The 72,089-nt window shown below is 33.8% G+C and overlaps 2 protein-coding genes across 4 annotated transcripts; one reads left to right on the top strand and one right to left on the bottom strand.

Annotated features, from left to right (window-relative positions):
- Nucleotides 1-31,238: 31,238 nt before the first annotated feature.
- Nucleotides 31,239-41,758, top strand: RSW3 (Glycosyl hydrolases family 31 protein). Its single transcript, XM_006857125.4, has 6 exons — nt 31,239-33,349; nt 36,625-36,898; nt 37,017-37,152; nt 40,289-40,499; nt 40,700-40,906; nt 41,177-41,758. The coding sequence occupies exons 1-6, from the start codon at nt 31,787-31,789 to the stop codon at nt 41,543-41,545; spliced, it is 2,760 nt and encodes a 919-aa protein (XP_006857187.1). The 5' UTR covers nt 31,239-31,786; the 3' UTR covers nt 41,546-41,758.
- Nucleotides 41,759-55,749: 13,991 nt separating this feature from the next.
- On the bottom strand, nt 55,750-59,879 carry LOC18447022 (bHLH transcription factor RHL1). 3 transcript variants are annotated; one of them, XM_020675240.2, is made up of 8 exons: nt 59,691-59,879; nt 58,164-59,587; nt 57,624-57,719; nt 57,335-57,487; nt 57,002-57,067; nt 56,823-56,888; nt 56,621-56,689; nt 55,750-56,395 (listed from the first exon to the last, which is right to left on the bottom strand). In XM_020675240.2, the coding sequence occupies exons 2-8, from the start codon at nt 58,800-58,802 to the stop codon at nt 56,036-56,038; spliced, it is 1,449 nt and encodes a 482-aa protein (XP_020530899.1). In that variant the 5' UTR covers nt 58,803-59,587; nt 59,691-59,879; the 3' UTR covers nt 55,750-56,035. The 3 variants fall into 3 exon arrangements, with proteins under 3 accessions (XP_020530899.1, XP_011628047.1, XP_006857186.2); XM_011629745.3 differs by having other exon boundaries at nt 58,164-59,202; XM_006857124.4 differs by having other exon boundaries at nt 58,164-58,864.
- Nucleotides 59,880-72,089: the final 12,210 nt, after the last annotated feature.

The following is a 72,089-nucleotide window of genomic DNA, read 5'->3' as shown; positions in this document are numbered from 1 at the left end:
TTGTAAATTCTTGGGGCTCGACAACATGTCAAAAGTTTGATGTACTTTTTCGTTCATATTTTTGCTCCATAACCCCTCCTCCCTCTATTTTCTCTTGTTTTTTTTTTTCTTTAATTTCCTTCTCTTCCTCTCTCTCTTGTTTTTTTTTTTTCTTTAATTTCCTTCTCTTCCTCTCTCTAGCCTACAAAAATCATGAGAGTTCTTTTTTTTTTCTCTGATCTCCTTCTCTTCCTCTCTCTAGGCTACAAAAACCCATGGGAGAACCAGCTTGCCTTCTCACATGGTTTAGGATCTCTTTGAATTTACAGTGGTGCTCTACTGACATTTCACTATGCAACTGCATTTGATTTTGATGGCTTTGGGAGCTCGAAAAATCAATGGGACAAGGGTTGATGGATTTTCAGATTTCTTGTTCGGCTTGAGAGAGAGAGAGAGAGAGAGAGAGAGTTAAATCCAAGAAGAAAACCCTATCTTCCTCATTCAAATGTTTCTCAGATCAGAAGAAAGAGATCGGGAGAGGATGAACTGGGGGAGAACGATAAACCAAAAATATAACTCGTCATTTAGTTAGAAAATTTACGTCTTAAAAAAACCAAGTTTCCAAATAATCAAGTTTCCAAAGAATGTAAATAGATTATTAACAGAGAGAATAGATTTGGAGAGACTTGCTATCAACTGCATGACCCCACATCGCCAAGGATTTTATCAATGGAGAGGAATGTTTTTATAACAAAAATATAGAAAAAAAGATTAAAAAAACAAAAGAAACATACAACAAAATGGCATGAAGAAGTGAAATTTAGATTGATTTTTAAAAAATGCTTATAGCCTTGATAGAAAGAAAGGATGGATGATTGGGTATTGTATTAAAGAACTTAAAGATTAGAGGAGAATGGGAGCGTTCTTTGGTGTTGGTGCAGAGTGAGAAAGAGTGAAGGTGGGTTGAAAGTATTTCTTAAAAGAAAGGGTATAAAAACTCTTAGACACATTATTTTCAATACACATAATCATTGTACTTTTAAATATGGGTGCGATTTGTATAGAGCATTAGCTCTAAACGATCAAATTAGAGCCTACCTTTAAATAGTATTGAGAAATATGGTTTCCATACTTGAAATCTTTGTGATAGCTTTAAAATATATTTTTATTTTTATTTATAAAGTTTAAAGCTACAAAAAATAATGTAGATCGACAGATCTATAAAAATCTTGAAAATTGACAGTTCAAAAAAATACACTATTTCCAAAACTTGAAATCTATTTTTTTCTTATGTCCATCGATCTTGATGTCGAGATAATAAATTTGAGGATACTTGGGCATCAAAACAACCTCTTCTAGTCAAATTTTGTGGTGGGCTCCAATTTAATTGTTTAGAGCCTCAGCTCTATATAATCTTTTCCCTTAAAATATTGATAAATAAGAAATAGAGAGGTTTAAGGAAGGAAAGAAATTTTAAATGTTGATAGATATGAGACTGATTTTTAAGGAGAAATATTTGTGAAACTCCATGGAGAGATTTTTAAGGAGAAATATTTGTGAAACGACGGAGAGATTTTAGGAAACCAAAGAGAGACATCAGGGTGGCAACGGGTCAGGTCCGGCTGGACCCAGACCAAGAGCCGAATGTATTCGGTCTTGGTTTTGGAGCCGATCCATCGTGTTCAAAAGTTGGACCTATACTTGTACCCATTTGGTCTCAAGTCTATCCCGTCGGGTCCCAGGTCTGGTCTGGTCCATTACCACCCTTATTATGAGGTTTTGTTTTTTCCTTTCTTAATAGCCATTAGATTTCAAGCCGTCTTATTTGTCCTTTAATAGCTAAAAATGATTATAAATTCTTATAGTATATGATCTTTAATACCCTCAAACGAATAGAGCTTAAAGTATATTATTTCCAACAGTTTATAGGTACAGGTCGGGTCTAATCGAACCAAGACCAGACCTACCAGGTCCAAATGTTGGACCCATACAAGGACCCATTCGGGTATGCCCGATGGGTTGAGGTCCATTGCCGCCCCTAGAGAGGCACCTCTTGGCAACATTTATGATATCGTAGAGAGATTTTTTAGACAACTAATGTAGAGAGAGACTTTAAATGTTGATAGATAAGAGGGAGAGAGATTTTAATAGATATGTTTTAAATTGATTATTTATAAGAGAGATATATGGGAGAGATTTTTAAGGAGATATATTTGTGAAACGGTATAGAGATTTTAAGAAATGGTAGAGAGACGCTCTTGGCAACATTTATGAAGCGAGAGTAATTATGAAATAAATTGAAAATTAAATAGGAAAAATAAACACTTGTCAAAATAATAAGGGAGAACTCCCTTAATAAATATATATATAGTAGAAGTAGATTGACAGATAGATATGAACGTTATATAAAATTTTTTATAAGGAAACGGGAGACGACGATTATTTTGAAGTTTGTCATAAAAATTATGATCGGCATTCAAACATAATGATATTTTTGGGAAATGTGTTTATATTTTGAGAAAGGGAATGCGTTTTTTTTTTCTTTTTCGCCTACTTTCTATCACTTTCCCATTCTTGTTTTTCATTCATTTAGCGTGATCTGTCCTATAACGGACCGTTGGCGTTACGTAAAGCAAAGAGTTGTCCTGCGTTGCGCATTAACGGACGATTGTGTTAGAGCGACTCGTGACGAGGAAACGTGGAATTATTTCCAACTGTGCAGGATATGGAGGATCAGTTGAGGGCAATTCCGTATTTTAGAAAAAGATGGGGGGATCTATCGTCATTTGAAAAGTGAGTGTATGGCGCTCGTTGCTGAGAGTGACATGGGCGAGGCTTTTTGAAGAGATGGAAAGTGTGTGTTTACATCCACGGTGAACGGAGGAAATGCTCCCGCGGGAGAACAGAGGTCTGTTTTTTTAATCAGTGTCCGAGTTACTTTGTCGGATCCAAAATAAATGTTAAAAAAATATATATAATATATAAAAATTAAGAAAATAGTGGTATAATGGTTAGAAATATTTGTTTAGAAGATCATATGAGAACAGGATAATTACTTCTAAAATGAAAAATTGATTTTGAATTTTCTAATACTTAGATCTCTACTTCAAAATTTAATGCTCTCTATTCGACATTGGTACATATTTTTAGGTCCTTAGAAAGTGCAATTTGGAATTTTCTTTAATGAAGTTCGTCCAAGTGCAATTTGGAATTTTCTTTAATGAAGTTCGTCGATGTGATCCTAAAATTGGGGGCGCTAAAAATTCCCAAATTGAGTTCTACCCGAGAGAGTAAGTAGACAACATGCTCCGACAAGAGCATGAAATCTTTTAACTTAGTTTTAAATTGAAATTGCATCTCCCCGAGAAGGGTGTGTGTTGTATATATTTAAGTTCACGGAGTAAGTGTTGTCTGTTTAAATTGGACATGCATCTCCCCTAAGTTCATTGTTTACTTCTTCTTCTTTTTTTAATATTCATGGTTCACTTAATAAAAAGGTGGTTTCGGTTACAAAGTGCTGCCTGCTGATTTTTTGTTTCTAACTTCCAAAATTTAAAATGACGATTATGAATCTCGAAAAATAAATAAGTTTATAATATCAACTATAGTTTTTAAAACTTTTTTTTTACTTTTTATTTTACTTCTTCAAATATCATATCTGCACTATTTTTAGAATTGCAAAAAAATAGATCATCATCATTATAGGTTTTTTCTCAATTAATTGGAGTCTTGGTTCTCGAGTTTATCAAAATTCATGATGAGTTTTAAAAAAAAATTACATTGGCTGCCTATCTAACACAACCATGCCCCTTTACCCGGGCATGGAATGGGTTAAAGGAAAGTGTAAAGTCCTAACCCTCCTTGCAAAAAAAATAGTTATTCTACATAATTACAATTTTCTTAGGAAGAAAGTTTATATGAGGGAGGAAGCTCTAAACAATCAAATTAAAGTACACCTAAAAGATTCACTAGAAGAGGTTGTTTTGATGTCCAAAAATCCTCAAATCGATAATCTCGACCTCAAGATGTATGGACATGAGAGAAAATAGATTTCAAGGCTTAGAAATTTATGCAAATAAAAATTAAAAAAAAATCAAAATTATAATTTTATTATTTTCTTTGAGTTTATTTATTTATTTAGGAAATAAATAGGATAAGGATTTCGATTTTTAGGGTTCACGTGGCTTAAAATGGAAAAATCCTATTTTCATAGACTTTAGAGATTTAGTTAGAGATTTATGAGATATTTAGTTACATATTTATGGGAGGTTTATGGGCCTCATGTGAGCTTAAAATGGAAAGTCATGTTTTAATGGACTTAGGAGATTAAGTTAGAGATTTATAGGAAATTTAGAAATTTAGTTAGATTTACGGTAGGTTTATGAGCCTCAAGTTGGGAGAATAGAGATTGAGAAGAAGAAAAGATTTGAATAAAAATTGTGAGATTTAAGGGATCTACATATGATAAAAGACAAAAGATTTAGATATGGGAAAGATCAAACATGAATAAACATGGATAAAGATTGAGAAAAGGGGAAGAAAAATACCTTGATAGAGTTGTGAGAGAGGGTGTGATAGAAAGAGTTTATCTTTTTGTAGGTTCTATTCTATTTATTTATTTTTTCTGTATTTAAAGGGAAGAAGTCACTCTTTGTAAATAGAGAGAATATACCCTCTCTCAGCATCTGAAATATTCCTTCTGTCTTTCTTGCATAGATATTTTAAGCGTTCATAGATCTATTTGATTTATACTAGTTTTGGAGCTTTAAAACTTATATTTAGAGATATAAAAGTTATGTCAGGAAACCTTTGCCCCTGTTGCTAAGATGGGTACTATTCAGGTTCTTCTCTCCATTGCTGTAAATTGTGGATGGTCATTGTGGCAAATAGATGTTAAAAATGCATTCCTTTATGGAGACTTTGAGGAAGAAGTGTACATAAACCTTCCTCCAGGTCATCCTAAATAAAGAAATCTTGAACTTACTTGTAGACTTAAAAAGGCTTTATATGGATTCAAACATTCTCTGAGAGCGTGATATGCAAAGCTGAGTACTGCTCTATTAAGTATAGGGTTTAAAAAGGGCCCTACCGACTATTCCTTATTAAGTAAGAATGAAGAAGATGGAATTGTTGTTGTCCTTGTATATATTGATGATATTGTAATATCTGGTAATGACAAAGAAAGAATTTCAAAGCTAAAAGGATATTTTCAAAAAAAAATTGATATTAAAGATTTAGGACAACTCAAGTACTTTCTTGGAATTGAAGTTGCATACTCCAAAAAGGGAATTTTTATATCTGAAAGAAAGTATGTTTTGGATCTCTTAAAAGATATTGGAAAACTTGGGGTCAAACCTCTTGATATTCCATTCAACTTGAATAATAAACTTACTTCTGATGAAGGGGAGCCTCTTGAAAATATTGATAGATTTCAAAAACTTATTGGGAAACTAATTTATTTGACTATTACTAGACCAGATATCGCTTATGCAGTTAGCCTAGTTAGTCAATTTATGCATGCCCTAAGAACTAGTCATATGATTGATGTTGAAAGAATCCTTCGGTATCTAAAATCTTGTCATGGAAGAGGAATTTGGCTAAAATGTAACAATCACATTGATATTGTCGGATATTCTGATGCTGATTGGGCTGCACGCCCGAATTATCGAAGGTCTACTACTGGGTTCTGTACAATGGTGGGTAGAAACCTTGTCACTTGGAAAAGTAAAAAGTAAACTATGGTCACCAGATCAAGCGTAGAAGCCGAATATAGAGCCATGACTGCTACTGCAAGTGAACTTGTTTGAATGAAGTTTTTCCTTCAGGACCTCGGATTTCAAGTGAAACTGCCAATGAAAATATTTTGTGACAATCGGGCTGCCATTCATATTGCTTCAAATCTTGTATTTCATGAAAGGACTAAACACATTGAGGTAGACTGTCACTTTGTCCGTGATAGGGTTTAAGCTGGAATTATTAACACTCCATTTGTTCAAAGTGAAGACTAACTAGCATATATTTTTACCAAGGCAATTTCAAGGACTAATTTTTTACAAGCATTGAGCAAGTTGGGCTCAATTAATATTTACGCATCAACTTGAGAGGGAGTGTTGAAGGATTCACAGTCAATCTTGCAGTTTCTTAATTTATTGGCCTTGTTTTATTTGTTGTTATTCTTGTGGGATGATTGGGATCATAATATCCTATTAATTTGTGGAGTTTTCTTCTGACTCGTTCTTTTGTGTATAAATACCTTGTAAAGTCTGCTGAAAAGATATAACGAAAGTAGTAGAGAGTTGATAGTCGTGGCTGTAGGCAAGCTCTGTCGAACCACGTTAAAATCTGAGTGCCTTCTTCTTCTTCTTCTTTATCTTCTCACATTTATTTTCAGCAACCAACCATATCACCCCCAATCTAGCCAATCTTTCTCTTTGCTCGGAGTATCCAGGGACAGATCATGTGGCAATTGGCAATGGTACAAATTTGAAAATCCATCACATTGGGTCAACCATTTTACATTCTCCCACCTCTAAACTTCACTTAAATAATATTTTACATGTTCTTGATATTTCAAAAAACATTATTTCTGTTAAAAAATTTAGTCGTTCTAATGATTGTTTCTTTGAATTCCATGCTTTTGATTTCTTTATTAAGGACAAGCAAACGGGGAAGATAATTTTTCGATGACGGAGTAAGGATGGCCTCTACCCTCTTGAAATAAAGCATAGCCACGCGAATAAATTTGTCTCCTTTAGCTCTTATCAGTGAACGAGTTTTTCCTCAAATATGACATCATCATCTAGGCCATATTACACACGATATCTTACAACACCTTCTCTCTCATGGCCTACCCACTGATGGTTCTCGGCCACCTTCATTCATTTGCATTTCTTGCCAAATGGGAAAAAGTAAGCGATTATCAGTTACTCTATCTCCATCGATTGCCTCTCAACCATTACAGCTTATTTACACATATATATGGGGTCCCTCTCCAATTATGTCAATAAGTGGATATCACTATTATATTATTTTTATTGATGATTATAGTCAATATTATTGGTTTTATCATTTGGTCCTCAAATCCCATGCCTTTGATGTATTTGTTGCTTTTAAAAATTTGGTGGAAAATATGTTTGCAACTAAAATTAAGAGGCTACAATCCGATGAGGCGGCGAATTTACAAACTTCGCGTCAAACAATTTTTATCTACTAATGACATTCTCTCATCGCCTATCATGCCCGTACATACCAGAACAAAATGGCACTGTAGAATGCAAACATCGTCATGTGGTGTAAGCAAGGCTCCCTTTGTTAGCTTATGCTAATATGCCACAACAATATTGGGTGGAGGCGTTCTGCACTGCCCTTTTTCTAATTAATAATCTCTCTATAAAAGTAATGGGCAATATTTCTCTATATGAAAAATTATTCTGGCAACAACCCGATTATAAAATTCTGCGCTCATTTGGTTGTATTTGTTTTCCCTATACCCAACCATATAACACATACAAATTGGCTTTTCGGTCGATTCCATATGTTTTTGTTGGATGTAGCTTAAACTATCAAGGTTATCGATGTCTTGATCCAGGCACATGATGCATTTTTCTCTCTTGGCATGTAGTATTTGATGAGTCGCGGTTCTTTTTTGCACCAAGTGTACTATTGAATTCCACTAATCCTCATTAGTCCCACCTTGTCTGTGGTCATTGGCCCACTTCTTGTGCCTCATGGATCTTCCCCATCACCTGTCCATGCTTCCTTTCCTATCCCTATGACCCCTCCATCTCCACCCAGTCCCCCTAATACCTCATATTCTCCCCCCATTAACTCTACTTCTAACAACCTTACTATGATACTTCATTCCCCCTCTTTACAACCCATCGTTTCCACCCCACATGACCCCTCTTACACTACTACCTCTAACATATCCCTTCCCTCATCCACCCAACCACTTGTACATCCAAACACCACTAATGCATCATCCACTCACCCAATGATAACCCGAAGTAAAGATGTGACATGTCGCAAACACGTGCTTCTATCCACATTGTACCCTATGCCAGCTGCCCATGCTACATCTACTACTCCTAGCGAGCCTACATGCTAACTCAAGCATCAAAGTTCCCAGGATGGAGGGCAGCTATGGCTAGTGAATTTGATCTACTCATTAAAAATGGAACGTAGGTTCTTGTACCGCCTAATACTAACCAAAATGTGGTTGGATATCGATAGATATACAAAATCAAACACAAAGTAGATGGGACTATTGAAAGGTATAAGGCTCGCCTCGTAGCCAAGGGTTTTCATTAGCAACCCGTTATAGATTACTTAGAGACATTCAGCCCAGTTGTCAAACCTACCACCATTAGAGTGGTTCTCTCACTTGTTGTCAATCATAATTGGCCAACTCGACAGCATGATGTCCAAAATGCATTTTTGCGTAGGGTCCTCTCTAAGGACGTATATATATAGCAACCACAAGGGTTCATTGATCCCAGATTTCCTACTCGTTTTTGCCGCCTTCGAAATGCATTGTATGGTCTCAAACAGGCTCCTCGAGCCTGGTTTGAGAGGTTCACACAATATCTTATCAGTCTCGGGTTTGTGGGATCCAATGCCGATTCCTCTTTATTTGTCCGCATGATCGATGATACTATCACCATTGTTCTAATTTATGTCGACCACATTCTTATTACTGACAATAGTGACATCCACTTAAATATCTTGATCCACGATTTTGGGTGCCTCTTCGCTATGAAGGACCTTGGGCCCTTACAATATTTTTTGGGCATCGAGGCATATCGTTCATCTAAAGGGCTCTCTTTGTGTCAATCTAAGTATATTGCGGACTTACTTGCACCATCCAAAATGAGTGGGGCTAAACCTTACACGACTCATGCAATCGCTGGTAGAAAATTATCTAAGAACACAGGCGATCCACTCCCTGATGGTACTGAGTATCGTAGTATTGTTGGTGCATTCCAATATTTAACGATAACACGGCCCGACATTACTTTTCCTGAAAATCAAGTATGTCAATTTATGCACCACCCCACCATGACACATTGAATTGCCATCAAACACATTTTGTGATATCTTAAAGGTACGATTGATTATGGTCTTCACTTTCGGCTAGGCCAACTAAACCTTGTTATTTATTCTGAAACGGACTGGGCTGGCAGTCTGAATGATCGTCGGTCGACAAGTGGCTATTTCGTATACTTTGGTAGCAACCTAGTCTCAAGTCTCCTACTTTATCTCCCTTTATCGCTCTCTTTCTCTCTCTCTTATGTCTCTATCTCCTTCTCACTATCTTATACATCTCTATCTCTCTCTCTAAAAATACGTTTTCAAAAACAATCTTCTACAATGTATTTTTTTAGGTGCGCCTGAATTCTACATTTTAAGGTTGCATTCTTATATAAACTTTTTCCTTATCTAAATGTCTTTGTTATACTTTTCCTATTTTTTATATGGGCAATGGCTTAGCAAACTTGGTTTAATACTGATAGGGAAAGGAGAAATGAACATAAACCTAGGGGTGTGAATGGGATGGGCTTGGTCTAGGTCTAGAAATAAGAAATATGAAAAATCATGTTATATGTTTTAGAGTACATAGTTGGTATGTATTTATATATACCTTACATATATGGAAAAGAATTTCATGCGGGCTAGACCGTATTTCTACATATGCGGTCTAGGAAGTGTAAAGCATCCATCTTAAAGATGGATGCAAGTGGGTGTTCCATCTAAAAACAATGGAAATTAACAATCCAAATGTTTTCTTACTAGAATTATTATTTTCAATTTTTAAAATTTATTCTTTTTTCATATTCATGATCTCTATGTTAGAGATTATATGTCTATAAAAAATAAGTTTTAAAATCCATATAAAAAATACATTTATTAAGAGGCCCGCATTTCTACATATGCAGTTGGCTACATAGAAACCGGGCATATATATATATATATATATATATATATATATATATATATATATATATATATATATATATATATATATATAGTTGAGATTAGCCCATTAGCTCACATGAACATATGAGCCCAACGACCCAGATTAAATCTGGGCCAATCTGACGATCACAGACGTTCGGTAGTGTATGAATTTTTTTTTTCTACAAATCCAAATCATTTGAAATTTTAGGTGTGTATTCTTCTCATCAAGGTGTACCTAATAAAAATATTTAAAAAATTATCCGTGCAAAGCGAAATGACCAAAATAACCCCAAAACTTTTCGATAGTATTTTGGTCAATTATTTTATGTAAAATATTTTTTTTTGATATTTTTCGAATATTGACCTATTTTTTATTAATACACACCTAAAATTTCAAGTGATTCAGATCGGCCCAGATTCAATTTGAGTCGTTGGGCTCATATGTTCATATGAGCTAGTGGGCTAACCCTAGCTATATATATATATATATATATATATATATATATATATATATATATATATATATATATATATATATATAAAGAAGAAAGAGTAACATTCATACATAATAACATTGAATTATAAAAATAGAAGTACAGAAGCAGAACAGAGATAGGCACTTACATGAAAGCTCGAAGTAGAGGTGAGAGGCAGAAAAAAAAACTTGAAGTACTCCTAGTAAATACTCAAACTTACAAGAATCACTCAGAAAGCACTTACTTATAACATACTAAAACCCTAGCTATGATATTCAGAAGGAAATCCCAAGATGCTTACTTCTGAGACCTGGTCCTCCTTTAATAGAAGAGGGGAGGGCGGATTCCAAATATTTTTAAGTCCGCATCGACAAGGTAAGATGCTTTTCTTTCACGTCAAAGCAAAAGGTAGGGTAAAAGCAAAGATTCATGTCGGCTTTTTACTGTAGCAACAGTGTTTTTGTCGGCAATAATGCTTCTTTTACTGTCGCAATAGTGATTGGTGTGTTGACAGTCTTCTTTTACCGTTATTTTTGGGACACGTGTCCTGAATGGTGATAGAGTCGTACCGTCCCTAATATTTTATCTAATTTAGTTGGAAAAATATCCCCATACAATCATCTTCATTTGGAGGATCCAAATCTTCGGTTTCTATATCATTTGAAGAAGTTGGTATTTTAACTTCTACTTCTTCTTCCAAGGCAAAGGGTAACTTTTTCCTGAGCTCGGCTTTTGACAGAGTGGGGTTTTTCTGTTGCATCAGAGCAATATAGTTGAAAAATCCTATATATGATTTTGATGAAGAATACAAAATTGCCTTCATATAGATTTTTTCGAGATTTAGAGAATCATTCTTATAGTTGTCCCACCATTTAATTGAAATTTGTCTTTGTAGTTCTGGAATATAATCCCACCGATCTAAATCATCTTCAGAAATTTGGTAGGACCATTTTAAAATCCAGGGAACCTGATATAGAGTCATGAAATATATGTGATAGTCTTGTTTTAGACTAGCTTTATTATATTCAAAGAATTTTCTTTGCGATATTTGGAATTTTTCTGGAAGTATTTGGCTTAATGATCCCCATAACCGGAACTAACTTTTAAACCAGTTTGAAAATTCTGTTGGCTCAATTCTTTTAAATTGCACATACTAGCTGTGTGTATTTTTTGCATTATGGTAGGCAAAAACTTCTTCCCATGCCTTAATGTATTCAAAATAATGATAGGATTTGATTTTAATTCCTTTAGTAATTAATGCCCTTGGTTATAAGGGATTCAAGCCCCAGTCATTATAAGAGATAATTTTATGTATTTGAAATTTTGAATATGCTATTTTCGTGTCATTGTTTCTATAGTGGTGTACTATTGACACCGACCCGATTTCCATTAAAAGAGCTTCATACCATTCTCTACATCTTTCTCCCATATTAGGATGTAGATGATGGCACAGATATATGGCGGCTAATTCAACAGGGTCTTTTTCTCTATGTTCATTTTCTATTATGATCAGTAGGATATAAGTTATATCAAGAAATGAAGTTCTTTCAGGGTTTGGACTATTAGAGCTCAAAGGGGATTGTTAAGGAGATATTTGAATCTCTTGAGCTTGCGTTCTTATTAAAGTATTTGAAATTGATGAGGATGCCATGGATTTTCTTGGGTTTGAACTATTTGTAGGCAGGTGTTTTCCTGGGCTATTATATATAGTCAGGCCTTTTCCTGAGCTAGGGACTATATCTATCGGCTGTATTCTCGGCTGTTGGCTTCTCCTTCCCTCCCTGCAAAAATTCTCTAGTCAAAAAGTCAAGAAGGTGATTATTTTTCCCTTGAATATGTTCAATATCAAAAATCAAAAGCAGAAAGAATACCTTGCCATCGAGCACAAATTTACTTGACGACTAGATTTTTGACATCTTTTTCTAAAATGTCTTTGGCTGATTTGCAATCAGTCCGTATGAGGAATTTTTTGTTAAGTGGGCCACTTTGAAATTTCATGACACAATGTATTATTGCTAAGACCTCTTTTTTAACAGTAGAATATTTCTGCTGTGCCGGATTCCAGGCTTTAGAGGTAAAGTGTATAAGTTGTTCCTCATCTAGGATATTTTATTTAAGGATACCTCTTAATCTTATTTCAGAAGCATTCGTTTCAATAATTTTAAAAGATGTAGGATTGGATAGAGCTAAACAAGGTAATTCTTTGGCCTTCTGTTTTAATTTTCTAACCGCCACGGTATGCTCATTAGTCCAATCTGGAGGATTCTTTTTTAGTCTCTGGATTAAAATTTAGCATCTGAAGCTAAATCTTTATAAAAATTTGAAATATAATTTAGACATCTTAAAAATCTCTGTAATTCTTTTTCATCTTTTATGATGCCAGGGAATCTGGAAGAAAATTCAATTGCTCTATCGATAGGAATTATCCTTCTTTGAAAGATATTATGCCCAAAGAACTTAATTTTTGTTTTAAAAATGTTTATTTTCCTAGCAGAAACATCTAGTCTGAAATTTTTTATAGCTTTAAAATATATAATTAAATATTTCCAATGTTGGTCAATATTATCATAATATAGGAGGACATCATCAATATAGACAATAATGAATTTAGTATATGGATTAAAAATGTCATTCATAAAATTCTGAAATTCTGAAAGGGCATTTTTTAACCCAAAAGGCATTACATTCCATTCCAAATGCCCGAAAGAAAGATTAAATGATGTTTTATATTTATCTTTTTCCAAAATTTGAATTTGCCAATATCCTGATTTTAAATCGAATTTTGAGAAAATACAGGCATTGACTAATCTATCAAAGAGATCCCTTTATTTGGAATAGGATAGCGAATCCATCTCAAAACCTTATTCAAGGGTTTATAATTTATAACAAGGCGTGGGGCTCCCCTTTCAATCTCCGAAGCTTTTTGTACATAAAAAGCTGTATAGCTCCAGGGTAAAGAACTTTTCCTGATTAGTTTCTTGTAAAACAGTTCTTGTATTTCAGCTTTACAAATTTCTAAAAGTCTGCTATTTATTTATATTGGCCTGACTTTAGTTGGAATTTTCTGTTCGTTAAAGCCTGGTTTATAAGGAAGTTCCACAATGTGTTTCTTTCTATTCCAAAAAGTGTTAGGGATTTCTGTACAAACTTTTTTTTCCAGTATCATTTTGAAGTTATTAAATTTATTTTGTATTTGTGGAGATGTTAATTTTTCATCAATAGTTTTATACTTAATCTCTTCTTTTAAATGAACGAGAAATCTTTCTTTCATAGAAATCTTATTTTTTATGCTATTTATTTCCTGAATTATTGGTTTATCAATGAAGTCAAATTTTACTTCATATCCTTCAATATCAGCTTTTATCTTAGTATTATCAATTCTAATGGGGTAAACATGTTTAAAAAGAGAGTTCCAAGTATCACAGGTTGGCTTAATCCTTTAACCATTATAAAAAGAAATAAAGCATGCACCATTATTGCAAACTGCTGCATCAGATAGTTTATATTTTATTATCATTTTACTACCATCAGCAGTGTTTAAAACCTGGGTTGTTTTGTTGAAATATTTGGTTAGAACTAGTCCTTCATTTATACAGTTTAGATCGGCTGCTGAATCGATAAGAGCAGTAGTTTGAAAAGTGAACTCTTTTTATACCACTATTTTTATGATGGTAAATCATCTTTGGGTTATTACTTTATCCATGAGGTTGACATATTTATAATCTTGTATTTTCTTTAACATATTACAGTTATTGGAAGTTTGTGGATCGTCTGTCACTTTTGGGAGTGTATCTTCCATTTCGGGTGGTAACAGATTTTGAATATAATCATGCATCAGATTATTAAATTCTTTTTTAGGACTTTCTTCCTCATTTCCACTGTCATTTTTAATGGCTGCTATTTCAAGACTTTGTACTCTAGTTTTTAGAGTTATCAGTTCATTTCGAACCTCATTTATTTCATTTTTTAGATCATGAATTGTAGGTTCTTTTTGGTTTTGAGTTCTATTTTGAACTCTTTTCATACTATTACTAAAGTTGTAATATTCATTAGTAGGAACAAGAGTCGGTTTAGGAGCAAGAGAAGTTGAAGGCTATTTGGCCATGTTGATATAATGAATTAAAGCTTCTTTTTTAGCCTCAAGGTCACTTATTTTATCAATTAGGTTAATTATGAGATTTTCTTCCTTGGTCGGAGTATTTAAGTTTAGGCCTTTCAAAAAATTACACTGACAATTAATATCTTCATAATCTGTTTCAGAATCCGAAATGAAGAAAATCAATTCTTCATCATTTATCTCTCCGAAGAGCATATCTTCATCAGAGTCGGAAGATTCTTCAAAATCATCTCTTTTAATTAAGAGGATATCAAATAATTGCTTTTTTTTTAAAAGGAGTGAACTTGTAAAAAAATTTTATGAAAGGTATTTTTCTTCCCTTTTGAATATTTAGACTTTGTCTTTCTAGAATTTGTAAAGTCTCTAAATTTTTGTTTGTGAGAGGGCTTGGAAGTAGGTATTGTGCTAAAGCCGAATTGCTCACAAAAATCTCTCAATTCCTTTTTCCCCGTCATTCTTTGTTTCTCCAATTGTCTTTTCCATTTTAAGTCTGTGCATAAAGTAAGACTTTCAGTACAACTTTCTGTTGATAATTCTTCAAGAGTGTACAAGGAATAAGAAATAATTCCTCCATGCTTATTTTTCAATATTATATTAACTTTTCCCCAAACAAATGAGGAAGTCCAACAATAAATATTTATTTCCAATGGTCAGCTTTACTATCTTCTCGAGATAGCAGTCTGGAATAAAATACATCTTTATACCATTTGAAATGTAAAAGAGTTGAACAACGATTTGAAAGTAGATCCTCAGATCTGACTGATAAAAGAGCCGTACTCCCCACAAAGTGAAGTGTAATGGTATATATTAGAGTATTTACTGCATCTCCATCAGTGACTATATTCTCAAGGACCTGTCCAGGTCCTACCGTACTTTTAACAGCCCATTATTTAGTAGCATTTAAGATTTGATTTTTTGCCTTTTCGTCCATATGAAAATCTCACCATCCTCTAAGCCATCCAATAAAACCACATATATGGCTTTAGCAATTTTGTGGTCTTGGTTTCCACTTGCTTTACATGCGGTGGAATACATAGTCATATGTTTCATGAGATCGACAATTTGATTCTCAAACATTCCATCTATATTCCAATTTACTATAGATCATCTTGAATAGGAGACTAGAGTAGTAATGAAGTCATTTTCTATTTGTAGATCTATAGGAGTGGGCCTAGGATAATACATTCTTGTTGGGGCTACATGCATAGTCTTTTTCCCATAGTCAATCCTATTAAGCTCCAAGCTTTTTGGTTTAAAAGCTTCTTCTATTTTAGATATTTCAAGATTAGAAAAACTTTTGTCTTGTTGAAGTACTTGGATATTACCTGATTTTCCTTTAATAACTAATTTTTCAAATCTTTTCATCAACTCATCTACCAATTCTTTATTGTCTTTTTTCTTTTTAATTCCTTGCAGGTTAAATTTTCCTACGGCAATACTTGGAGGCGGTTTGAATAAAACTGCACTCTTTTCTTTATCTTCTTCCTTTTCTTGAGGTTTTATTTTATTTATTATGTTTTCTATTCTATTGGTCTGTTTCCCTATAGTCTCTAGGAATAAATTTATATAATTATTTTGTTCTATTATATTGGGTATGACTTCAATTTTAGTCATCTGATTATCAGAATCTTTTGGTCCAATTTTGAAATATGAAGCTTTTATGCCTTGTTTTTCTCTTTTTAGGTTTAGACTAGTTTCAGGATGATGGATAGCTTCAATGCTTACTCCTTTAACTGTATGAAAGGTTTGAAAGATGTTTTGGATAATATTAATATTCTTGATAGTATTATCCTGAAATTCTGGGTATTTTATTCCTTCCTTTTTAAGGATATACTTAAGTCATTTTAAAAAATTTATATTTGTTTTATGTTGTATCATGAATTTATTAAATTTACTATGAAAGAGTTCTTTCAGTCTTTCATTAAATTCTTTGAGGAACCATTCCTTTATTTGTTTATTTTCTTCAGACAGAAAATCCCTTTTTACCCATTCTTTATCTATGACAAACTTATATTGGATTTAAATTGTCAGAACTTCAAAATCAAATTCAGATATAGTAGGCTCATCAGGCTCAGTCTGAGAAGTGCTGGGAGTATTTACAGTAAAACTGGATGTTGTACCTGTTTTTCATTTTTTCTTAATCCTTCTAAAATGATTTTGTCATCATGCGCCTTTTCATAATTAGATTGAGGTACTGAAGAAGTAAAACTTCTACGAGTATAAGTTGAAGGTACAGTATTCTTGGTAGGCAATCTAAGAGCTAAAATAATATTTAGAATACTCAATCTGGTTCTTCTAAGGGGAACATTGGATTTCAATTTCTCCATTTGGATATTCAATTATTTGTTCTAGCTCTTTATTTTCAGGAATAGGTAAACGAGTCTCAGTTTATAGAGACCAATTTTTCAGGTAAGTTTACCTGCTTCCAGCATATAGTTTTATGCATGACAAAATTGGATTTTTCCATATTAGTTTGAAAAAATATTGTTTGTCCGTTTTTATCCATTAATCTTGCATTAGGATAAAGAGTGTTCATGACCTTAAAACAAATTCTATAAACAAAAGCCAAGTTCTGGGATCCAATATCCATGTCAAAACCTTGAGGTTTAAGGTTAAGGGTTAGCATTTTTAATAAATTTGGATCGGATAAGGACATAGAAAAATTTGGAAAGCAGTTGAAATATATAGGTCCATTGCTGACACTTGACTCAACGATCCCAAAAAGAGAGTCACTGAATCTTCTATGTCTACTTTATCTTAACAGAGTAAAACCGAATTATTTAATCCTTCTCTAGTTAATGGTTTTACTGGTATTTGTACAAGACCTATATGAAGATAGTTATAACCCCTTTTGATATGATCTGTAATCATTCTAATTGAAAAGAGTTGAAAGCTATCTTGATTTTCCATAACTGAGAGAGTTTCTTCAATCGTTTTTATTGAAAAACTACTTTTAAACTCAAATGTTCCCCTTTTATAAATATCATTTGTAAGGACTTTTGGGATATTTTAGTTTTGCAATTTTTTCTCAATATTATCTATTATTATTTATTCTCTATTATTTACTCGTGGAGTATTATTATTAGAACTACCAGAAGCTGTTCTATTCGATAATGTTCTAAACAAATTTGCCATTTTATCTTAGTTTTCTTCTCTATGTCAACCGGAAACAGTCCCTGTACGTTACAGCCTTCCTGGCTCACAGTAGTCTTTGGGTCACAGCGGTCTTTGGGTCATAGCGACTTTAGGTATGTTAACTAGATAAAATGTGCAAATTGGTTAAGTTTTCTACTGAATAAACTCGGCTCTGATACCATAAATAGCGGAAGAGGAATCAATAAAATTCATAAAGAAGAAAGAGTAACATTCATACATAATAACATTGAATTATAAAATAGAAACAGAAGTACAGAAGCAGAACAGAGATATGCACTTAACAGAAGCAGAACAGAGATATGCACTTACATGAAAGCTCGAAATAGAGGTGAGAGGCAAAAAACAAACTTGAAGTACTTCTAATAAGTACTCAAGGTTACAACAATCACTCAAAAAGCACTTACTTACAACGTACTAAAACCCTAGCTATGATATTCAGAAATAAATCCCAAGGTGCTTACTTCTAAGGCCTGGTCTTCCTTTTATAGAAGAGGGGAGGGCGGACTCCAAACGTTCTTAAGTCCGCACAGACAAGGTAAGATACATTTTCTTTCACGTCAAAGCAAGACGTAGGGTAAAAGCAAAGCTTGTTGTTTGCTTTTTACTGTAGCAACAGTGTTTTTGGCAATAATGTTGCTTTTACTGTAGCAATAGTGATTGGTGTTTGACTGTCTTCTTTTACCGTCATTTTTGAGACACGTATCCTGAATGGTGATAGAGTTGTATCGTCCCTGATATTTTATATATATATATGGATAATCTAAACTTCACAACCCTTGAAATTACAAAGGTTCAAGATTGAGAGAGTTGTGAAGGGTGGATTTATTAATTTTGTTTTCTATTTTTTAAAAACAGTTACTTTTGTGAGTAATTTTGTAAATATTATTACATGACAAAGGGTACTTTTGTCATCTCCATAAGGAGTAAAGTTAAAATTTTAATTAAATGATAAGTCTCTCTACAAAGAAAGTTCCAGGACACTAACTTCCAAAATGCCATTGTACTTTTGTGAAAATTTCAAATTTGTCATTGCTTGATGGTAAAGTTACCTATTTAAATAATTTTTTTAATGAAAAAAATGATTGTTTTGATAAATACACCCATCACAACCCCTTCTAACTTTAATATTTGTATTTTTGGTTTGTCTAGAATTGACAACCCTCAAAATACAAAGGTTCAAGTTAGAAGGGGTTGTGATGGGTGTATTTATCAAAATAATCGTTACTTTTTTATTAAAAAATTATTTAAATAGGTAACTTTACCATCAAGCAAAGGCAAATTTGAAATTTTCACAAAAGTACAATGGCATTTATTTCTAGAGTACTCTAATATTATGGAGATGACAAAAATACCTTTTGTATTGTAGTAATATTTACAAATTTGCCCCACAAAACTAACTTTTTTGAAAAAATAGACAACAAAATTAATAAATCCACCCTTCACAACTCTCTCTATCTTGAACCTTTGTAATTTGAAGGGTTGTGAAGCTAGAATATCCTATATATATATATATATATATATATATATATATATATATATAGCAATGATCTATTGCAACATTTGTATCATAGTATAATACGACGACACTTCTAGAAAGCTATGTTTGTGGTATTTGTATGGCCCTAAATTTTGCACACACACTCTCTTTATCTCAATAATTAATCCCCCCAAAACAAAGTTCAATTTGAACCTTAGATATGGTCAAAATGAGTCCCCTCCAAAAATGAATCTAGACCATTCATTTTGTGAATTTCAATATCTTAGCCTTTATAAACTCAAAATCAATTTCTTCTTTTTTAACATTGTTCATCTAATGATAATAAAGCCATCCAAAAAAATTGGAAATGAAAAAATTCTTCTAAAGCCTAAATCTAATCATCTCATCAAAATAAACGGCCTATGTTAATTAGGTTAAAAAAAATACTTTCTAGGTTGTGTTTTCAAATTTTTATTTTTTGTAATTATTCAAAAGAATGTATATTTCAAATTTTGGATCAAACAAATAGCCATAAGATGGTTTTTTAACGTGACTGCATCATATTACTATACAATAGTTGCATGAAATCATTGCTCATATACGTATATATGGTGAATAAGGTTGGGTCACGTCACGTAATTCCCAACCCGACTGAACCCCGACCCAGGTCGGGTCAAGGTCAATTGAGCACAAATCCGACCTGGTCTATTATCTAGGTCTAGACCCAGGGCATTGTCAAATCGACACGTCGGGTCTATGAGCGACCCGACTCGTTTCCCACCAACCCTTACATACACCTTTTTAGAATATCAATTCCGGTTGTGTACTCAACCTAGAGACCAAAAAAATAAAAATAAGCAAATAAATTCAAAGAACCCTGGAATCCCACGAGAGAAAATCACGCCCTATGATTGTCGCAAACTTTTATTTTTGGATGGTCCAAGGTTGACTATTTTTTTAGAAATACTCATTGAGAATTTTAAAGAAATTTTTTTTTAACAAGGTTGAATATTTTAAAGTTTTCAGAATAAAAAAATGTAATATCTTGAAAATTTCAGATTGAAACAATCTTACCGGTTCATTTACCTGAGGGAGAAATGTAAACTTTGCTCCCAAAAGAGCAGAGTATATGCACTCGTATTATTTAAGTAGCACAATACCTTTTTACCATTATATTATATACAATGTAAGATACATGTATATCCTATTGGCCAAATATTGAATTTGGAGAAATAAAATTAAGGTATAATTAAAAGATTGTGGTTTGCATGATGTTGCAACAGTAAACAATCATGGTAAGTTCCACCTTCAAATTTTATTGTAAGATGCAATTTTGATGTAAAAAATTCTTAAGATGACCTGATAATATATTTTGATCTCTAGTTATAAAATATTAAACCCAAAAAGCTCAAAATCAAGTAGATTTATAAACAAATAAAAATGAACAGTCCATATAATATGTTGTAAGATGCACTCTTTTTAGGGCTCTAAGATCCCTTTTTTCTTCTTTTTTTCATATTCATCCATCTCGATATTGAGATGATCAATTGGAGGTTTCCCAACATCAATACAACATTTTTGATGGATTTTTGAGGTGCACCTTAATTCTACCATTTAAGATTGCAACTTTATAAAGACTTTTTCTTAATTAAAATAAATTTCTTTTTTATACCAAATGAGAATAAATTTCTACATATCACATTGCGAGACCTGAAACTTAGATCACATCTGAAATTTCAACCTAATATCTCTTTTTCTCCGTTATATCCCATGTAATTTAAGCTATAGCCAATTGTAACCACTAATTTGTACATTTAATAGGGCAAGGCATCAGACGTTTGAAATGGAACGACTAAATTCTGAAATCCAGTGTCGTAGATCTCCAGCATACCCATGTAACTTAGGTACACGTATCTGTCATTTGAGGGAAAACGTTTATATAAAGTCGCAACCTTCAAATGTAGAATTAAGGTACACCTCAAATATCCATAGAAAAAGGCTGTATTGATATTAGAAAATCTTCTTATTGATTATCTTGATATTATATGTATGAATATATTAAACATAAAGATTTCAAGTCTTAAAAATAGTGCATCTTGCTACACATTATCAAAACTGTTCATTTTCATGATTTTCATGCGTTTACAGATCTACTTGATTTGAACCATTTTTAGAGTCTAAAATTTCATAATTAGAGATGAAAATGGATTATCAGGCCACCCTAAGAATTTTTGACATCAAAATCATATCTTATGACAAAATTTGGAAGTACGCCTTACTTTGATTGTTTAAGGATGCAACCTTTAAAAATAAAATGTAAATTTTTCCTCTGTAGCAGTATTTTTGAGACCCCATTTTAGAACGTAGCATAGCGATCAACCTAAATAAAAAGAGAAAACTTCAATAGGCTCCCTAAAACAATTGCATAGAAAATCATGCTTAGGATTTCGCAATGCCTATCTAAGTTTGTACGAATGTCAGATCGAGCAGTTTAGAGTGTTTGGCTGGGGTCGTGGTGGTAGCACCACCTGAACCCTATGATGAAGTCTCAGACTCCATTCTCATTAAGGGTAGGGCCCCAATAATTTCTACTAATTCATCCACAAAAAAATCATTGCTACATGTAGCACATAGGAAGTTATAAATATGGTTGTGGTTTCCATAAGGTTGCAACCTTAAACAATCCAATTAAGGCTCACCTTCAAATTTGATCATAACATATAATTTTAATGTAAAATATTTTTAGGATTACCTCAAAACTATTTTTATATTTAATTACAAAATTTTAAACTCCAAAAATAGTTAAAATCAAGTGGATCTATAAACATATGAAAATTTTAATAATGGATGGTTTAGATAATGTGTTGTAAGACACTATTTTTGGAACTCAAATCATTTTTTCTTTCATAATCATACATCTCGATGTCAAGATTCTCAATTAAAAGGTTTTTCAACATTAAAATAACATTTTTCGATATATTTTTGAGGTGCATCTGTTCTACATTTTAATGTTGCAACTTTATATAAACTTTTTCCTATAAATATACTTAAGGCAGCATGTACAATTAATTTTACCTGAAATAGACTCTTTTTTTAGTTCTATTGAAACTGTGAACTATCAGAGATAATGACTACATTTAAACGTGTCTTCATGGAAGCCTATAAAGTTAAAATTGGACATCCTACCAAAATGGAAATCTTTAAAGGAAAATTGCTTCATACAGCAAGGACAACATTTCTACATTCGGGACATCCTACCAAAATGGAAATCTTTAAAGGAAAATTGCTTCATACAGCAAGGACAACATTTCTACATTTGCGGTCCCCGAGGTGTAAAGCATCCATCTTAAAGATGAATGCAAATAGGTAGTCCATCTAAAAATAACTGAAACTAACAATCTAAATGTTTTCTTAATAGACTTATTAGTTTTAATTTTCAAAATGTATTTATTTTTCATATTCATGATCTCCATGTTAGAGATTACATATCCTTAAAAATTAAATCAAAAAATCTATCTCAAAAATTGATTTTTAGGAGGTGACTCATTTCTAGATGGACTCATAGAAACCGCATCCATCTTTAAAAGAAGCCAAAAGATACATCCCTTGAGCGTATGTGGTATTGACTCCTTCGTGTAGAACCTTATCTAGTAAATTTTTAAGACTCAATTTTGGGAGACATAACCTCACCAACCTAAAAGGAATCAGACACGTTTGATATGAGCCTTGAAAGGATAACATTCCATGAACATATTGACTTTATATTACTATTTTTTTTTTTGACTGGGTTGTGGACTTTTATTGATCAAACAAATTGACTTTGTATTATTATATTTTGTTGGCAAGGTTATAGACTTTTATTGATCGAAAGGTATAGAAAAGGACAATTACAAAGCACAGGAATCAGAAATCTCCTATTCTAACTACGTGACACCCCTCATAGCTAATCCATCGGCCGATCGTATTAGCCTCTCTATAAACATAAAAAAAAATGATGGTAAAGAAAGACCCAATGTCCATGATAGACAGAGACCTCAACCTCCATGGAACCCTATGCTCCTTACAATACCACTTAATTACGTTTTATGAATCCCCTTCCACAATTAAATGATCTAAAGAGCCTCATGAGCAAAGCCATGAGTTTTGTCTGGTTAGTCATGACTTCACCGCAGGGGCCCACATAACAAAAGAGTACATTGGCCAAGGAATCATTAACAACTCGCCCCAAACCAATGGGGATTGGGTTCCCAAACGAGCACCCATCAAAATTAAATTTTAAATTGTCCACCAAAGAAGGGCACCATCTCATTTTAGGTCTGGTGAATGGAGAGGACTGCATTGGCCAACACTTTCAAATATAGAGCAACATCCACTTCATTTATGCCTCAACCTTCTTTTGTAACAGAAAATCAGCTCCATTAATTGTGTTGAACTCGACGCGTAATGTCTTCCACTGACAATATCACTCCTTCAAAAATCCTCCTACTCCGCTCCTTCTAAATCTCCTATAAAGCTGGCCCCTCAAATATCCTCCAAATCAAAGTCCTCTCTTAGACAAACCAGGCAGACTCAGTTGATCAATAACTTCTTTTAAACTTCTAGGAAGCAACAAGCAACACCCTATTTAATTGAAAGCCCACTTCCAAACCATTCTAGCAAAAAAGCCATGTGAGAAAAGGTGATCAATTATTTCTTCACCACTCTTACACTTCTAACATACATTAACCAAAATTTTACCCCTCGTTCTTAAGTTGTCCACTGTTAAAACTTTCACTTGCACAACCAAACAAATGAAAGCTTTTACTTTATGTGGTCCAGACCATTTCCATAATTTATTAAGCACCAACTGAGACCATCTTAGTTGTTCACAAAACACGTCCACAGGCAGATGAACAAACCATCATTCTCCAATTCCCATACTACCTAATCTTCAGCATTCCGTGGTAGATAAACAATCTCCAAATCATGAAGGAACATAACAACTTGCATATAAACAACATCAGGCACCCTTCTATGAGCACAGTCAATGTGCCACATGAGACTTGATCCCATCCCACCTGCCATCTCCATTACCTTAGCTACAGGATTGGAAACCCTCGCAAATAAGTCCAGAAACCGCACCCTCAAAGGTCCATCACCAAGCCATTTCTGAAACCAAGATGACTTTAATAATATTATTGGAAGTAAATGGGATTCTAAGAATTATTAAATGAAGAAATTGTGCCTTCAAATAAACAAAAAATATTGGCTTTCTATTTACATTAACTATTGAAAAATACTGCCATTTAATTTTTCAATTGAAGCTGCATGCAAAAGGCATATGTCATTAACAATATAAACAACACATCTTTCACCATTACACCATAAGCAATGTATCAATACATGTAATTTCTTGGTGACCTGAATATTGATTTGGGAGAGATAAATTTGCAGCACAACCAAAACATCTTTCTCTCTGGTTGTTGGCCTTAAACCTTACATGGATTTCACACATCAATGATCTTAATAAGTCTCATTAAACTCTTACTTTTTACACTCAATGGATTTCACACTTAATAAGTCTCATTAAACTCTTACTTTTTACACATGCAAATATTTTCTCTGTGCATTGCAGGTAATTACGGTATAGCCAACCATGAATTCCAAAATATATGCAACTTATATGGCGCATGTATATGGCGCATGTATCCCCATGATTGCTAAGTGGGAAATTTATCAAAAGGTGTGGTTTGCATAAGGTTGCAACCTAAAACAATCAAAATAAGGCACGTCCAAACTTTTTCATATTCATAAGGTTGCAACCTAAAACAATTAAAATAAGGCACGTCCAAACTTTGTCATACGATGTAATTTTGGTGGTGTTGAAAATTAGGATGGTACCAGAATACATTTTCATCTCTAATTATAAAATTTTAGACTCAAAAAATGGTTTAAATCAAACATGTCTGTAAATGCATGAAAATCGTGAAAATGGTTGGTCCAGATAATATGTTGCAAGATATACTATTTTTTGTATTTGTACATCTTTTTTTTTCTCCTTATCCATACATCTCGATGTCAAGATAATGAATTAGATATTTTTCCAACATCAAAAAATAATTTTTTGAGGGATTTTTGAGGTACACTTAATTCTACATCTCAAGGTGTCAGCTTGGCCTTGACCGGCCCTTTTTCATAGTATTTTTCTTAGGTTTTTTTTTCACTTCTTTTTTAATTGGCTCTGCCCTGCTTATAGGGCCAGAGCCTTCTTGGCCAGGGCAAGGCGTGGGCTAGCCTTATGGGCATTAGGTCTGGGCCGGGGCTAGTCCGGCCCCTTGCCACCCTTAATATCTAGAGTCAAGAAATTTGTTTTCTTTGCGTGATCCTATTCTTTCTATTTGATCTATGATCGTGATGTCTTATCAAACAAATCTTTTATTTATTAATTTTTTGTCTAAACAAGAATCTAATTCTGCCATGATTCGTATATTATAAAGCTAACCTTCACAAGGCTTTTGTCAAAATCAATCAAGCCTTTTTAATAAGGAAAAAGTTTATATAATAAAAAATCCATCATAAGAGGTTGTTTAGATGTTGGAAAATCTTCTAGTTAATCATCTTGACATCAAAATATATAAATGTAAAAAGGAAAAAATATTTCTAATCCTAAAAATAATTTATCTCGCAGCAGCACATTATCTGGACCGTTCATTTTGAAGATTTTCAAGTGTTTATAGCTTTATTTGATTTGAACCATTTTTAAAATTTAAAATTTTATAATTAGAGATGAAAATAGATTCTCAAGCCATTCTAAAAATTTTGACACCAAAATTGTATTTATGATAAAATTTGGAGCTGCGCCTTAATTGATTGTTTAAGGTTCCAACCTTATACAAACCACACCCTTTTGATAAATGTACTTCAAAGATAAGTGCTTGGAGATAAATACATAAATTGGGTCAAAATGTGTATCAAAATGCACAAAATAGTATATTTTCCTCTATGAATTATCAAGCTTTTTTAGAAAAAGAAAAATAGATATTAAGAAATTCCAACGCCCTATGATCCTTAAGAGTTGAGACTACTCCCTCCCATATTATTTATATTATATATTAATTTGGGGTTTTAAATAAGGAAAAAATTAATACAAGGTTACAACCTCATACTATAGAAGGAGTATGGTGCACCTAAAAAATCCACTAGAAAAAAGTGCTTCGAAGTTGGAAAACCTTCCCATTGATAACTCCACCTAAAGAAGTATGGTATTAAAAAAAAATAATTTTCGAGTACTAAAAATAGTACATATTGTATTATCTGAACGGGCTACTTACAAGATTTTAAAATGTTTATAGATTTGCTCTATCTGCATAGTTTCTAAAATTCAAAATTTCATAATTTGGATTGAATATGGATTTTCAAGCTATTGCAAAGTTTCCAACACTAGAACTACATCTTCTGGCCAAATTTAGAGGTGTGCATTACCTGTATACTATAATCTGGGTACCTTATATAAACCTCACCGAGAAATAAGGGGGCATGAGTATAAATTTTAGTTCATATAATTTTTTAAAAAATTACTTTTTCTATTTTAAAGGATGTAATTTGCATTATATCAATTAGGAAAAATTACATATATATATATATATATATATCGGTTATTTTTAGCATTATTACAATTTTACTTAAAATTTTCATTTATTACATTCAAAATTTTGGATTCCACATGTATACCTAGGGGCCATGGATTTTTGTTTCAAAATTGCCCTATTTTTTGATCTTCAAGACCCGGAAAAAAAAAAAAAAAAAATCGGAACTTCAAGATTCGAAATTGCCGTATTTTCGAATCTTTAGGATCCAAAATATTTTTTTTAAAAAAAATCGGACTTTCAAAATCTGAAATATCCCTATTTTCGGATATATAGGATTCGAAATAAAAAGCATTTGCCTTCAATATTTATAATTGTTTTGGATGTTAAAGGTCCATAATTATGTGTAGACAATTTTGAAAAGAAAAAATGTTGAGTTTTCAAATTTTTGACGAGACTAAATTGTGGATTTTTTAAAAGAGCAAACATTTGAAAAAGTTTGTGCTAATATGTTTTTTTTTTTTTTTTGGCTAAGAATATAAAATACCTTAGGAGTGATTTTGAATGAGTTTTATTTCTAATAATTCTTAGCCAACCAATTTTCAAAATGCTATTTCTTCAAGCACTTGACAAGAACCGTACTTTAAGACATTGTCAGGCTACCTAAATAGAAGAAAGCAGTTGGAAATAGTGGGTTTATAAAATCAAATATAATAGTAATTAGTCTATTGAGAGACATAAGGTCAAATTGGTAGTTAAATGATTTACTCAAACTTATGGAGTCGATTATGAGGAAACTTTTGTGCTAGTTGCCAAGACGAATATTGTTTATGTTCTTTTGTTTATCGCAGTTAGTTGTGGGTGGTCTTTGCATCAAATGGATATTAAAAATACCTTCTTATATGTGACCTTCAAGAAGAAGTTTATATGAGTCTTCCTCCAAGTCATTCTAAAAGAAAATGAGAAAGGTCTTGTATGCAAATTAAAAAAAGGCATTGTGTGAACTTAAACAATCACCTCGCACATTGTATGTCAATCTCATCTCAGCTTTGATGAGTGTCAGGTTTCTTAAAAGTTCAGCAGATTCTTCGATGTTTATAAAAAAATGGACTTCAGGTATAATAGTTGTACTCATTTATATTGATGATATTATCGTTATAGGTGATTATAAAAAAAGAATCATGCAGCTGACAAATTATCTTCACAAAAAATTTGACATTAAAGACCTTAGTCAACTAAAATATTTTCTCGATATTGAAGTAGCACATTAAAAAAATGGACTCTTCATATCTCAAAGGAAATATATATTAGAAAATGTTTCTATATTTCCCCTACAACATAGAAGATCTATGCTTCCCCTACCATCCAGCCGTCCAATTTTGATCAAGAGAGCCACTCACCGTTTGATCTTAGATCAGACGTCTCAAAGTATTTTATTTTTCTTTTTTTTATACAAATTTTATGAATATGAAATTTAGTACGTGTCATCTTCTCATTAGGGCGTACCTATAAAAAATATTAAAAATAAATTTTTGATAAAATATAATGACCAAAATAACCCTTGAATTATTTAGGGGTATTTTGATCATTTTATTTTATTGAAAATATATTTTTAATATTTTTCGCTAGTGAGAGTTTAATAGAGGATTGGACCTCCAATATTTTGTGACAAAATAGTTTATAGAAAAAAAAATTAAAAACAAAATAGTGTAGAGACGTGACATTATGATTGGGGCAATCTTAGCCCTCCATTCAGAATAGACGGTTGGATAAGGGGAAGCATATAAGTTTTATGCTGTAGGGGAAGCATAGAAAGCTTGCCCATATGTATATAGATTTGTTGAAAGAAACTGATAAACTGGGAGTCAAACTTGTTGATACTCAAATTTAATTCAACAAATGGAAAACCTATTGAAGATATGGGTTACTTTCAGAGACTTGTGGGCAGATTGATTTATTTGACTGTGACATGGCTAGATATATGTATGCATTTATTCTGATGACACAATTTATGCATGCTCCTAGATCATGTCATATGGAGGCTGTCGATATAATTTTCAGATATCTTAAGTTGTCACTAGGCAGAAGTGTTTGGTTGAAATTGAATGGTCACACTAATATTGTTGGTTATTTTGTGGTTGATTGGGCAGGTAGTCCAATTGATAAGAAGTCAACTACCCGCTATTGTACATTAGTCGAAGGAACCTTAATTACTTGGAAAAGCGAGAAACAAAATGTAGTTGTTCGATCCAGTGTAGAGGCCGAGTATAGAGCTATGACTTCAACTACAAGTGAATTGATGTGGCTAAAATATCTACGGTCAATCCAATGGAGATGCTTTGTGATAATCAAGTAGCTATGCATACAGCCTCCAATCCAATTTTTCATAAAAGAACCAATCACATAGAAAGTTCCATCAGATACTGTTCATCAGATACTGTCCAAGTTGAGCTCCATTAATATCTACGCACCAATTTGAGGGGGAGTGTTGACAGTTATAGAAACCAAATACTGAGTTTCCTATCTTGTATATTACATGATATTATGTTTCCTATATTGGGTTTTCTATTTTATGGGATTACTATTGTAGTGAGGTTCGTTTCCTAAAAGACAAGAACTGTAACTATATAAATCTCTGGTAAACCAAAGTAATTCCTATAAATGAGATACTGGTTTACCCTCCGTAAACGTAGACACCATTGTCGAACTACGTATATGTCTTGTTGATTCTTCATCTCTCTCTCTTTCATCTTTATTTCTTCTATTGCAAATTTTACAGACATCTTCCTCAAACTCTCCATTTTCATGGACTATTGACCCAAGATATCGAAAGTGTGTTTTTTTGTATTTCCTAGTTATTAATCTTAACTACTTCATCGTCTCTACTGCATTTATTATTCATAAACTTGCATTTTATATATTGTCTTAATTGGGCTAATTTAAAAACTTTTAGAAGCAAAAGCATCCCTCCAAAGTTTTAACTTTGTGTTGACGCCATTTCGGGTCTCACCGATCAAAACCATCTCATCTACGAAAAACATCTACAACGATACCTCATCTTGTAGGTACCTAGATAGGTTGTTCATAACTAAGACAGAGATATGAGCTCAATGTTGACCCCCTGATGTAGACCTATTGTCACTGAGAACTCACTCGTTTTTCTACTAGTTGTTCATATACTAATTAGTGCTCAATCATATATATTTTTACCAAGTCGATGTAGTGGTTGGAGACTTATTTCTTTTTTAACACCACTAAATCAAATCCTGAGATACTATATCATAAGTTTTTACTATATCATAAGTTTTTTACCTTTGCTTTAAACTTCTCAATCAGTTGCTTAAGTAGAAAAATAACCTCAATTGTTGTCCTCCTCGGCATAAAACTGAATTGGTTTTCTGATACATTAGTTCCATATCTTAGTTGTTGCTCAATCGCTCTCTCTCAGAGCTTCACTGTGTGACTCATAAATTTGATTCCTTGATAGATCGCACAATTCTGTATGTCTCTTTTGTTCTCGTAAATAGTTAACACAGTACTTTTCCTCCACCCGTATGGCATTTTCTTTGTTCTCAATACTTTATTGAACAACTCAGTCATCTAGTCAATACCAACCCCCCCATGCACTTTCAAACCTCTCTCATGATACCATCTAGTCCTAAAATCTTTCTTATCTTTATTATTTTTAAAGTTTGTTTTTTCACTTTTGATATCCTAATCCTACGAATGTATCTATGACCTCTGCCTTTATTTTTGATAACGAGTCATTCTACTGCTACGTTCTCATTTTGTTTGTCATTAAATAATTTTTGAAAATTATTGACCATGATAATACAACTATTATATCAAACATTATATTAAGGGTGTGGTTTGTACAAAGTTAGGCCCTAAACAATCAAAATAAAGAACATCCCTAAATAGCGTTCTCATGATTTAATAACACTTTGTCACGATTAAATTCTCTCTTTATCTGGAAACCCCTCTCTCTCTCCTCCCCAATTCTTCATGATTTAATCACACTTTGACACCATTAAATTCTCTCTCTAGAAGCCGCTCTCTCATTCTGTCCCCGAATTCTTCATGAATTAAGGGTGCAGTCCGCATTCGTAGCTATAGAGGTAAGGTGCACCTTCAAATTTTATCATGGTTTATAATTTTGATGTAAAATGTTCTTAGGATTATCTCAAAATCTAATTGAGAAATGACATTATGAGACCCTCCCACATCCCTGTGAGGAGGACCTTAAAGGAGCACCATTAAATTTTGACGAAGATCCCTAAAAAAGGTATGACATGGGTGTGGGACTTGGGCGAATGAGTTTTCTATATATCTGTGTCAAAATTTAATGGTAATCTTTTGAAGTTCTACTCACATGGGTGTGGGAGGGTCTCATAGTATCATTACTCAATCTATTTTTATATCTAATGATAAAATTTTAAATTTAAAAAATAGATAAAATCAAATAGATCTAAAAACATATGAAAATCTTGAAAATGGATGGTGTAGATAATATGTTGTAAAATGCACCATTTTTTAGACTTCAAATCTTTTTATTTTTCATGGTCATACATCACGACGAGATGATCAATCAAAGGGTTTTTCAACATTAAAACTACTTTTTTCTTATGGATTTTTGGGGTGCATCCATAGTTCTACATCATAAGGTTGCTCATCCTTATATAAATTTTTTCCATGATTTAATTACACACTTTTGTCACGATTAATTTTTTTCTCTCTCTATAAACCCCTCCCTCTCTCCGAATTGTTGATGACTTAATCGTACTTCACGATTGATCTCTCTCCCTCGCTTCACCACTTGGCTAGTAATATCATCAAGATATTCTTCATGATTTGATCACACTTTGTCACGATTAAATTCTCTCTCTCTCTCTCTCTTCCTTCACCGCTTGGCAAGTAACATCGTCTCTCGATTGAAGACTTATAATATATAGAAATCGAACTCTGTTTCTCTACTCTCCCTCCCCCATGAATTAGGATCCGGTAGAATGGATTGAGAAATTCTCTCTCTCTGCAATTTCAGAGGTTTACTGTGGTCGCCATGGCAAGAAGCTTGAAAAGTTCACAACTTCTCCTCTTTGTGTTTCTTCTCCACCTCTTATCTGTTACCTGGTCATGGAAGAAAGAGGAGTTCAGGAACTGTAACCAAACCCCTTTTTGCAAGCAATCCAGGTCAAGAAAACCGGGCTCCTGCTCTTTCATCGCCTCTGAACCTGTAATCGAAAATGGCGAACTTGTGGCCAAGCTCATTGCCAAACCTCTGCAAAACCAAGAAGAAGAACCAGAGAAACTTGAGCCCCTGATCCTTAGAATATCTGTCTACCATGGAGGAATCCTTCGTTTCAAGATCGATGAAAGCCCTGATTCCCCTGTTACCAAGAAGCGATTTGAGGTTCCTGATGTGTTGATGAAGGACCTCGATGAGAAGAAGCTATGGCTTCAAAGGATATCAAGTCCAGAGAATGGGAAGGGATCAGTTTTGTACCTCTCTCCTGGTTATGAAGCAGTCCTCCAGTTTGACCCATTCGAGATCTATATTCGAAAAGGTAATGACCCAAACGCCATTATTTCTTTTAATTCTAATGGGCTCTTCAATTTTGAGCAATTGCAGAATAAGAGAGAAGGTGACGATTGGGAAGAGAGGTTCCGATCCCACACTGATTCTCGTCCTTTTGGACCTCAGTCAATAAGCTTTGACATCTCATTTCACAAAGCAAATAATGTATATGGAATACCTGAGCATGCTACTAGTTTAGCTCTAGCACCAACAAAAGGACCAGGAATTGAATCTGAACCTTATCGTCTCTTCAATTTAGATGTTTTCGAGTATATATCTGAGTCCCCATTTGGTCTATATGGTTCTATTCCGGTTATGATTTCTCATAATTCAGAGCGGACCACTGGTTTCTTTTGGTTAAATGCTGCCGAAATGCAAATTGACGTATTGGGTCATGGTTGGAATGCTATTGATGGAATTGCCCCTCAACATGAGGCCATCGACACACATTGGATGGCTGAGGCAGGGGTATTAGATGCTTTTTTCTTTCTTGGTCCAACTCCGAAGGATGTAATTGGGCAATACACAAAAGTTACAGGTACTTCAGCGATGCCCCAATACTTTGCAACTGCATATCACCAGTGTAGGTGGAATTACAGAGATGAGGAAGATGTAGCTGAAGTTGATGCTAAATTTGATGAACATGATATTCCATATGATGTTTTATGGCTTGATATTGAGCACACTGATGGTAAGAGGTATTTCACTTGGGATAAGCTCTTATTCCCGAACCCTACGGAAATGCAGAATAAGCTTATGGCGAAGGGGAGACACATGGTTACCATTGTGGATCCTCATATTAAGAGAGATGATGGTTTTGCACTTCACAAAGAGGCTGCAAAGTTGGGGTACTATGTGAAGGATTATAGTGGAAAGGATTATGATGGGTGGTGTTGGCCTGGATCCTCATCGTACTTGGACATGTTGAATCCTGAGATTAGGTCATGGTGGGCTGAGAAATTCTCTTTGGAAAATTATGTGGGTTCGACTCGCTCGTTGTATATATGGAATGACATGAATGAGCCTTCTGTGTTTAATGGTCCTGAGGTAAGTATTGTGATTGATCCATCTACCACCCAGCCTTATCATTTAAATAGAGTTTCTATATGTGAGATTAGTATCTCAAACAAAATTTTTTTCCTCAAAAAGATAGTCATTGTGTTACATAGGAAGATTAATAGATACTGCGATCAATACAGCCTAGAATAGTGAATAGCCCTATAATGTATGTGTTGGTAAAACATGCTGTGGATTGAGCATTTATGTCAAATACTACTACCATTTGAACTTCTATGATATGAAATTGCCCATCTCTTTGGTTATTGATAATAACTTATGAATACGTTGTTGAGAAAATTTACCTAGTGAGAAAAGAAGTTGCTTTTAGAATCTAGCTGATAGCTTGCAAAAGTGTGATTAATCATTTTGGTAATTCATTTGATCAATGTATCTCTCTCTATCATTGTTTGAGAACACAACGATTTTCTGATACTGCATTGGATTAGTCCCGTAACATGTTTGGCATGGATTATTTGAGTGTCTGGTTGGCAATTAATTAAGCCTCTGATTGCTTAAATGGCAAGTTTTACTGAGCATCTATGTAGAAAATGGTAGTAGATTTTTTAATAAGGGCCTGTTTTGATGTACTTGTTATCATTAATAATTCACTATTTCAATGAAGTTAATCCTGACAATGAATTACTCTTGTTTGGCAGTGCCCATCATAAAGTATGTAATATAAACTTATGGGCGGTTGTACAGATAAGTTTGTCTTTTTGACAAGCAATTTTAACCTTAGTCATAGTAATTTGCTCGAAATCACATGTTTTTAGCAAGAAATAGCTAAAAATAGTTGCAACTGGCTGGAACATCATACAAGATACGTGCCATACAGCTGACAAAGATGATAGTCTCCAGAGTATACTAGTTTTAGATAAGATAGTATATTTCAAATAATGTTAACTGTCATCCAAACCGGCCCTAGAGGAATGAGATAATAGTCATATACATGAATGCTTGTAACCCATTACCATAGAGTAAATCATGATTTCTCAAATGGTTGCATTGAAAAAAGGCTGAATGCTTCCCTATTACACATATTATGATAGATTAAAATATGAAACATTATGGCTTTTTAGATATCTATCAAATTAAACCTAACATGTTTTAAATATATTTTTTTGACAAAGTACATGCTTTGAATATTTATAGTCTGCAGTTGTGTCATGCATGTACATCGAATTGAATACTCTAAATTCTTACATGCACACATTTTCCAAGCATCCAAGCATACAATGAGTGTAATTTCTAAATGTGGGTTACATTGAAAGTTTGGTGTATGAACAGTTTTAACATTATTCAAAAAAAGAAAATGAAAGTTGGGTGTATGATGTGATTCTGTTGAACTATGATTAACATAATTTCACGCTAGTGGGATAAGCCCAGAAACTCTAAAAAAGGAAAATTAAGAAATCCATTAAACATGTACGCTGCATCCAAAGTAAGGATCATTTAATTGTAATTCTCCCTTTGATGTAGGTTGATGCATGGAGAGTTTGACATCGATTTTTTTTTTGTGTGTGTGTGTGTTTGGCTAAGGGATTTGCAAAAACTTTGCTAGCATGAAGCAGTTGATATCTGCTGTGGTTTTATCTATGTAGATTTTCATGACTGAAGTGCTTTCCTGCAAAATGCATCTGTATGTTTAATCCTTGTTTAGAACATTGAGTCAGCAGCCATAGATAATATGTTTTTATTGGCGCACCATAGGAGTAAATAATTGTATGGGCGCACAAGTCTGCTCTCAAATCATGTATGGTGACCAAGTAAGTTGGCAGTGACTTGATATTCTGCCTCATCTACTAGATCAAGCAACCAATACTATTCCAGAGGCACCCAATTAGTTTGAACATAAATGTTTATTGCAGTATCTAAACGAGGGTTAGATTCTTTTTACTGATGAGCAAATTTAGATTCGCCTTGAGAGTAAGGCATTAGAATCACTTTTGGTCCTGAGAGCCTCCTGTACAATACAGATGAGGTACTGCACCAATATATGAATTACAAAGAGTATAACTATGATCAACAAATGTACAATCAAAGCCTGTTTAAGGGAGGGATAAGATGGGCAAATAAACTTAGATATCTGTCATATGATGAATGGCCCCAGTATAGGCTACCAAGTAAGGTCTGCTTGCTAGGTGATTGACTTATTGGTTGTGCTGGAAAGCTCAATAATAGTGATTAAGGTTCAAATCATATTATCAAGCTTATTGTAAACTTGACCGATACTGTTCATTGGGGAACAAAATATAGTAAATTAAAAAGTCAGGTTGTTACAATATGGTCAATAGGTTTGGTGGTTAGCAAAGAAAATCTTAGAATCGGGCTTGGCCTCGATTGCTTGCTTGTTGACGATTGTAGCACCGTGTTCTGAGTTGGGTTCCATCCACCGAACTGCCCCCATAAGAAAAGACCAGTTTGAGAAGAGAATTCGCATCTGAGGCAGCCAAGCTAGATGGGCTTGTAGTTATTATGAGGTGTCAACCTGAAAGAAAGGTGTACTTGCAAAATTTGCCAAGAAATGTAGGTTTGATGCTGTAAACACCTACAATGGCCTGAAAACTTATTTCTACTCCTAATTATGAAATTTTAAGCTCCAAAAATAATAAAGATGGAGCATATCCAAAGACACTTAAAAATATTGAAACGGACCATCCAGATAATGTTTTATAAGATGCACTATTTTTAGGAATTGATATCTTTTTTTTTATTTTATTTTATTTTTCATATACATACATCTCGTGGCCAAGATCTTCAACTGGAGAGTTTTCATTAACTTAGCTGGTATATGCTTTTCATTCTTTTTCAACTTTCTGAATAGATAGCTTTGTTGGTGTTGCCTGATGAACTTTAACAACCGTACCATGTGACAATAACGATTAAGTCTTGTTAGCCTTGTCTAGTGTAAGGTGACTTGCTTTATATCATGTAGTGAAACCACCTCTTGTGTTAGAAACCAACTCAATATTATCCAAGTACTGCATATCTGGATTCAAAATCTTTGCGATCCTCACAGTACTTCTGACTTATATATTCTACAAAATCTCATTTTTCATTCTTGCAAAAGAAAGAAAGAAATCAGCAAAACTCCCGCGGATGATACTGATTACAATTCTTGACAGCCTTGTCTAGTATCATGTGACTTGCTTTCTATTTTGTTGCGAAACCCACCTCTTATGAATCTTTCTAAGTTGTCACGAAGCAACGCAATATTATCCAAAGACTGCATATCTGGATTAAAATGCTCTTATTTGCCTTAGGTTACCATGCCAAGAGATGCGATTCACTTTGGAGGTGCAGAGCACCGAGAAGTGCATAATGCCTATGGATACTACTTTCATATGGCTACAGCTGAAGGACTTTTAAAGAGAGGAGGTGGAAATGACAGGCCATTTGTATTATCACGAGCATTCTTTCCGGGAAGTCAAAGGGTTGGAGCAATTTGGACTGGAGATAATTCTGCAGATTGGGATCATCTTAGAGTTACGATCCCAATGGTTTTGACTCTTGGGCTTACTGGCATCTCTTTTTCAGGTGAATGGATAGTTTATACTTTTTTTCTTGTTTTTGCAGTATATATATATGGTCACTTTGTTTATCCATGATGCACTTTACATCTTATGTTTTCTCTGATTTTTTTTTTTTTTTTCAGGTGCTGATGTTGGTGGGTTCTTTGGTAACCCTGAGCCTGAGTTGTTAGTTCGGTGGTATCAGTTAGGGGCCTATTATCCGTTCTTTAGGGGTCATGCCCATCATGATACCAGGAGACGAGAACCTTGGTTGTTTGGGTAAGATAATGGCTATGCTATTCAAACAAGCAATTTTTAGATTAGAAATAGACAACAGAAAGGTAAAGTTCAGCCATCTGTTTTTTTCAATATTAAATTTCTTTGATTCTCTTTTGCACGACTTTTATATCCTTATCGATATTACAACCTCTGCTCACTAGGGAAGTGGGCATACGCCAGAGACATATTTTAAGAAGATTCTTCTCTTGTCGGCCAATTTATTAAAAAATATTAGTACTGTCACCTCCCAATCTATCTGCTCTTTTAGCCAATCCCAAATAGTTGGGATAAGGCTTTGATGATGATGATGATGATCTATTGAAATAAGGAGCCCATCAATTCTAGTCATGACCAAATCAGACTGATTATTTATATTTTTTGAGGGGAAGAACAGTATTAAACCCATTTTCATTTTTAACATTAAAACTTGTTGAACTTAAATCTATATACCTCCCTGATTTTGTCGATGTTCAAATCCATGTGGCTTGGAAAATCCACACTAGCATCTTGGGGCCTCCATGATGCTTCCAATGATATTTAATTGCTTGCAAAAATTTATTTTTATCCCCATCTACAAGGCCCTAAAACCCCATTGAAAATCTTTAGAAGTCCTTCCCAGTCATACACCAACACTCTAGGCTATCCATAAGTAATTCTAACAATTTTTAAGAAGTCGGATCGGCCACCTAGGCTGCCAGGCACCTGCCTAGTTTCCCAGGCTGGCCATACAGAAAGAAGGGGGGTTTGGGGTCTCAAGGATGATATTGGGGGTTTGGGTATCAAACACCCTTATGTTAACTGATGTAAGAAGTATTTTTTTTATTAAAAAAAAACTATTTTTAAGTGGCTTTATGTGTGCCAAAATCATACATTCATGAGCTTGAATGTAAAAACATATTACTAAAAATTTGAAGATCGAAACATACCCAAAATTCATGCAATAACTGTATGGATCGTTAAATATTTACACAAGCGATCTATCCTTAATCCACATCGACTATCATACACTAAAACAGAAAGTCACAGAAGTCGAAAATTCAAAAGTCTTAGGGCAATAAAACTCAAAACAAGAAACAAATTCATTAACTCAAATGTCAAATTGAGTATCATCATCATCACCATTACTAGCAGCACAAGGAACACCACAATCTTCATCTTCACAACCACAAGCAAATGCATTTGAATCTGATGATGATTCCAAATCGTCATCATTAGGTTTTTCTACAAACCCTATATATGTTTTTTTTTTATAGCTGCTTGTTTGGATTCTTCCTATTGTGGATTTCTGCAATTTTAGATGGTATATACCTTGTCAATTTTCTAAGATATTGAGGTCGAACCAATTTTGTAATTTTCGATGGAATCTTGTTACTTTTATGATTTTTCACTTCCAGGGTCCAACAAGCCATTCCATGCTGGGCTGGGTAGGGTCGGGACCCGGTTGTCTAAGTCCAGGTGCTTAGGTAACTAGGTTGGGTCTATGTTAGGGTTGTCCCTACCCGAGCCCAAACCATTTCCAGCTCTAATCATGTTTCCCTCGTGCAACCAGCCTTCTAATTTATAATACCTATGCTAAATTTCTTAGGATGCGATTGTGCATGTCATCAGCATACAATAAAGTTTGTCAAGTTCATTTGATTTAAAAATAGCCTTTTGGTCTTTCCTCTCATAACAAGAAAAATCTTCTTGCACACTAGAGCCCTAGTAAATGAGGTTCCTTACGTACATTTCTCCCTCCTTAAAAGGAATCTTTCCTTATAATAAGGTTTCCTAGCATGTATGAGATTAAGATAAATTTTTACTTGTTTTGGATTTCTTTAATTTTTAATTTTAATTAAAATAAGAAATGAAATTGTTATAATTATGATTTCTTTTGTTTAACATTTTTTTTCCATTTTAAAAGTAGGGATTCAAAAAATTAGTCATGGAATAGAGTCCTATATATATGATGAATTTTAATTCTCAAATAATTTTTTTCAGTAAAAATGAGGAATATGAAACATTTTTAAATTTAAATTTTTATCATGAATTGATTTGCTAAAAAATAATCTGCTTCAATTTAAACTACAAGAACTTTGTTCATGGTTTATTTGGTATGCCTGTGCATTGCACAGACTATGAAGTAGTAGTTGCCTCAGCTGTAAATAAAATTGTTTTTTCTTTTTTGGAACTTCTGCAGTTAGACCTTACCTAGCCTCTGCCAAATAGATTTACAATTTTGTTTGCCATTTGTAATTTAGGTTTCAAGTTTCAAATAATTTGCTTGAGGATGATATGGGCACTTCCATTATTGTTGTCATTGTCCTTTTTTTGTATTGTGGTTTAAGCTATTTGTGAAAAGCATTATTGTCATTTCTTTTCTATGGCTTATAGAGGGAGAGATTGGTCTTATGGACCAAACGATATTTGGTCATTTGTCTGTTATTAACTTTTTGTATACCTTGAATTATGATTATTAAGATCTTTGATTTTAATCTCAAAATTTCTGGTGCAAACCAAATTTCTTCTTTAAAACTGATATGACGGATTCATTGAAGTAACCATGCATGCAATATTGCTTTATACATCAGATCTGGTGATTTCTGATTGCATGCACAGTAATGCCTTTTTTGTTCCAAGGTTCCACTTCAACAATTATTCTATCACATAAAAAGTACAAAGCAATATACCATGATATCAATTCTCAAGATTCTTATTTTCTTATAAAATGGTAGTAATTAATTGTAATATCATTTCTCAGGATTCTTAACCAATATCATTCTGGCAAAGTGCCTGTCGGTATGGTTGGATTAAAATTTGGGGTCTGGTTATTCATTGTTTATTTGTTCATAGATTTGCCATATTGGTCTAAGAAGGGTGAGGACCTTAAATTCCCCCTAACTTGTCCCAAGGTAAAAAATGTGGGTTGTGTTAGGTAAGCAGCCAAAGTAAAATTTTGCCAAAAGTTTTCATAAATTTGGAATATGTGCTATCTGCTTATTCTAAGGTGTTAGCCTCACTGAAGGTATAGCCTTTAATAGAGCAGAATGGTAGACCGGGATTCGTGTAGCTAATCCTAATTAGTTTTTGTCATGTGGTTCATGAATTTCACGTGGTTTTTGACATCTTTTTTATCCTTTCCATTTCTTGAATGTAGAGAGAAGAATACTGCCCTCATCAGAGAGGCCATACACATTCGTTATGCACTGCTGCCATATTATTACACATTATTCAGAGAAGCCAGTGTCAGTGGTGTACCCGTTATGCGCCCATTGTGGATCGAATTTCCTGCAGATGAAGCGACATTTAACAATGACGAGGCATTCATGGTCGGGAACAGTCTATTAGTACAGGGAATATATACTGAGGTAATTCCTTAATTTTCATTCTCAATTTTTTTCTTATTACTTTCTTTCTCTTGACCAAGTTACCTCTTCGAGCTTTGCTAGTTGGGAACCATCTAGTAAGTTTTTTCATTTGATTTATTTTCCGTGTTTACTTCTTTTGCTAGAATAAGTTTCTTGTATGAACTTTTATCTCTCAAACTTTTGTGGGACATTTTTAACAGGGGGCTAGATCGACTATTGTTTATTTGCCACGGGGACAAACCTGGTATGATATGAGAAGTGGGGATGCTTATTCAGGAGGCAAGAACTATACACTGGAAGTCTCTATGGAGAGCATACCTAGTTTTCAGAAGGGTGGCACCGTTATACCAAGGAAAGATAGGTTTCGTCGAAGCTCTACCCAAACGATGGATGATCCTTTCTCTCTGGTATGTCCCTTACACATTATTTATTTGGGTTGTAAAAACCAAAGGGGATTGATATTTGAACTTTCGTTTTCACAATCCGCCCACACATATATGGGCGGAAACCTAATGATCTCAGAAGAGTGCTTGCCAAAAGTTCCATAATTTATCATTGAGAACCGTGGATGCCTCTGTGGTTACCAAATAATTGGTGCATGTTATGCTCCCTTTTCTAGCATTATTCAAAAATGGACTAATAAATAAAATGCAATAATGGCCATTTCTATTTTTTAGGTTATTGCTCTGAACAGTTCCATGGAGGCAGAGGGCGAGCTCTATATGGATGATGGCAAAAGCTACGATTATGAACAAGGAGCATACATCCATCGCCACTTTGTGTTTTCAAAAGGCATTCTGACCTCTTCAAGCATGAGGTCCACTAAAACTAGCAAGAAGACTTTGTCTTCAAACTCAGTTATTGAAAGAGTCATAGTTCTTGGGCTTTCATCTTCGGCCAAGAGTGCTCTTATTGAGCCAGCAAAACATACAACCGAGGTTGAACCTGGGCCACTCACTCTTCGAAAAGGTTCGAGCGCCGTTGGAGTTACTATCCGCAAGCCCAATGTTAGAATTGATGAGGATTGGGCGATTAAGCTTGTTTAGAGACTATGTTCATAAATTTTTGGTGATTTTATTTTTCATGATCACCAATGTAGAAAATTTGGTTCCTCATTTACTGAATTTTGGTCAGTTATCGAAGGGTATGTAGTGGCGAATGTTCCATTTTGAATGGGATTTAACTAGTTTCATGGTTCATGTTCTTTTGATGATGATAAAAAAAATGCAGCATGAGGCTAATAGTTAGGCCTCATTAAATAGAGAGTTGAAATCAGCTTGAGCTGCAATGTACCATTGGGGAGAGCTTTTTGATTTTTCGGTGTCCTAAGTCATTTGCTAATTTCAAAAGTTAGAAATATCATTGAGAGCGAGAGAGTAAGAGTGAGAGTGTGTGTTTAAGACAGACAGGTGCAAATTTGGGTGTGGCCTTTTAATCTAATCCATTCTTATAATTTCATAGAATGTAGTCTGCTTAGCTCTATCACCTCAACCATATTTCACAGTAGGTTATGGTATTATGTCCAAGAGGAAAAGCCACAAATTATTATTTTCTCTTAGCTCTATGTATAATATCAACTTGCGTATACAATACAGACTTCTTTAAATCACCATTTCTGCTTGGCCACTCAAGAATTGAGCGGTCATTATTCAATATTAATTTCTTATGTTTTCTATGCACATATACAATATGTTTATTATTTTACACCTGCTTAAAATTTTCCTCTAGTACTTTCTTTGATGGAATTCTCTAAGTTTTCAAGAAAATTATTATTATGCTTTCTCAAAGAAAAGTTAACGTTATAAAAAATAAAAAAAAAATCTACTACCGAAGCATTACTATTTTATTTACCTGGAGTAGTTATTTATTTAAATATATTAGTAAAAATATAATAAAATCATTTAATAAATACGGTAGCTTATAAGGTTAACCTCAAGAGATGGATGGGAAATAAAGAAACAAAGAGCAAGATGAAAGAAATGAAAGGAAATCCATGAGTTTCATCGAGGTTTCACCATTGAGGAGAGAGAAAGATGAAAGCAGAGAGAGAGTGAGAGTTGTTCAAGAGAGAGGGAATAGGAGTCTCAATCGCCCTTTTTAGTTTAGCAACTTACTCGTTCTCGATAAGAACTTTAATTGTGCATCATAAAATATTTCCATGTATATTAAGTGTTTATGTTAAATATGTTTGTTAAACTTTATATGTTTTTGATAAGGGTACGGTTTGTATAGAGCCTAGGCTCTAAACAATCAAATTAGAGCCTACTTCAAATAGTGTTGAGAAATGTGGTTTTACTGCTGGAAATCTTTGTGATAGCCTTAAAATATATTTTTATATTTATTTATAAAGTTGAAAGCTTCAAAAATAGTGTAGATCGACAGATCTATGAAAACTTGACAATCTTGAAAATTGACGGTCTAAAAATGCATTACAAAATACACTATTTCCAAAACTTGGAATTCATTTTTTTCTTATGTCCATGCATCTTGATGTCAAGATGATCAATTTGAAGATATTTGGGCATCAAAACAACCTCTTCTAGTGAACTTTTTGAGGTAGGCTCAAATTTAATTGTTTAGATCCTTGGCTCTATACAAACTTTTCCCTTTTGATAAAGAACTAGAATTTAAACAAATAATGGAGCCATGAATCTCTCATTAACAACATTTTTTTAGCGGCAAATTAACTATAAAAACTGTACGTGAGTTAAAACATGCGGGGAGCAATTTCATGTGACTGTCTTATTGTAATATAATGAAACATACATTTTAAAATTGTGTTTAAAGCACTTGTTTAACCCTAGTTTTTTAACACTTTATCCACGAACAATTTCAAAAACCAAAATTTGAAAATACACCATAAAAATTACTATGTTTAATTTTCTAACCCAATGAACATAGGTCTTACATGGATGATTAGATCTAGGCGATAGAGTTAAGTCTTTTTTTATTCTAGTTTTTGTATATGGCCTTATAGACATGGATGCAGTTGGCATACGGATGCATCCGCAGGTGTAGAGGTAAGGTGCACCTTCAAATTTAATTATGGTATATAATTTTGATGTAAAATGTTTTTAGGATTATCTCAAAATCTATTTTTATATCTAATTATGAAATTTTAAATTTTAAAATGGTTAAAATCAAGTAGATCTATAAACATATGAAAATCTTGAAAATGGACGGTGTAGATAATATGTTGTAAAATGCACTATTTCTGAGACTTAAAATCTTTTTATTTTTCATAGTCATATATCTCAATGTCAAGATGATCAATCAAAGGGCTTTTCAACATTAAAACTACCTTTTCCGATGGATTTTAGAGGGACATCCGTAGGAAGCATCCTTATATAAACTTAGAAATTGTATGAACAATTCTAAAAAACTAGATCTTAATGTCCACCAAATGAATTGTGACTTATTGCTGGAGAATGACTCCATAATTTCTAAAGTACCTCCTATCAAGGGTGCTTAAAGTTAAACTTTGATGGTAGTTCCCTTGATAATCAGGGAGAAGCGGATATTGGAAGAGTGGTGTGAGATTCATCTAGACGGGGTTTCTTCTATAAGGCCGAGGTTTTGTGAAAACAAAATAATGCCTCACCTTAAATCCTCGTCTGGAAAGCACTTTCAGCGTCGGAAATCTCCATGATGGCTCTAAAATCAAATTCCAACACTGACTATGAAATTCGAAACTAAAAAGATAGTACAGATCTTGCAGAGTTATGAACACTTATTTTTGGGTGAAATGGACGATCTAGATAATTTATTATAAAATACACTATTTTTAGAGCTTGAAATCTTTTTTTTTTTCACAAACATAATGTTCAAGCCAAGATGATCAATAAAGGGTTTTTAATGCTTGAATTGTAATTTTTGATGAGTTATAAGTTGATGCTTTACTTGTTTTGATAGGGCCGCAGCCCTATTAAATCATTTTTCATGTTTTATTGTCAGAAAATGGTTTGATAGGACTGCAACCCTATTAAAATAAGTACATCCTCACCTCATAACTCAACACAAATTGCGAATCAATCGTTGGAAAACCTTTACATCGATCATCTCAATGTGAATATTATGGTTGTGAAAAAAAATTAAGAATTTAAACTCTAAAAATAGTGTACATTGTAACAAATTCCGTAGCCTGTCCATTATGCTTTAAAAGTAAGTGTTCACATATCCGGAAGATCTGTACTATTTTATTAGTTTCAAATTTTATTGTCGGTGTTGAAAATTGATAGAGATTTCCATCACTGAAAGTACTTTCCGGACGAGGATTCGACGTGAAGCTTTGTTTTGTTTTCATAAAGCCTAGGCCTTATAAAAACTTCATCCTTTATTTTGTGGTTTATACAAGGAGTCACATATATTATTATTATTTTTTAAACAAGGTTAATACATGGAATCCGTCTAAACAGTCAAAATAAGGCACGGTTCCAAACACAACAAGAAAATGTCGTTCTTCCACCATTTGCAATGAAATTTAAACCTCCAAAAGTAGTAGAGATTGAACAGATCTATAAATACTTAAAAATTCTAGAAATAATCGGTCTATATGATATTGCAAGATGAAATATTTTTAAGGAATGGAAGTCTTCCATATTTCACAAGAATGAGATTATCAAATGGATGGTTTTTTACCATTGAAACTGCTACACCCCTCATATAAACCATTTGCTTTAGGGCGTGTTTGATAAGTGGAAGTTTTTGGAGGTGGTAATTAAATGTCCCACTTCCATGTTTGATATTATTATGCGGAAGCAATAAAGTAGAAGGCGGCTTTTCACTCAGCTCTTTTTTAGTGTTAAAATGAGTTCATTTTTAGAAGATCTTCGTTCCATAAAAAATAATGGAAGAGCAATCTTCCATAATTTGTGGGATAGTTCGTTCCACTCTAAAAAAAACTCCACGTCTTAAGTTAGTATGCAACTATTAAGTTAGTATGCTACATGGGATTCTATAGTATGCTCTGCATAAGAAACTATGGTACTGTAACATGATCTACATGAGTTTTAAATCATTTTCTACGATGCATGATTGTTTGGAGTCAAAAAGTAGTGATATGATCTGGGCTCGAAGGCAACGTATCACCTCCGCATTCAATGAACCCAAATCAACGCATCTGACCACGATCGAACCATTGAATCCTCAACGGAAAAAACGACAATTAATGTGAGAGAGAGATCTATTGGTCGTAACATCCTAGAGAGAGGTTCATGGCAATCCGAGATGGAAATTGTTGCATGCGGCCTGGACTGCATTTCTACAATATGAACTCCAGAGGTATAAAGCATCCATCTTAAAGATGGATAAAAATGCGTGGTTCATTTAAAAACAATTGTAATTAATGGTCCAAATTTTTTTTTAATATAATTATTATTATTATTTTTTCATATGCATGGTCTCCATGTTTAAGATTATATATTCTCTAAAAGTTAATATCAAATTATATTTTAAAAAAATATTTTTTGCCAAGCCTGCATTTCTACCATATGTGGACTGGCCGCATAGAAACCGTGTCAATCCAATATTGTTAATATGTGGTTAGCAAATAACCTAAAGGCCATGAATCAATTTTTCTTCAAGTTCCTAATGTTTTCTTTTTTTTTTTGACAAAGATTCAAAGATTTTATTACTAAGTAAGGAACAAGAAAAGCATGTGGTTCGTCTAAAAACAATTGTAACTAACGGTCCAAATTATTTTTAATTATTTATTTTTTGTTTTTTTTTCATATTCATGATCTCTATATTTAAGATTATATATTCTCTAAAAATTAAGATCAAATTATATTTAAAAAAATATTTTTTGCCCAGCCCACATTTCTACAATATGTGGGCTGGCCGCATAGAAACCATGTCCATCCAAGATTGTTAATATGTGGTTAGCAAATGACCTAAAGGCCATGAATCAATTTTTCTTTAAGTTCCTAATGTTTTTTTTTTTTTTTTTTTTGACAAAGATTCAAAGATTTTATTGCTAAATAGGGAAAGAGATTACATCATTTGAAACAACAAGAGCAGGTAAAAGAGTCCCACCCTTCGCCAAGGAATCCGCCAATGAATTAGCTTCCCTAAACACATGGACGAAGGAAAGATAGATTGTTTCAACTAAATCCATCACTTGTAGCAAGAGGCCGCGCAATTCCCAAGGAACTCTTTATTCCTTATTACCCCATTTAACAATATTTAAGGAATCCCCTTCACAAATACAAGATCTACTTTGAAGTCTATCACCCAGAATTTTAACCCCACACAACAAAGCACTTAGCTCCGCATAATTGGTTGTTTTAACTCTATTCGGGCCAGCAAAAGAAAAAATAATGTTGGCCGAAGAATCACGCAACATCCCACCAATTCCTACAACACCTGGATTCCCTAAAAAACTGCTATCAAAGTTTAACTTAAAGCACTCACCAATAGTCGCCATATTAAAACTTCTCGATCTTGTACTAAGCCTCCCAAGCAAGAAAAGACTACTAAGTTAGCCATGACATCTACCTTGCTAACATTCCTCCCCCCCTTATTAATAGAAATCAAGCCCCAAATAGAGAGTTTTATATTGTTTAATAAAACTGAAAGAGACAATGATTTCCCCTCAAAGGTCTATCTATTTCTCTCTTTCCACACTTCCCAAAGAGGAACACCCTTGCTATCTGCCAAATAATTTTCCCCGTCTTAGGCAAATGAGGAATGGATAATTGAGAAACTAAGCCTGCCATGGAAGAAAGAAGTACCAAATAAATCATAACCGATTCAAAAGCCAAAACCAAATTTTCACCGTAAAGGAACAATGAATAAACATGTGAGCACTTGTTTCCTCATCCACTTTACAAAGGAGGCATACATTGGATAAAGTTTTCCCCCTTTTGATAAGATTGTCAGTAGTGAGAACCTTATTCAAAGTTGCAAACCAAATAAAGGCCTGAACTTTATGAGGAACTTTATTCAAAGTTCCTAATGCAAGGAATCAAATGCTTGAGTATGAGGGATACCTTGCCCTTTTTAAACAATAAAAATTATTTCATGAATCAATTTTGTTTATGTTAGGATTTAAAGATTGAATCCCGCCAAGATCGTGTCTTTATCTAGTTGGAAACAAAATAAGAGAGATCACGAGCCATAATATGAGATGTAAAACATGAAATACACACGTAACAAGAACATAAAGATTTACGTGGTTCACCCCAAGAAGGCTATATCTACGGGCATGGCAAAATGAAATCCACTATACTAATGAAAGTTACATTACAGATTTTAAGGCATAGAGTTGCCTCTATAACCCTCAACAAAACCAAGTCGAGTAAACCTTTTTAGACCCAGTGTCCCTATCGGCACCATCATCGACCTGTCATCTCTATTCCATAGCTGAACCACTGTCCAGGAAGAAACCATGTCCATTCCACATCTAAACCACTGTCTAGGGGGAGAACCTTGAGAGCAACAGAGACTTTCTCTCACTAAAAGGGAAAACCATTCAAAATCTTCATGGGAACCGCTTCTCTACAAAAAACCAGCCTCTTAATTTACATAAGACACATCTGTGGCATTTCTCTCCGTAGGAAGCTCCTTTAGGAAACTTATCAGTATCAATCTCAATTCTATATGAGATGGGATCTCCTTATGTGAGTGATTTTGGATATCACCATATCCAACAGTTTAGGGTGCGGTTTGTATTAGGTTGTGACCTTACGTATAGAAGGTTGCAATGCTCTATAAGGTCCATTTTTTATGGACAATGTAGATTGACATGTCCTTTTAGCATTAATATATGATACATCTTTTCAGATAATGCCTAATCTACACCATCTAAATAAATTAGATAATACATATTTCCGTTTGATAATGGCTAAAATAGTAAAGTATGGATACCAAGTTTGAAATGGGACTTTGGCAAATCAAATTTAAGAGCGAAGTTATTTTAGAGAGAGATGAAAGTGGATTTGTCTACCAAGAGAGATAGACATATGTAAAGAACTTCAATGTAATTTTAAAAAACAAATAAAAAACTTTTTCGGATATGTTATATATAGAATTTGCAATAAATGAAATAATAAAGAGATAAATAAAATAATGAAGAGAGATAGAAAAATCAACAAGACATAAGTGGTTTGGCAATGGTGCCTATATCTACGTAGGATAAAGTAGCATCTCATTCATAGGAGCTACTTTGGTTTACTAGAGGTTTATAGAGTTACAATTATTGTCCTTTAATAAACAAAACCCCATTCTAATTGTAATCCTACAAAATAAGAAACTTAATATAAGAAACTCAATATCTTGTAATCCACAAGATAGGAGACTTAATATCTTGCTACTATAACCATCAACACTGCCCCTCAAGTTGGTCGCAGCTATCCATGGAGCCCAACTTAGGTAGTATCTGATGGAACCTTGTCTTTGCAATAACTTTGGTAAATATGTCTACAAATTGATTTTCACTTCGAACATAAGGAGTCTTAATAAATTTTTACTGAATATTTTCTCTCACAAAGTGACAATCAACTTATATATGTTTGGTTCTTTCATGAAAAACTAGATTGGAGGTTATATGTATAATTATGTGATCATCACATAACATCTCTAGTGGATTAACTGTTAAGAACCCAATATCTCGAAGTAATGATTTTAGCCAAATCAATTCACTTGTAATTGAAGCAATAGCTCTACATTTGGCCTCTGCACTGGATTGAAAAACTACATTTTGTTTTTTTCTTTTTCAAGTAACAAAGTTTCCTCCGACTAATGTATAATAGTCAGTAGTGAATCTCATGTCAATCAGACTACCTGCCCAGTCAGCATCAAAATAACCAATAATATTAGTGTGACCATTATGTTTCGTCCAAATACCTCTGCTGAGTGATTACGTAAGATATATGAGAATCTCATTGATAGCCTCCATAAGACATAATCTAGGTGCATGCATAAATCAACTCACAAGGCTAACCGCATACATTATATCTTGTCATGTCAAAGTCAAATAAATCAATCTGCCCACAAGTCTATGAAAACGGCCCACATTTTCATGAGTTATGAGTTATGAGCTTGGAGAAGAACTTGGTCTTACCAACACCATGAGCAGGAATCAAAGAACTATTAGCAATAGACACATGGTTCATATTTTCGTTATTTTTTAGCTTAGATAGAACTATAAGTTACCTATCATATGATTTATGGCTCCTGGGTCTATTATCCAAGAAAAAGTATCGCAGCAAGATATAGAAGCATAACGGTTAACTAGGTCTAGGAATGAAGAAGAAGGATCATGTGTGGATGAAGAAATAACATTGTTACTTGGTTGCTGATAATGATCACAGTTTGAGTTTGAGTATTTATATCTACAAAGAGTAAATTAGTAACTCATTCATAAAGATTGTTGTAGTTTACGAGCTATTTATATAGTTATAACTCTTGTCTTTTTAGAAACAAAATCTTATTACAACTGTAATCCTACAAAATAAGAAACTCAATATAAAAAAACTCAATATCTTGTAATCCACAAGATAGAAAACTTAATATCTTATTGCTATAATCGTCAACATTATAATTTATTTTTTTAAAAAAATAAATATTTTAAAAATACACATTACATTAGTTAAAAAGCCGATCTTGTCACAAATTGTGTTGTATATGTCCCACTGCTAACTAGGTTAGGATCTGTAAGAATGCGCCGAGGCAAATCTCACCTAGAGGAATAGGCATGGGTAAATAATTTTAGTGTAATTATGAGAAATTTGTCAAGGGTTTTATTGGATAATAGTAAAAAAGAACTTTGAAAATCACACTTTTTAAAAATTTGTTCAGAAAAACAGTCTTGTTAACAAGTTATGTCGTATATCGGATTATCCATAAGGTTAAGATTGTAATAGTGAACTAAGTCAAATCTCATTGGTTCGCCTCACATTCAACCTGATGGTGGACGGGAAGGTATGAATAAGTGGAGCGACGGCAGGAGAGAGGAGTTCACTCGACTTAAGAGAAGACTACCTACTTAATTATGGGTGCGGTTTGTATAGAGCCTAGGCACTGAACAATCAAATTAGAGCATACCTCCAAATATTCACGAGAAATGTGGTTTTAACACCGAAAATTTTTGCGATAACTTTAAAATATATGTTTATCTTTATTTACAAAGTTTAAAAGTTAAAAATGGTATAGATGGACGGATATATGAAAACTTAAAAATCTTGCAAATTTTGAGAATTGACAGTAAAAAAATGCATTACAAAATACACTATTTCCAAAATTTAAAATAAATTTTTTTCTCATGTCCGTGCATCTTGATATCGAGATGATCAATTTGAGGATACTTGGGCACTAAAACAATCTTGTTTAGTGAAATTTTTGGGGTAGGGTCGAATGTGATTGTTTGTTTGAACTGCAAGTATGGTCTAAGCGTCAGGCCTGAGCCCAAGTGCCACGTGGGGCCAGGCCTCAGCCGGGGCCATGACTGGCCTTGGTGGCCTAGCTACATATTTGCCCTTTTCTTTTTTGAATCTAATTGGGCTGGGCCAAGAGCAGGACCAATCAGCATGGTCTAGGCCCACAACAGCACTATTGGGTCATGGGCCTGCTTCAAGCCAGGGCTGGCCCTGCCCAAGCCCTCGCCCTCGGAGATTTCCATCCCTAGCTTGTTTTAGTACCCCCATTTGACACAGTATAGGCTTAGGCCAACGCTATAGGGACCTGGGCCCTGCTCGGGCCTAGCTCAAGCCAGGGCTGGCCTAGATTCCCAATCCTAGCTTTGCAGTTAGTATGTCAAATGGGACAAAACGGTATGCAAGTAATAATTACTAAAATTTGGACTAGACTTTGGATGGGTACCAAACTTGAACGATTTGTAGCTGCGGATCATAGTTGGCAAGTCTCCGACTAAGAACACGATTTTTTTAAAAAGGAATTCCAATTTTTTGAAATCCATTAATAACTTGGATTTTTTATATCCGTGAAAAAAACTCCAAATTTTCAAAAGATCTTCAGAAATTCTTTTTTTTTTTATGGAGTCATAATAAAAGGTGTATTTTATCTTCTCTCATAAAGGTTTTTATAACAAAACTTCTTCCATGTAAGTTGACTACTCTTCTTCCTTGATTTGATATATTTGAAAATTTATTTTTTAGATATGCTCATTAAAATTTAGGCTAAATTAAGAATCCTGATATATAAAAAATTCCATTAAAATCTTCATCAATATTCCTATAAAAAATTGTATTAAAAAAAATACAACCAACGCATTACTAAAATTTGGACTTGACTTTGGATGGGTACCAAACTGAACGATTTGTGGCTTCGGATCATCGTTGGCAAGTCTCGGACTAAGAACACAATTTTTTCTAAAAAGAATTCCAGTTTTTTGTATTCCATTAATAACTTGGATTTTTTATATCCGTAAAAAAAACTCCAAATTTTCAAAAGATCTTTAGAAATGCGGGTTTTTTTTTTTTTGGAGCAGATATAAAAGGTGTATTCTATCTTCTCTAAAACACGTTTTTTAACAAAACTTCTTCCATGTAAGTTTACTTCTCTTCTTCCTTGATTTGATATTTGAAATTTTATTTTTGAGATATGCACATTAAAATTTAGACTAATAAGAATCCTTATATATAAAAAATTCCATCAAAATCTTCATCAATATTCCTATAAAAAATTGTTTTAAAAAAACATACTGCCAATGCATTCCTATAAAAATATATTCTTAATATGTAGATTTAGAGGAAGAATAACACACTAACATATGTCCTTTTTCTCTGAACCAAGAGCACCATTCCAACGAGGAAGAGAAAGGGAGAAGTTTGATTAAATTACACATTTAGGTAACAAGGAATTTGGGGGTAATGTTCAAATATTTGGAGTTGAGTTTGCATACTCATCTTTTTCAGTACAAGTCGTTTGTCATTTGTTCTGTAAATATTAATTTTACCATTGGATGAAGTTTCTATAAGGCCTAGGCCTAATGGAAACAAAATAAAGCCTCACCTCATATCCTCGTCTGAAAAGCACTTTCGACTAAGAAAATATTTATGACGGCTCTAAAATCAATTTCCAACATCAACATTAATATTTGAAACTAAAAAAAAGAAGGTACAGATCTTGCAGATCTATGAGTACTTATTTTTAGTACAAAATGGACGGTCTAGATAATTTGTTAATACACTATTTTTAGAGCTTGAAATCATAACTATTTTTTTTAACAACCATGATGTTCAAGTCGAGATTATTGATGAAAAGGTTTTCTAATGCTTGAATTGCAATTCTCGATGAATAATGAGGTGAGGATTTACTTATTTTGATAGGGCTGCAGCCCTATCAAACTATTTTTCAATCTTATATTAAGGGTTGCTTCGTCTTCTTGTTTCCTAACAACAATCACAATTTTCACAAAAAATTTTCAAAAAATTTTCAAGTAGGATCATAAATGATATCAAGTAAGAATTTATAATTGTAGTTTGTATAAGGTGTCAATCTTAAATAATCCAAGTAATGTACACCTTTAAATTATGCACTACAAGAGGCACTATTTGCAAAATTTAACATCAATTTTTTCTTTTTCATACCCTTACATCTCAATATCAAGCTAGTTGGTCAGTTAGAGGATTTTGACAATATATTGGTAGGTTTTTGAGATGCACCTTACTTCTACAATATAAAGTTGACACCTTACATAAACTTTCTCCTATAATCATTTTTCAGTGATCTTGAGGTATGTTTGCAATAACTACAAACTATTATTCTACCAGAAATCTTTGCATATCCGATTTTTGCCCTGATTTTAGCGATACTTTGGTCTTTGCATATCCGATTCTTGCCCTGATTTTAGCGATACTTTGGTTTAACAAGCATATTATTATTCCCTCATTCACTTGGTATAGTTTGGATTAGGTTGAACCGCCATCATAGTGGTACGACCAGTTTTCGATGGCACTAACCGGCTTCAAGAACATGTTAATGGGCTGGGTGTGAGTAAACGTTGACCGGTCCAGGTAACCTACACTAACCGGGCAAGACCCAACCCGGCTAAAATGGGGTAATTGTTCTTTAGAAAATGTCAACAAATCCAAAAAATATGCTTAAAATATAATTAAATGAAATACATCCAAAGGAGATTAAAACGATAGTGAAAAAAATGGATATTGAACAATCAATTTGTGCAAAAGGATATTTAAAAAATAAACTTAAAAACATGGGAAAATTAAAAATAACTATTTATGGCCATAATACTTTTCAATCTATTTCAAAAAGTTAAAAAATATATTACAAATAAATTTTTTAATTTTTAATTTTTTTAATGGGTTATGTTAAGGTGTTCACACTATAGAGCATTTTATAATGGACCCAGTTTCTATACGGCCAAGCCTGCATATGTAGAAATGCGGGCCTCTTAATAAATCTATTTTTGAGATGGATTTTAATACTTAATTTTTAATGACATGTAATCTCTATCATGGAGATTATGGATATGAAAAAAAAAATAGAAATAATAATTCTTGTAAGAAAACATTTGAACCATTAGTTTCTATTGTTTTCAGATGAAACACCTACTTGCATCCATCTTTAAGATGGATGTTGTACACTTTTTGGACTGCATATGTAGAAATGCGATCCAACCCGCATAAAACAATTTTTATTTTATAATTGTATTTAACAAATTTTGGACATTTATATACTCTTGTTTTGTATATGGAGCATTTTTTTAACGAGAGTATTTTTAATCGTTAGGAGATGTGTGTAACATCACCCATATGGATGATGTTATCCCCCCTAATGATAAAAAACATTTCTTTAAATAAAAAACACGTTTCTTAAAGAAATGCTCCATATACATAACAAAAATATACAAGTGTACAAAATTTGTGGAGTACAATCATAAAAATGAGACCACACCCGCATACGTAGAAATATGAGCCTCTTAATAAATCTATTTTTTAGATGGATTTTAGGCCTTAATTTTTAAAAACATAATCTCTAACATGAGATCATATGAATATGAAAATATAAATAAATTTTAAAAATTAAAAATAATAATTCTAATAAAAAAACATTTGGATGATTAATTTCTATTATTTTTAGATGGAACATCTTGCATCATCTTTAAGATGGATGCTTTACACTTTCAGAACCGCCTATGTAGAAATGCCCTATATCGTGCATGAAAAATATTTTTCTATTATAAAATACTATATGGTGTAAACCCCATCATAAGCCTTTAAATATTTATGGCTATAATACTTCTCAATCTTTTTCAAAACAATAGAAAATATTAAAAGATCTATTAAAAATAAAAATTTTATTTTTTTCAATTTTTAATATAGTTTTCAGGCTTTTCTTTTTTAAGTTAAGGTGGTCAAGCCAGTTAACCACCCTAACCGGGGGTCCGTGTTGAACGGGCAAGTCAGTGGATACGACTTAACTGAACGTTTGTGTGATTGACATAATTTAGAGAGAGAGAGAGTGAATTGAAGGGAGAGAATGATCTTCGAATATGTTTCATAACATAAATGTGGAGGACTTTGTTAAGCAAAGACAATAAAGTGAGAGGAGAAATGAAGAGATAGATGTTAATGTCAAGCGTTCAAAAAGAGCGATGTTGATGTCATGCAACGCCATTCAAGAACTCATGAAAACACAGGAGAGAGAGACAGAGACCCGACAGGCCCAGGCCACTAACCAACCCTAATCTCACTGACATGATGTTTCTTGTCCCATGCGCCCCCCAACCTTTCCAAAAGCATTAAACAAATGCCAAAACTCCATGGCCCTCACCATTCCCCCTGCTCCCTCTCTTCCCGCCCTTCTGTTGCCGCATTCATAAATCGATTCCCCAATTTTCACATCAAATCCCGCCCTTCTCTCTCTGTTCAAGACCACGTGTAAGCACATCTCCCCTCCCTTCACAACTCCACCCACCCCATCCCACTCCCCAAAAAAATTTAAATAAATAAATATATCCCAAAAACTTCCCAAGACACGAGAAAAAAACTTGTAATAAACAAATTACGAAAACCAAACCAAACCAAACGGGTGATAAGAGAGAAAGACAGCAAGTTGGCCAACCATCGTTGGTACTCACTACTCGTTGACTCTGTCCATTAAATCACAATAACCATAAAAAAAAACTACTCATTTTAAACAATAACGCCTGTTTTTGTGCATCATTATTCCCTGGGCCCCACCTTTGAAATTCTCTCTTCCCATTTCTCTCTCTTCGCATGCTAAATAATGAAACAGCCCCCCACCCAAATAACGTTCCCTTCCTTACTTTTTTTTTACATTACACAAATATATATTTTATTTCGTGAAAGCCCAAAAGACGACAAACAAACTCCCCAACAAATTAAAAAGACTACAGAAAAAAGCTAGAGAGAGAAAAAAATTTAAAAAAGGAGCCTACTCATAAAGCATTTAAAGAAACGGATTGTTAACTCACGCCAAGTCTATGTAAATACGGCGTCAAAATACACGCTGAGACGGCCCTATTCCCGTAGACTTGACGCCGTTAGTTCGAGGACCCCTCCTTCGGCTCGGGCCCTCTCTTTCTCTCTCCCTCACGGTTTCGAAACGGAGGCCGCGTCCTTGACGGCGCCGACATCGGTTCCGTTGGCCATCGCGGACTGCACGGTCAGCACCGACATGCTCGGGGATGAGGGCACGTCGGCGTTGGTTGGGCCCATCAGCACCGATGATGGATTCCTCGTGTGACACGTGGCGGATGAGATAGCCGATGCAAGCGAAATAGGCATGAGGCATAGGCCCTTCCCTTGTAAATATTGCATAGCGGAACCCATGTCCTCTTCCATTAGCTTTGCAACCTGGTGTTCCGTTACCGTTAGGCTGTCCTGCGTCGGCGTTTGACCCCCGCTTGCATTCCGTCCAATTCCATTAGCCTGGATGCAGTCTCCTCCTCCCTGTAGTATAACGGACATCACGTCAGCTTAACGGAAAAACCCTTTCACATTCCAAATGGACTTTCTAGAAACAAATGCATAACTTTTTGCCACTTCCGAGCTTTTCCGATCTTGGGTTTCCTCGATACCAGTTTCAAGGTTTTCGATCTCCGAAATGACTTTCCCCTTATTAATGGTATTCGATTTATATTTTTCAATTAATTTTATGCGATATTAATTGGTTACCTCTGAGGAAATATCAGCAACGAGTGGGGCAACAGCAGCTGCACCACCTAATCTGCTCATACTCAGAACCTGCAACAAAAAGGAGAGAGAGAGAGAACAAATAAATATTAATAAAAAAAAGCCCAAAATAAAATAAAATCAAATCAGAATAAAGATTTTGTGGTTCGGCTTCTAGCAATAAAACTAATGGAAGAAATGTTACCTTGACTTGGAGCTGGAGGAATTTCACATACTCAATGATTTCGTCAAGCATGGAAGCTTTGTCAGTCTAGAGAGAGAAAGAGAGTAGGTAAGTATCAATTACAAGACAAAAGACCAGGTAGCACTCCTATTCCTTAGGCCATATAAATTACAGAAACAAGGAAAAGATGGGAAATATACCTTATTAGCGTTAGGTACCAGTTCTTGCAGTGCTTTCATTCTCTCTGCGATTCTCTCCCTGCGCAACTGGAAAATTCATAAACAAAAAAAACAAAAAAACAAATCAATGAGGAGAAAGAATTAAAAAGAAGAAAGATATCATAAAGCATTTCCTTTCTATTAATTTCTTTCTACTCAGCCAACTCTTCATTACTTGGATTTGGCATTTTCTTTGCATTTGATATTATTATTTATTTTAATGCAGTCGCTCAATCCTAATTATTCAGTAAACAATTGATTCTGCATTCGATTTCATTCTTTGTACTTGGATTTATTTTATTTTTTTGCACTTACTCTTTCAGCAATGCTATGTGGATCGGTGGCTTGGCCACGGCGAGCCCTAACCCTAGGCCTCGCAGGAGCAGCGTTCCCCGTTGGTCCCGAACCAGGTGGTGCATGATTCATTGCTGGATTTCCACCTCCAAAGGTTTGAGAAGGGAGCTGACCCTGCAAAATAAGTTCAAGGAGAAAAGGATAAAGCACATATTTTCCTAAGCAATAAATGAAATTAAAATCACCTTAAACAAATAAAATAATAAGAGAAATAGGGAGAAAGACGACAGATTTGGGATATATCAGAGACCTGAGAATAGAAATGCTGGTTATTGGGTTGAGAAGCTCGAGGCTGAGATGCTGCGGAGAAGCCATTGTAGAGACCTGGAACCAGTCCATCACCGACCTGTAACTTCAACCACGGTTACTCAGCAATGGATGACAAACACAAAAAACCAAAAAAGTCGGAAAGAAATTAAAAAATGAAAATTCAGGCTAAGCCATATAGTAGTTATTTTTCAAACACAAAATAAAGGAATTCAGGCTAACTCTATAAAAATTTTAATGTTACTACACAAAAAATCGCAAAGCACATAGATTGTGAGGGAAAAAAAAAATTTTAAAAAAAAATCAGTCCAAATCCCAAAAAAAAGTTCAAATATTGAGGAAAAGTATGCTAGCTACAAGTAAATATTTCTAAATAATAAAATCCAAGTTAACTTCATTGCCGCCTCCTCGAAAGAAGCTTAAACCGCCTTTGTAATAGTTTCACACAAACCCAAGAAAATATCATAAAAACGAGGAAAAATAATTACCCAAAAAAAAAAGAACAAGAATATCAGAATCTTACCCCATTGCCGGCCTTGAAAGAAGCTTCAACCTCGTCTCTCGCTCGATCAACCATAATCTGCGTTTCCTCATTTGAATCTTGACCCCCTTGGCCTAAACTCAATGGAAGGGGAGGCATCATACCCCCATCGCTCAAACAACTAGATGAACCAGGTGACCTAGCCACCCCTCTGGGCGAAATCAACTGTGCCGCTCCAATCCCTGCGTTATTCAGCTTCAAACCAGGCGAACTTTGGCTTGAGATTTGGTGTTGCCTCAGCCTCGAAGCCAATAAGGACGATTCATCATAGTATGGTGAAATGTTTTCGGATGAATTTTCAGTCTTGGTACCTGAATTCGAGTTTAGGGAGATGGAGAAAAGCTTTGAATTTTGAAGGGTTTGTGGATTGAGCTCAGGCCATGGAGATTTTGAAAGTTCGGCCCAAGAAGAAGGGAGAGTAGAGAGCATTTGGTCAAAGAGATCGTCATGGTGTTGATCAAAATGGGGTTGAATTTGTTGGGTTATTTGTTGGTTTTGGTTTTGGCTTTGATTTTGATGCAGAGTGGTGTGTTGCTGTTGTTGAAGGTCTTGCAGAGAGGTTAAGCAAGTTGTCATGGAGTTCACACCTTGCATTTCTGTTTCGCAGGGTTGATGATGCATAAGAGGGGTTATCCGAGCCGCTGGATTGGGCCAGAGAAGATCAGAGACCGTTGGATGGGATCCTGGGGAAGATGCAGTGTAGAGAGAGGAGATGTAGATTTTTTAGAGAGAGAAAGGAGCTCGTTCTAGTGAGAGAGGTGTAGATTTAACAGTGGAAAGAGAGAAAAAGAGGTCGCTCCAGTAAGAGAGAGAGAGAGCTCAGTCTAAATTTACTGAAAGAAGGAGGTCGTTCAAAGTGTGTGAGAGAGATAAGTTCCTTCTGATGAGCAAGGAAGAAGTGACAGGTCTAGCGGGAATTTTTTAGAGAGGGAGAGAGGTAGTCAGCGTGTCTGTCCTTCCCGCTTTACCTTTTTCTTTTCTTTTCTTTTCTCTGCTACTTTGACACGCAAATGCGATGAACCTACAAAGAGACACCGGATAAAAACCGCTTTCTCTCTCTAAGCTCTCAACTTGTTTTTTGCAGATTTAAAAGCCACAATCCACCATTTCTATATACACTCGTCAACTCAAACAAGTCTTTGAATTTCTCTCTCTGAATAACTTTTATTACTGATCAAATCACATACCAACCAAAAACCCTAGAGAGGGAAAACCCATTACACATCAATCGAAAATATAGACTGAAATGATCTACTGAGAAACAAGGCTTTTCTCACAATAACCGCCTCTTCAGTCAACCTAAAAACCAGAAAAAGAAAACCTGATCCCAAATCACCGACTCTTTCTCTCTCTCTCTCTCTCTGTGAAAAGCCCAGCCCAAGGAGAATAGCGCTCTAAAACTGCTCCTGCAATAGTTGCAGAGTTTGTGGCATGAGAGGAGTTTGAATTAACAGAGAGAGGAGCAGTTCTAGGGTTTCAGAAACAAAGGCGTTGCAGTATAAAACATACCTAAATTAGGGTTTCGAAACCCCAGCTTTCTCTCTTCTTCCTCTCCTGCCACTGCTGATTTCACTGCTTCTTCCGTTTTGTATCAGCGCAGAGAAAGAGGGCATTTCGTATCACAAATAAATTCCAAAAGACAATCTCCTTCATTTCTCCTCATTAAATACTCTCATTTTCTCTCTCCAACCATGGACTGGATTTCTCTCTCTATCTACGCTCTTTCTCTCTCTAACCGTGGACTCCTTGTTGTTACGGAGCTGACCCTGGTTAATTCTCACCGGTTAAGGATGTGACCCTGGTTAACTGAAGAGGGCCCGCTATGTCTAGGGTTTCTTCTCTCTCTCTAAATCCTTAAAGTTTTCTCTCTCATCCTTCCGAAATTTCTCTCTCTTAAATCCTTCGGAATTTCACAAGTACCCTTTGGCATGAAATTACTATAAATATCCTTTTTGTGCGCTGCCATGGTCGCTAATGGATGGGATTATTTTGGTAATTTGAACTGAGCTTGGAATCCGGATTAGCTGAATTTTTATCAAAAAAAATTATTTATTCCGTTGAAGAATGGTGAAATTTCAAGTTATTCGCGAGTTTAGGCTGGTAAATTTCGGCGAAAATATTTGGCGGATTGAAATTTCGGTGAAGATCACCGATAAATACCTCTCGTTCCAAGTTCTTAGTCGGTTGGTTTCAAATTGAAAAAGGGTATTTTCGGTTTCATATGTTAGCTTTAAATTAATTACGAATAAGGCGGGGAAATATTAATTCAGGGATATTAATTTGGGAGAAATTTGAGTTAAATTTCACCTGTGTACTTGATTTAATTTATCGTTGGTACTTGGAACTAAATTATTGCTGACATTTTCCGTAAATGACCAAATGCCCCTGAAGTGAGATTCAAAACTTGTTTAAAAAATAATTGAGATTTTTGGGCCCAATTCGGATTTGACCAGATTAGTAAAAGCCTCCTTAAGAGAGAACAACATGAAAAAGTTTGCATAAGGTGTTTACCTTGTCCCGTACAAGTAAGGTGCGTCTAAAAACCACTAGAAAAAGTTGTTTTTATATAGTAGAACCCTCGAATCAATCATCTCAAATAAAAGATTTAAAAAAGATTTATCTCTATCTATCATTTTTCAAGATTTTCAAGCGTTATACATCTCGTTATTTCTGGCACTTTAAATTTCAACAATAGATATTCCTATCATCGTAAGGATTTGCAGCATGGAAACTGCATAGTTATGAGGTGCACCTTATTTTAATAGTATAAAGTTGAAACGTATACAAACCTCACCCATATCTTTATTTCATGGAAAAAGTTTACAAAAGTTCTTGACCTTATATTATTGAAGTGAGGTGCACCTCAAAATCCTCTAGAAGAGTGTTTCCACATTTAAAAAATCTAAGATTAATCATCTTGTAATAAGTTATTTGGGTTATTTTCAAGTTTTTTTCTAGAAGAGTGTTTCCATGTTTAAAAAATCTAAAATTAATCGTCTTGTAATAAGTTATTTGGGTTATTTTCAAAAAATTTAAGTGTTTATAGATCTAATTGATTTGTAGCATTTTTTTTATTTTAAATCCCACAACTTTGGATAATTATAGATTTTCAAGTCATTATAAGATTTATGATGATGCCAGAACTATATATCTCCAATCAAAATTTAGAACCTTGTATAAACCTCATCCTTATTTCATTCCGTTTTGTTAGCCAATGTTTGCACCCAAATAAGGAAGCAATTTTTGTCCCGAAAATCTTATTAAAAATTCGTAGTCTTCCATAAATTCCGGATTTGAATTTGAAAACCGCACCTAGTTGAAAAACCGTCCCTTAACTGTGAATTTCCGTTAAAATTTCAAACTAGAACATGTGTCGAAATTCTTGTGAGAAAAGCTTGGATTATTTCTGCGGCAGATTCAAACAATTTCGGCAATAATTCGCCAAAATCCAAATTCAGAGTATTGATTTTGTGACTCCGCAGTCCGCACCGAAATTTGACTGAAATTCTTATATTTGACGGAGAAAGTAGAAAGAGTCAATGACCACCGAGTTTAAAAAGTCCACGTAATTTGCATTTTCAAATTTTGAAAAACTTCGACAAATTCGATTGATAACTAACAAGTAAAAACGTTACATTCAGAACTTAAGCGAAATATAGTCAGATTTCCACTTAAAAACAAGATAAGAAGACCATGTCATTCCCCTCTCCCCCCCCCCACACCAACCCCCCACCCCAAAAAAAAAATTAAAAATCATAAATAGCCATCCTTTGAGTCGTATCCAGATCGGGAAGCGAGCGTTTAGTTTGAGGAACCTCGATTTTGCCTGATATTGTTTTTCTTTGTTACATGTTGCCTGATCCAACTCAGGCTTAAACCAAGTCGAATAGGGCAAACCGGAATTAGAACCCTAAAGATTTAGGCATTGTGCTTCAGTTATGTCAAACCGCAATTGAAACGTTCATGTCATACATTATTTCGTCACGTGGTTGAGTGCACTCAGGCTTTGCCGAGTAGCTCGGCGTTGCCCTATAGGCAAGAGAGTTCACCCTACAAAGACATTTTGAAAACTTTAGAACTAAAAGCAAAACCAATGACAAATGTATTACTTAGTTTTGGGCAATGATTCATGCAACTACTGTATAGTAATATGATGCAACAACTTTAAAATATCATCTTATGGCCATTTGTTTGATCCAAGTTTTGAAATATACACTCTTTTATTTCTAATGAACAATCACAAAAAAAAAAAAAATTGAAAACACAACCTAGAAAGTATTTTTTTTAGCCCAATTAACATAGGGCATTTATTTTTGTGAGATTCTTAGATCTAGGCTTTAGAAAGATTTTTTTATTTCCAATTTTTTTGGATGGTTTTATTATCATTAGATGAACAATGCTAAAAAAGAAAAAAATGATTTTGAGTTTATAAAAGCTAAGATCTTGAAATTCACAAAATGAATGTTCTAGATTCATTTTTGGAGGGGGCTCATTTTAACCATATCTAGGGTTCAAATTGAACTTTTTTTTTTTTGGGAGGGGGGTGTTGATTATTGAGATGAAGAGAGTGTGTGTGGAAAAATTGAGGTCATACAAATAACACAAACATGGTTTTCTAGAAGTGTCGTTGTAGTATACTATCATATAACTGTTGCATGGGATCATTGCCCCTCAGTTTTAGATGATTTCTATAGTTTTGAGCAGCGTTTTAAAAAACGCCGAGTCGAACCGGACTCGCCCAGTTTGACTCGGAAATTGTGAAAAGGGACCGGATCGCCCAAAAAATCGGAAATCGTCCGGTTCTACAGAGAACCGGACGATTCTGTACAGTGAATCGCCGATTCACTGTACGGAATCGGCGAGTCCGAACAGTGAATCGGCGATTCCGTACGGTTTTTTTTTTTTTTTTTTTTTTTTTTTTTTTTTTTTTTTTTTTTTTTTTTGTTGTAATCCATGATAGATTTTTTTGTAATACTTGATCGATTTTTTTGTAATCCATGATCGAATTGTTTTTGTTTTTTTGTAATCCATGATCGAATTTTTTGGTTTTTTGTAACCCATAATAGAATTTTTTGTAATCCATGATCGAAATGTTTGTTTTCTTTTCTTGTAATCCATGATCGATTTTTTTGTTTTTTTTTGTAACCCATGATAGAATTTTTTGTAATCCATGATCGAATGTTTTGTAATACATGATCGAAATGTTTGTTTTTTTTTTGTAATCCATGATCGAAATGTTTGTTTTTTTTTTTGTAATCCATGATTGAATTTTTTGTTTTTTGCTTTTTTTGTAACCCATGATAGAGTTTTTTGTAATTCATGATTGAATTTTTTGTAATCCATGATCAAACTATTTTTTTCTTTTTTTGTAATCCACGATTGAATTTTTTGTTTTTTTTTGTTTGTTTTTTTTGTTTGTTTTTTTATGTAATCCATGATCGAATTTTATGTAATCCATGATCGAATTTTATGTAATCCATGATTGAATTTTTTGAAAATTTGTGATTTTTTTTGTTTAATCCATGATCGAATTTTTTTTTGTAATCCATGATAGAATTTTTTGAAAATTTGTGATTTTTTTTTTAATCCATGATCGATTTTTTTGAAAATTTGTTTTTTTTTTTTTTAATCCATATTATTCAAAGAGAAAACGAGAGAGATGATGATTCTGAGGCCACCCTATCCCAGCCATATTATTCACATATCGAGTCCCAACAGCAACAGTGTAGGGATGAGCACAAAATACTGTAAATTAAATGTTGAATGGCGGTTCATGCAGGGAAAGAACATATCAATATTCGCATATTCATTCAAAAACATGAAAATTCTTAATGGAGTACCCTCATTTTTTATTGAATTCCTAAAAAACAATATTTATAATGAATTTTAATAATTTTTTCGAATATTTTTTAAGCTTTATTCTGACCGATTCACCCGATTCCCGATCCTGATCGCCGATTCGCCGATCCGGATCGGTTTTTTGGAAGCCCGATCCGGGTCACCGATCCGTTTTTTAAACCATTGGTTTTGAGGATGATTGGGGATCTTTGTATTTCTTCCTTTCTTTTAATATTTTTTGAGATATTTAGTATAAATCAGTCAAACCCAAATAGTTGGGTTGAAAAAAGGCTTTGATAAAGATAATGATAATTTAAGGTATAAATCAAATTTTTCAATAGTCCCTATAATTTCTTTCATCTTCTTTACCCTTTTAATGATTTCTATTAACTATAAATGCATTTCCTAATTTTTATTTTATTTTTTAGAATTTTCCACTTTTCTTAATTTTTTAACATTCTAAAAAGGTATGCATAACTAGGCCGAGTCCAGTGCCAACTTGACATTTTCAACTAGACAAATGCATCATCAATACAATACCCTTGCAGGAATTGCCCGATCTTTTCCCAAGAATCACTCTCAATGAAACAAAAAGCTAAACAAAAAATGAAAATACCAACCAGAGGATTGATGAAAATAGTAAAACATAAGAAATAATAAGCCCTATAATAAAAAAATGTCATTCTCTGCCCCCTATTTTTGAGCATCCCTACACCCAAAAGTGTATAAACTGAGTGACAACATAATTTCCATTTGTCTAGTGTGTCACAAGTTTTTCATACTACTACAAGAAATATGATGTGATCTAAACATTGATAGCTGCGATTGAGAGGGAACCAAGATATATTCCCTTGCCTCTCATGGGAAAAATCTAGGGATAATTCTTGGCCTTGGAGGTGACCTTTGCTTTAGTTATTTTGAGAGCAATTTTTCCCATACTGGAATTAGCTTTTGGCAAAGCTGTTTGTTCTGGCCAAAGTTGTAGGTATCTGTCCCTGTCTTGTGTCAATCCATGGGCAACTTTTCTCTCCTTTACACCTTTCATGCCTATTATAAGATTATAAGCTATGCTATGCTTCCAAATAAGATTCTATTTAATTACAACTTGTATTAGTTAATCGGTGCGGTTTGTATATAGCTGAGGCTCTAAACAATTAAAGTAAACTGCACCTTTGAATAGTGTTGAGAAATGTGGTTTCAATATTGAAAATCTTCGTGATAGCCTTAAAATATTATTCGTCACTAATTATAAAATTTATATTTCAAGACCATTTTGCCATATAATCAAACTTAGCTGACCACCTAGCCTATTCTTACTATAGACCGATAGACATTGTTCCCAAGAGAATATGGAATGGTCGGATTCGGGATCACCTTTTCAATAGGTGTAAGGCTGACACTACTATCTTGCAACTAGCTTCAAAAAATAGTCTAGATCAAGCAAATCTATAAAACTTGAAAATCTTGAAAATTGACGGTTAAAAATGCATTACAAAATACACTATTTTTAAAACTTGAAATTCATTTTTTCTCATGTCCATGCATATTGAAGTCGAGATGAAATTGAAATTCATTTAGAACTTCGCACTTGTATAAATTTTTTCCTTGAATAAAGGGCATGCTTTCCAGCCATGTTTTCTACATGTTACCCAAAAGATGTAAACATAGGGCCGTGCATCCCATGATAGTATTGTATCATGGCCTTTTTGGGGTGGAATAATCAAAATTATTTGATGGATTACAAAGACCATGGGTGAAAAACTAATTATGAAGTTATAAAGGATGAGGCTTTGGTAAGGTCGCGGCTTCACAAAATTTTGGTATGGCGGCATAGGAAAACCTTACATTTGGGATGCTGCAAAACCTTATGATGATCTGAAAAGCTCTAAATCCACCCAAGAGCACCATCTGATGATCTTAAAAACTATGTCCAATCAAAACTGTGGAATTTGTGAAGTTCAAACAAGGTGCATATGTAGAAGATTTGAAATACAATTTATAAAGAGTGAAGTATGGCAAAATATATCATTTTCAAGGTTGTAAAATCTATTTCCTTTTCAAATCCATCATCATCAACGTAGAGCAGAGATGATTGATTTTGTGAGTTTTTATGTTTTCTAACGATATTTGAAAGTGGCTTTGCGAAACCAAGGTTGTACAGAATACTTCTCACATGTTAAAGCCATATATTTATAATATACTTTTAAGTTAAATACTGACTTAAATATTAATTTTTTTAATGTAAAAATATTAGTTTTTTATATACATTCAAATAAATATATGTTTTTCGATTATTCAACCATGATTAGACCATAAAAATGAAATCCAAAATTTTCGACAATGGTTAGCAAATCAACAATTGAGTGCGGATATTTTATTGGAAAAGGTTAAAATAAGGCCAAGGCTTTATGGAAAAATGTAAAGCCTCATCGAAAATTATAGCCCCAGTTTCAAAAAACCTTCAACTCTATCATCTCAACCTTGATAATTATGGTTGTAAAAAAAAAAAGATTTCAAATCCTAACAATGTACATTATAATACATTATCTAGATTGTCCATTTTCTAATGTTTATAGATCCACAAGATCTATAATATTTTTTGATGCTACAAATTTCACAATTGGCATGAAAAATAGATTTTCGGACCATCTTAAGGGTTTCTTGCCCCGAAATATTACCTAGACAAGATTTCGAAATGAGGCTTTACTTTTTCTTTATAAATCCTAGGCCTTATAGAAATTACATCCTATTTTACTAGGCCATGGGGAAAGCTTGAAATTATAAAAAGGCAAAAGGTTTCAAATTCTTTAAAAGGACAACACATCAATAAAGGACGACGACCCCGTGGAAACTAATCAAGACTCCAATAACTAGTCAAGGAATAAAAAACTAACAGTGGTCCACAGATTTAAAGATTCAATGGGGCAATCATGATTGAATTAAGGGTTGGTCTTTGTACATTGAAAAAGAGAGAGAAACTTTATTCATGTCCTAAACAAAACTTAAGCCAACCCACCCAAGGTCTCAAACATAGTCTTTTTTTACCTACCCACTTCTTGGATAATCTACATTAAGCAGTCTCACATAATCCAACTTGGGGAACAGTAAGTTGTAGAGAAAGGCCAAGATGCTTTCAAGATAGGACTTAGGTGCTTTATTTTTATTTTTTTGCTCTTCATTTATGTGTTGGTCATATATGTGTAAATAGAAGTCCTTGGTTTTTGAAAGAAGCACCATTTGATCCATTTATTGTCTACCTTTCTTTTACTTGGTGTTTGTACATGGTATGGAAATGTTTTTTTTTTTTTTTTTTGGTATGAGGAATAAGTGTTTGTAAATATAACTTGTATTTATGTTCTGATTGAATTGGAGTGCAATGCATGTATAGCCCAAATTGTTTTTTTCTTTTCTTTTCTTTTCGGAGTATCGACTAGGATGCCGGCAAGAATTTTTGATGGATACCCAAATTCTTTAAGGGTGCATTTGACAACTCGAAGCTGCAAACTTAGGAAGTTCTGGCGTCTAAAATCTAGAAGATTTAATACTTGGATATGCAAAATGTTGTGTTTGATAACCTGTCTCAAATTTGAAGGGATTATGGAAATCCATGTTTGATAAACCTAGAAGTTTCCAAACCTAGAGCTGTGAAAATTAGTCAGTTTTGCAAGTATATATGATTTATTTTTTTTTTTCTATTCATTAGATTGAGCTAAATTCTTATTTACTGTACTTCTAAACCCACACACACATATAAAAACATATAAAGGAGGATAATTTAAATAAAATAAAATGACCAAAATACTTTTGAAATGTTAGGGACATTTTGCATTTTGTTCATTTTATTTTTTACGAATTACTTTTTAAAATTTTTTTATAAATGTTCCCTATGAGGTGAAATTAAAATCAAATTCCCTTCTTGATAAGGTTTAGAAAAAAATAAAATTAAAATATAAAAGAAGGGCGAGCTAAAATGAAAAGTGCACGCTCTTCATTCTTTGAAAATCTTGCGCTTCCATTTGGCGAGGGTAGTGGAAGTGCGTACTTCTGTCTTTTTCAAAGCCCTTACTTCTTGTAACTGTGCAACACCTGGTGATAGTTGACAAACATTACATAAGTCTAGTTTTCTTCTCGATCAAATGCCCATATTTCAAATTTTTGTATGCGGATAAAGGTATTAAACTTCTCCTCTTTGGAGAGGCTTGCTACACTGTATACCAATAGTTTACAGGAACATCATAGTGTAACATGGGAGATAAAAACTTCAGTGAATTGGTGCTAATGCCTCACAAAATCCAGTTTCCTCAACTGCACCCGTAGGTCTCTAATACTCATGATTTGGTTGTGGAGCTAGTAAGGGGTTCAGGGCATAATAGATTTTGGTCTATCCCACATAGTTACAACAGAATCTTAGATAATTATTATCAATCTGTTGGCACAAATGGAACACAATTTGCTATTCAATGATAGACTGTGATGGTTGCCTTTCGAAGGAATAAAAATCGCCCACCCGTCATGGAATTCAAGCTTTCCTTTGGATATTAAGTTTTTAAGGAAACTAATGATAATCAATAAGCTGAGAAAGTGAGGAAATATTATCACTAATGTCTATATGCTACACGATGAGGGCAAAAAACAACTGACCACCTGCCTATTTATTGGGACAGTTTGTGTTGGATTTATGTGGCCTTTAAAAATCTTATGAGAGCTTGTATGAGTATTGTATATAATGAAACATAAACTCAGTGGGAGTATGGTCATCTTGTGAATTAAATTACGCAAATGCAATTTGTCGATACTTAGACTAGGCTCGATTGACTAGGTCAGCCGAGTTGGAAAAACCTAAGATACCAGGGCAGAGAGATAAAACCGAAGAGGGTTTAGTGAGTTAGCTCTTGATTATGTCAGAGTATGCCCGTATGAGAGTTGAGGGACTGTGTGACAATTGTGTATAATAAATAAGTCTATAGAAACAGGACTAAAACATCATCAATGTATCATCACACGGCATGTACATAGATATCCGTATTGATATAGTAATCTATAATTGAGGGTGAAGCGTGTACATGTGCAACATATTGCCCCTATGCATCATAAAATCATGGTTGTATCATGGTCTGGTGGATTATGGTTTGTCTCTAGGGGAGAACCTAGAATCCACATAATAGGATTATGTCCCCTAACTCATTGATTGACTTTGGCAGTCTAATCATGAGCCCTTGTAGTGGACTGTAGGTTATGGGAACTGCTGAGTCAGTTTGAGAAAACTAGTGTGGATCGTGGTCCACAATTGAAGGTGGAGTGCTCATATGCGTTGATTAAATCCTATACCTATTCGGATCTGATTCCCATCAAAATTAATTTAATTTAATTAATTTTATGCTATTTGATTTTTAGAATTTTTATTTGAATTTTTATGAATCTTTAGATATTTTAATTTTGTCATTTGTATTTATAAATCAAGAGAAATTCATTTCTAAAGTTTTAAATATACTAAGAGGTTTGAAAAATCTAAAACTCACTTTTTTTATTATTTTTAAAATATGTGGGACCCTCCATAATTATTGGAGATCCACTTAAATCACATGGGATAATTGGGTGGGGCCCTTGAGTGGCCACCAAAGGGTGGCACACCCCACCCATAGGGGATCATCTTTTCTTGCTAAAAATTGTGAGAGGTATCTCATGATAGTTAGCTTTCCTTTTGTGGAGAGAAACCTACTTGTAACAAAGGAATGAAATACGTGGTTTTAGAAAATTTTGAGAGTCAAGAAGGTTTGATTGAGAAATAAGTTGTAACAATCCTAAAATTTCAAAAAAAAAAAAAAAAGAAAGAAAAAGAGAAAAAATACTTTTAAATAGGTGATGGTTCGTATGAGCATGATGGTCCTTAGGGACCATCACTATTTTCAAAAGTTTTTACCTGGTTTAAGCTGTTGCTTGCTGCTTTGCCACGTTCTTTAGTGGACGTGGTTTTCATATGTTAAAAACGAACTTTTAACGCGACACCTCAGGTATGAAGTGAAGCCTAATAAAATAATATAATAATATGTTATAAGAATTTAAATAAGGGAGGTGAGGACTCCCACCCTAGAAAATTTTGAGATCTCTCTATATCTCTGGTTGAAACACAGTGAACTCCTTTCTCGAGCCGAATTTTTATCGGAAGCTCTGTAACAATCCTAAAATTTCAAAAAAAAAAAAGAGAAAAGATACTTTTAAATAGGTGATGGTTCGTATGAGCATGATGGTCCTTAAGGACCATCACTATTTTCAAAAAAATTTACCTGGTTTAAGCTGTTGCTTGTTGCTTTGCCACGTCCTTTAGTGGACATGGTTTTCATATGTTAAAAATGAACTTTTAACGCGACACCACAGGTATGAGGTGGAGCCTAATAAAATAATATAATAATATGTTATAAGAATTTAAATAGGGGAGGTGAGGACTCCCACCCTAAAAAATTTTGAGATCTCTCTCTCTCTCTGGTCGAAACACAGTGAACTCCTCTCTCGAGTCGAATTTTTATTGGAAGCTCCCTCTCAAATATTTGTGTGTAAGTGACATCATCTTCCTGAAAAATAGTCTGTTTTTAATAAATAGTCATATTTCCGTCCAGGATCTTTATTTTATAAGCTTTGTGTATAAGTGACTTCATTATCTTGAAAAATAATCCATTCTTTTTTTAAAATAAAATGAAATAATTATTTCTGCTTATTATCATGAATTTTAGGCGCAATAAATTTTATGCGCACACGACCTCATTATTTTGAAAAATAACCTTTTTAATAAAAATTGTGATACTTTATCTATGTTAGAAATTTTGAATGCTGTAAATTATTAGAAATAAATTTATTTATTTATTTGTCTATTGTTAGAAAATTTTAGATACTGTAAAATTATTAAAAATAAATGTGATATTTCTGCTGTTAGTAAAATTATGAGAATTCTTTTTACTGTTTTTGAATATTTAGACATTGTAAATTTCATGTGCAAATGACTGCCTTATTATTTGAAAACTGATATTTTTACATTTGATTGTAGCATTGTCTGTGAAATGTTCATTTGTCAATTGATATCCCATAAATTGTGATAATTCTGTGTTCTTGAATTTATATAAGAGTTTTTCTATACATATTAAATTGGCAATTATGCTAGAATGTCTTTACGAACTGCTACCTTTCTAAATTTGAGCCCAAAATATTTGATTGGTTATTTTTGAAATGTTATTGAAAGTGAATGTTATTAATGATTTCAGTGAGATTCATATTAATGATTTCAGTGATATGTTGAGTACATGATATTGCTGATTTCGAATGTTTAAAGAGATTTAGAAATACTTTAAGTATGCAAGTGGACTCATCCGGTTCGCCGGTGAGGTATAAGTAGACCTATCTGCGACGCCTGTAGGGATTAAGTGGACTCATCCGGTAGGCCCGTGAGGTATAAATGGACCTGCAGGAATTAAGTGGACCTATCTGGGATGCTGATAGGGATTAAGTGGACCCATCAAGATGCTGATGGGGTATATAGGTGACCTACTTGGGACGCCAGTAGGGTATTTTGTGAAATCTTTTTAATTATGCATTGATGTTAAAATGTGATATGTATTTCAATTATTCGGATTATACTTAATTATGCATTTTTTAAAGTGAAACTGTTAATGCATTCCTGTTAATAGACCTCCTTTTTGAAAATAATATCTTTCAATCATGATTATTTTTAAGATTATGATGATCACTTACTGAGTAGCCAAACTCATCAAATTATGGTAAACCTTTTTTTCAGGATAAATGCGGATTCATTTTGAGTACTAGTCAAGATCAACCTTGGAAGATATTGTTGTTGTGTTAACTTTCTTTTGGTACCTTGTAAGAATTCGCCACTGTAAATTTGTCCTATCAAGAAATATATATATGTTTTGACTGTCACATCTTAGGAATATCAGTATTGTAAATTCTTGGGGTGTGACAATTATGGTATCAGAGCAATAGGTTTAAGATTTTTAGGATATTTAAAAAGAATGTACTTTAAAATCACATTTATTGTGTGTACAAACCGGGACAAAGTCAAGA

Source organism: Amborella trichopoda, chromosome 12, assembly GCF_054954075.1.
Source record: "Amborella trichopoda isolate Santa Cruz 75 chromosome 12, AtrichopodaSantaCruz75HAP2 v2.0, whole genome shotgun sequence".
NCBI classification, from domain to species: Eukaryota; Viridiplantae; Streptophyta; class Magnoliopsida; order Amborellales; family Amborellaceae; genus Amborella; species Amborella trichopoda.
The sequence above is the reverse complement of the archived record's forward strand: the minus strand, read 5'-3'. Positions and strand labels throughout refer to the sequence as shown.

Excerpts from the sequence above, each read along its gene's own strand:
- LOC18447022 (XM_020675240.2), bottom strand. The coding sequence starts at position 58,802 with ATGCATCATCAACCCTGCGAAACAGAAATGCAAGGTGTGAACTCCATG. Across the intron at positions 57,488-57,623 it reads ACCAGCATTTCTATTCTCAG|GGTCAGCTCCCTTCTCAAAC; the intron begins GTCTCTGATATA and ends CTTATTTTGCAG. Across the intron at positions 56,889-57,001 it reads TGGTACCTAACGCTAATAAG|ACTGACAAAGCTTCCATGCT; the intron begins GTATATTTCCCA and ends TTCTCTCTCTAG.
- RSW3 (XM_006857125.4), top strand. The coding sequence starts at position 31,787 with ATGGCAAGAAGCTTGAAAAGTTCACAACTTCTCCTCTTTGTGTTTCTT. Across the intron at positions 36,899-37,016 it reads TACTGGCATCTCTTTTTCAG|GTGCTGATGTTGGTGGGTTC; the intron begins GTGAATGGATAG and ends TTTTTTTTTCAG. Across the intron at positions 40,500-40,699 it reads TACAGGGAATATATACTGAG|GGGGCTAGATCGACTATTGT; the intron begins GTAATTCCTTAA and ends CATTTTTAACAG.